The sequence below is a fragment of the Gekko japonicus genome, unplaced genomic scaffold (assembly GCF_001447785.1).
Source record: "Gekko japonicus isolate JY-2015 unplaced genomic scaffold, Gekko_japonicus_V1.1 scaffold409, whole genome shotgun sequence".
Lineage (NCBI taxonomy): Eukaryota > Metazoa > Chordata > Lepidosauria > Squamata > Gekkonidae > Gekko > Gekko japonicus.
In genome coordinates this window covers 338871-391180 of record NW_015161963.1, presented here as the reverse complement: position 1 = coordinate 391180, position 52310 = coordinate 338871, and the positions used below count along the sequence as shown (strand labels likewise).

Here is a 52310-nt window from a genome sequence, read left to right as displayed (position 1 = left end):
GCTCCGTCTTCGGCCAGGTAAGGGCGCCGCGGCTCCGTCGGCCGGGCGCGGGCCTTGGGTGGGTGGCTGGGTGGCTGGAAAACTCCGGCCTGGAAATGCGCTGCTTCCGGGCTGCCCGGCGGGGAAACTTCGGCGGGACCCTCCGCGGGGGCTGAAGGAGGAGGAAGGGGGGGGAGCGGGATGGGCGGCGTGCGGGGGAGCTGGCAGGTGGCGAGCGGGTCGGGGACCCGGCCGGGCGGCGTGGGGCTCGTGGTCCAGGAGGGCTGCGGCAGGAGGCGAGCGAGGCAGCTGGGACGCGGGGCCGGACGGCTCCCTCGAGAGCTGCTCCTGAGCGCCTGGTGGTTGTGTGACCCGGGTCCGTTCCTCGGGTGGGAAGCCAGGCGGCTGGGACTGTCTGCCAGGACAAGTCCGGGCTGGGGGAGGGGGAGGAGGAGGAGGGAAGGCGTTTTCGAGTCGGCGGGTGACTTTCCAGCGCGATTCCTGACCGCAACAGGAGTCCAAGAGCTGGGTTCGGATCCCCGCCCCCCGTGTTGACTGGCCTGTAACACTGGACGGAGAAAACAACTCTCCAACTTTAAGCCGCCCAAGCCCCGCTCGCAGGGCGCTCACACCTGTGTGCTGGAAGCCCAGAGGCACACTCGGCGGTGTCATCCGTGGCAGTGCCTCTGGCCAGCGTACAGTTCGAATCTGAGGGCAGGTTCGGGGCGACAGATGGCGCACTCCCCAGAACACTCCACAGACACACGCGGGACAGGATCCTCCCGGATGTTTCGCCCCAGCGCAAACCCCTCCGCCAGCATGCCCGGGCGCTCTGGCCATCCCCTCGACGTGGCTGGCGCGGGAGAGCTTCCCGCTGGACTGTGCTCCCAGCGGCGCCGGGGCACTTGCCTGACTCCCTGATCGGCCCCTGCCGGACCCCGTGGATGGATGGGCCACCTCTGCTGAATTCCAGGTGCCAGAAAGGCCAGCTGGAAGAATGCAAGTCGCCTTTTCAGAAATGACTTCCTCTTATTGGGTCTGCTGGAGGAAAGAACGAAGCCCAGGACCAGATTGGAGTGGGGGTGTGGAAACACCCGCAGCAGACTCCGGTGTCTGCTGTGTTTGCTCACTTCGGCTCCTGGGCCGCTTCTGCGCAGTCACTTGCCAAACATTCTGATGCTGGGAGCTGCCAGGGACTGCAGAGATGGTGTGCGCGCGGCGGCGGCGTGTGGGAGCAAAATCCTTCTGACCCAGTTCTGAAGCCTTCAGACAGTCGGTATGTTGAGCAGGGCCAGATGCAGCCAGCGGTTGTGTGCTCTTCCTGGCACCCTGAGATGCCGGTTTTTAAAAGCTCCTGGACCTGAGATTCAAAAAGGACGATTTGCTCAGTGGCTTTGGGGTTTCCTCTGTGTAGTCTGCACAGGGATGGCCTTGGAAGAGGGAGGTCTCCAAGAACGCCAGGGCTTGCACGAGAGGGGGGTACCTCTTGTAATGGGCCCTCTTAGCTGGTGTTTTAGAGGGGTTCCCGAGGGGACCCCAAATTGCCCCTTCTTCTGTTCAAGGGCTACCTGCTGATATTAAATGAGATGCTGAGAGGCAGGTTTCCTCCTACAGTATGGAGTCACAAGGGGACTTCAGTGACCAAGGGAACTTTGGTGAAAGGGATAATCCACTGTGCATTGCTGTCACTTGCCCTATATTTCAGGTGACAATCCTTCCCTGGGGGAGTTTTGATGGAGGAACCTAGCTCTGGGGAGCCCCTTGCTGAACCCCCACCTCCTTACAGCAGATATCATGAGAACAAAGGGGGAGAGGATTGTTGCTGCAGGGAAATGCCTCCCTGCTTTAACCTAGAATGGAATATATTCAGTATGAATACCTTGTCCTGCACTTTGTAGGAACAGAGCTGGGGGGGACCAAAAGAGAGGGGAGTCAGGGAGTGGAACTTGTGGATTTCATTAAGGGCTTTGCTACCTTTGCAAGCTCTGAAGAAGACCTGATAAACGTGCAACTTCCCAGTAGTGCAACATTTGATACACAGCATGTTGTCTCTGGAAGTTAAGATTCAGTGGGGGCTGGGGGAGACTACATGCTTTTATCAGAGGGGATTTTCAGGCTCAGCAGGGGAAGGAGATAGGAAACCCCTGGTGATGTGGAGGGCATTTCACATAGGTCATTGCTGTATCTTCTTACAGTGCCATCCTAAGCAGAACTGGAACCTTCTGAGCCCATTGATTTGAATGGACTTAGAAGGGTGTACGTCTGCTTGCCCTGTCATCGTCTCAGGTGTGTCTCAGCACGCGTGCAAATGAAATGTGAGTCAGCATGGTGCAATGACTTAATTGTCAGATTCGGATTGCACTGGGTTCAGATCTCCATTTGGTCATGAAGCTTATAGTGTGGTGATGGAACAGCCTGTCAGTATAATTATGCTGCCCCCTTGGAGGAAGGTAGGGATATAAGAGTGATGGAGACTTTACATCATTCCAGCAGATGCACTCCAAGTGGACGTTTGTCTGGGGCTCAGTAGCAATAGAATTTAGCAAGATTCCCTTAAGATCTTTTGCTGGGCAGACAAGAATTGCAGGATGAGCCATTATTGGAAACCAAGAATACCTGGGCCAATGGTAATGGCAGAATCTCTTTTTCCTCATTCATTTTAAAGGACTGATAGTCTCTGCAGTGAAGCCTTTGAGGTCTGGAGCCAGGATGGGTTGGACTCCAGCCTGGGCTGTGTACACAAGTGCAGCAGCATGAGGCACTTGAATGGAGTGTACCACTGCAAATTACAGGTGGGGAGGTGCCATGTTAGAAAAGTCTCCTATGTGCAGACTCTATTGAAATAGAAAACAGGCACATCAAGGAAGAGAAGGTTCTTGCTCAGCACCTTGCCTGCTGTGCTGGTTTTCTGTTTGCAGGGAGTTTATGTTTTTGGTGCAGGAGGACAATTAAATGTGATGTCCCCCTTCAGAATCTGTAGCCTGAAGTAATAACATTCCATTCTGCCACCTCTACAATCTAGCACCTCATTCTGCTGCAGATGTCAACTAGACCTTTTGTGGCTTTTAAAAAAAGGTTATTCATATTCCTGCAGGACCAGTTGACTGCTTTTAGTGATGGCAGCTAAATGGAACCTCCATGTTCAGAGACAGTGCAGGTCTGCTTACCAGATGCAGGAAGGCAAGCAACAGGGGATGCCTGTGGCTTTTTTGCCTTACTTGAGAGCCAGTGTGGTTGTAGTGGTTGAAAGCAGTGGACTCTAATCTGGAGAACTGGGTTTGATTCACCACTCCTCCATGTGTAGTCTGCTTTGGGCCTGTCATAGTTCTCTCAGAACTCTCTTAGTCCCACCTACCTCACAAGGTTCCTGCTCTGGGAAGAGGAAGGGAAGGCAATTGTTAGCTGCTTTGAGATTCCTTAGGGTAGAAACTAGCAGGATATAAAAACCAACCAACTCTTCTTACTTGTGAACTTTACTGAAGTACTTCATTCATCACTTTCAGAAACAGTGATTGAGTGCTATACCCACTTTGGTCAGTGGCATAAAAGGTTGCCTTAACAGTGCAATTCCAAGTAAAGTTATACCCTTTTAAGTCCGCTGTATATAAATCTACTTATTGCGCTGTAAATTGCACTGTAAATCTGACAAGTTCTGTTATACAAGTGGAAACTGGTATTATTATTTTATTTATTATTTATTTCTATTTCTATTTCTAAGGTTATTTCTATCCTGCCCTCCCTCACAAGCAGGCTCAGGGTGGGTCGCAATGGAAATATAAACAATAAAACCACATCTTAAAACCATAAACAATTAAGAATCCAATTTTAAAACAGAGGGCAAGCCAGTAATGATCCACTGTGGTACTTGCATTGAAGGGCAGGCGGGCAGAAGCATAATAGTAGTCCGGTTACAGCTGCATGTGTGAGAGATGGCCCTCACAGGACGTGGTAAATTCTGGATGCACTGACAGACAGCAGATCTGAGCAAATCCCACCAGAAGGAACAGTAAACATCCTTCAAGGTTTTTTCAGCTGCTTCACTTGTGGAGGAGTCTACAAATGAACTTGGAACTTTGCTATGGAAGAAATGTTGCTGGCACTTCCCCCCCCCCCCCTTTGAACCCCAAAAAAAAGGCCTCCCAAAAACCAGGGGCCAATTAGTAGAAAAAGAGGGGAGCTCATTAGCATAACTCATTAGCATAACTTATTTGCATATGCCACACACCCTGACATCACCGGAAGTGTGTCAGAAGGCAACACCCACCGCTCAGGCTCCACTGGACTGTTTTGGATTGCTAGCTATTTGTGGGGGGGGGGACGTGCAGACCTGTCCTCGCAGAGAAGGGAGAGCTTGTACCTGAATAAAACTTGGTCTTAAAGGTGCCACTGGACTGTTTTGGGCTGGGGGGCTCTGCAACCTACCTGGCTGCTTCTTGCTCTGACTGGGCGCAGGGGGGTGGGTCTTGTTGCATGTGTCCGCCCCCTGGGCTCTTTACTGCTGGAGCTCCGCTCCTGTGCGTTCCTGCAGGAAAACCCTCAGAAGAGTTTGTCACACTTACCCAAAGGAGCAGGTGGACATTGTGGTGTAGGAATGCCTTACTAGATGCAGTATTGGATAGTTGCAGGAGCCCAGAAAATATTGTAGAAACAAGGAGGTCATGATGGGGGGGGGGAGTGAACACATGATGGAAGTGTTGCAGAGAACAGGGAAATAGGATGGTTAAAATCTTCCATCAATGTGTTCTGTACATATGTAGTTCTGGAAAACCTTGCTTGCAGGAGTCAAGGGGACACACTGAGCTCTATCAATGATGATGACGGTAGGACTAGCTATGCTGCAGACGCTGCTCCATTTGAGTGCCAGATGGCAAAGTAGATTTTTTAAAAGTCTCCCAATGGACTAAAGGCTGTGGAGGGAAGAGAGTTATTCTGTTCTGTTGCCAGTTCCACTGTGGTCTCTGAGCAGAAGCTTCGGGAATGACTTCCCACTAAATGCTTTTCTGTTGTGTCCAATCTGGAAAAAAACATCCGAGGGCTAGAGGAGATTTCCCAAGCAGCCAGGTTCACCTAAGGAGAGTCATGTCACAGGCACATGAGCTCAGAGAGGCATGGTCTCCAGTCAAGAATCCACAGCAATGCAGTGGCTGTTTAAATAACTGAGCTTCAGGTCCTTTTGGCAAAGCTGACTGTCTTGGCGGCACAGCTTGCTCTGTTTGCACAGCAGAGCAATACATGGATAAGCAGATCCATGTCATCATGCATGATCATAAGCTGTGCATTAGGTTAATGACAGGTTAGGATATTGGTTTGGTGGAGTAATTGTTTACTGTAAGCAGAGGGTGTTAGCAAAGTGCCAAGTATGGAACTTTACCACTGGAAGGGACCAAAATGCCAGTGTGTTCAATATATACACTGCAAGTTAAATTGATGCTACCTGGAGCCAAGGTGAGGAGATTGCATCAGGCACAAGAGTCTGGATGCTATCAAGGGTGGCCCAGTAGGAGCCAGGGGGAGTTGACATCTTGGTCTCAATCCACAGGTAGTTTCTCCCATTCAGGCTCTTCTGCATTTCCTGTTCATTTCAGTAGAACTAGTACAACAAGAGAGCTTTCTGGTGGGGCAAGCCCCCATGTTAATTAGGGACAGAATATGGGGGAAAGGCCTCCCTTACATACCACAGCCCCCCCCCCCCCGTAGTTATTAGCCACTGCTGCTTGGGTGAGGTGTAGACAAGCAGTCTGAGTAGTTTGTCAGTGACTTGGTTATTAGGTGACACTCAGGTAATCAAACTGAGAGCCAGACCAGAGTTGGCAGTGCATTCCTTTGTTTACTTACAGAATGTATCAGGTGCTTTTTATAGACCTTCTCAAAGCAGCTAACAAAGATAATTTTCAACATGAGAATAAAATACTAGATCACACATTAAACAGAGAAGCAAGTTTGTAAGGAGGTGGGGCTAAGTAGTTGGGTCTTGCTTTCACATTAAGCTGCCTTATACTGAATCAAACCCTTGGTCCATCAAGGTCAGTATTGTCTACTCAGACTGGCAGCTGCTCTCCAGGGTCTCAGACAGAAGTCTTTCACATCCCCTACTACCTGGTCCTTTTTAACTGGAGATGCTGGGGATTGAGCCTGGGACCGCCTGCATAAGAGCATAAGAAGAGCTCCACTGGATCAAACCAGTAGTCCATCTAGTCCAGCCTCCTGTCTCACACAGTAGCAAACCACAGCATGCCAAAGTTCTTCCACTGAGCCGTGGCCCTTTGTACCTAAGTGACATGGCTATGAAAAGGCATATTTGTTCCAAGGAATGTTAGTCCATAGACCAAACATGACACTCTGTACCATGGAGAATGGACAAGAGACCCAGCTGTGTAGCCAAAGCCTCTGAGATGGCACAGGGTGTCTCTCGGAGCCACTTCACAGTCTATGAAGGGGGCTGATGAAGGGAGCTTTGATTCTTGAAAACTTGGACCTTGATGGCAGCTGGTTTTCTCTTAGCTGGCACTATTGAGTAAGATTCCTGGGTTACTTGACCCCTGTTGAGCTGATAGCCACAATACTACTCTTCAGCCATCTGTACTCTTCAGCCATCTCCATTTCATCACCAATTTGCCACTGGTAATGAAATGGAGCAGGGAACAGGCCAGCAGCTCCCTCTTCGACAAAGCTTCCATTGTGCAGAGAAAAGGGCTTGGATCCTGGTGCCAGTGTGCCCAATTTGAGCCTCATGTAGAGTTGCCAACATTCAGGCAGGGCATGGAGATCTCCTGGAGTTACAATGAAACTCCAGGTGGCAGAGATAAGTTCCCCAGGAGAAAATGGCTGCTTTGGCACATGGGCACTATGGCATCACATCCCTGCTAAGCATCCTTTCCAGGTTCTATCCCCAAACCTCCTGGAATTTTCCAGCCTGGAGCTGGCAACCCAAGCCTCATGATGTCTTTCTTGCTTTGACTACCCAAGTGAAATGTAACTTGGGGCAGAAGTGCAGGCCACCCAGCATCCTATTTGTAACTATAGTAGCTAGGACCTCTTCTCAACAAAATTTTTGGAGTCTGGTAATGAGGAGGAGGTTGAGGTGTCCCTCCCTCCTTATGCAGAGTGAGAGCACACTGCCAGAGCCTCCGACATAGCTGCACACACCAAGGTCTCTGGTTCTGCAAGGCCGGTTCGGAGCTTCAGCCTTTGCATGGCTATCGTGAAAACAGAGACATACAGAGTGCTACTGGTTCTGCTGATTTAAGTTGGGAAATATACATTGTGATGGCCAATGAGGTTGGTGATGGCAGTTTGCCACTGGAAGGATAAAATATTAAAGTATAGGGGAGTAAAGTTTTGATAATGCAATACTCTGCAATTGTGGTGGCATTCTGTCCAGGGATAAGCCTAATGCGTGTTGTCACATTTCACTAGCACATCCCATAGTTCATTCCAGTGTTGTCAAGGGTGCTGGGATACACGCATGCACATATCCTGTCATCTTCTGCAACATTGTAAAGGATCCTGAGAAAATTCTCTTGGGCTGTAAACTATTTCACTGGGGCCTCAAAAGATATTGCCATCCCAAACAGTCCCCAGAGTTACTTGTTCAGTGGGACGTTGAACTCATTTGTTATGAGGGCCAGATCTGACATAAATGAGACCTTGTTGGGCCAGGCCATGTGTATCATAAAATGTAATGCCAGGTAGCAAGGATATAAACTTTATAAATGATACTAACAAACACAATTTTTAAAAATTAAACTTAAAATAACAGATTAGCATGCTTACAATATTTTATTTATTTAACAGTCTGATAACTGACACCTCTTGCTCTGAATTATTGCATCAAAATGTCTGTGCTGTAGCAATCTTGAGTATGCTGTTCGGGTGTGTATCTGTAAGCTGCAACCCCACTTTTGATTTATTGTCATTCATTATACAAATCTCATGGTCAGTGCTCTGAGCCTAGGACTCAGGGGAAAACATGAAATGGCTGGGCATTGCAAGCTTTTGTACATAAATTGCTTCATGTGCTGGTCAAGAACATGTGAAGGCATCATGACACAAACACAAGTTTGTCTACAAAACTATGGTCTTCCCAGAAAAATAACTGCGATGCCCATGAGGCAGTGCAAGAATAGAGAGACAGCCATGTACAGTGGTCAGTATCAGCCTGCTATCTGGGAAGTCTAGGTTCAAAACTCCCAGTCTACAAAGGAAATATGCTGGGTGAACTTGGTCTGGACACACACTCTCAGCCTAATCCACCTCACTGGCTTGTTGTTATTCGTCATCTAAATAGTTCACATTGCTTTCCAACTGAGAAAGACTGGATCATGAGGGCATGAATACAGTGATAAAGGGGAGGCAAACCCAGTTGCACCCAGGAGACCCACAGCATAATGAGAGCAACAAAACACACACACACATAATGATAATTTGTAAAGTTAGTAGAATATATTATATGTATTGTTTATAAAATGTTAAAAAAACAAAGTACAAAATACACACACACTGTAGCAAGGCACAAAAGCTCATACCTTGAATAAAACTTTGCTGGTCTTAAACGTGTTCCTGTGTGATTGAGGCAGCCTGACCAGGAAGTGAGCTCTGGCTCATTCCCTCCCTCCCCCTGGAAGGAAGAGGGGAGGAGCCTCAACCAATGCAGAGAACAGAGGCTTGCCTATCTATTTCTTAAGTGCAAATGAGAGAGTCTGGCAAAGCAAGCTGCAATGCAGCACTAGCAGAACTGGAGAAGGAAGCAGGTGACAGCCAACTGCTCAAGGGCTGGATAGGAGCCCTGCAGGGCCAGATCCAGCCCATGGGCCACATGTTTGATACACCTGGGTTAGAATGTCCAACCAGGATATGGGAGACCCTGCTCTGCCACAGAAGCTCGCTGAGTCACTTTGGGCCAGTCACTCTCTTTTAGGCTAATGGGGTTATTGTTGTAGAATAAAAGCAAGGAATAAATATCTAAATAAATAAAAATTGGTGTGATATTACTTGCCACTATCAGTAGCATAGTACAGTGATGTGAGGAAAGTACTGGGGATTATGAACACGTTTTCTTTTTGTGAAAGGGAGGTTTGTATCTATCCTGTGATTCTGCTATAGGTAGGCTCTGGCTATCTCTAGCAAATTAGTTTACCTGTAGCAAACTAGTTCTAGTCGATTCTTAAAAGAAGGCTGGCCATGAGAGCTATGTATTTGTTGCAATTTGTGTGTGCATGTGTGTGTGTGTGTGTGTGTTCATGTGCTAAAACTCACGAAGCATGCCATTGAGTGGCAAAACCATCTTCATTTTGATTTCTGAAAGCAAGCAAGTTGCTAGGCCCTATGTCTGTGCAAGTGGATAGGCAAGCCCAAAGTCATCATCAACTGCAGCATCATAAAACCAGCCCTTTGAGAGAATGAACTGAAACCTCCACACTCCGCTGGAATGCAAAAGCAGTGGTGAGATTTTGGGGGTTGCAGCAATTTTTATGCATATGGATATGTGCCGAAGACCTCTGTCATCTTCAGTCTTACTTCGTGTCCCAGGGTTAAATTACATTAAATCCTGGAAAAGCCCCAGACACACACAGGCACAAAACTGCCTTACACCAAGTCAGCCTATCAAGGTCGGTATTTTTTTTTTTATTGACTCTTCTAAAAAGAAGAGAGTTTTCTTTTTTCATATAAGAAAAAGGAAGGTATATAGTGGGATAAAGAAAAGGTTGGGTGATATTATTATTAGTATGTTAGTCTTTTACTGCTAATACACAAATCTTCTTTTGGTTTCTTCTGCGAGTTGTCAGTCGTCTTTCATCTTTACCTGTAAAGAGAATAAAAATTATTAATGATAGTTTAAAGCTATAGCCTCATTCACGACTATCTGTATAATTCTCATGATCTTATCTGTTGGATCATAATCCAATGGTGCATATGCTTCTCTATCTGCTAGTAATACGTTAATCATAGAAAGATAGTCCTTAGTGTTTAATACAACTATGCCTCCCCCTTTATCCGCCTCTTTGATAACAATTGAAGGATCCTCAGCAAGAGTACGTAAGGTATCGAAGTCTTGTGTAGAAAAATTCTGTCTGCCTCTGTAGTGTATTTCTTCCAATTGGTTAATTTCTTTAAGTATTTGTTGTTCAAACACAGTAATAGCTGGTAAATTAACATTTGGAGTAAATTGCGATTTAGGTTTAAATTTATTCCTACTATTTTCATTACTATCACCAAAGAAAGCCTTTAATTTTAGAAGCCTAATCAATTTAAAAATATCAATGCGTGTCTGAAAACTGTCATATCTCGGAGTGGGTACAAATCCTAAACCATAATTGAGTATTTTCTTCTCCATTGGAGTAAGATGTTTAGCAGAAAGGTTCATCACTAAGTCTTGTTCCCCCGACGTTTCTTCGGGAATTGTTGTAAAAAATTCTGACGAGCAGTATTTTTAGATTTTCTATAAGGATTTACTCTAGAGGAGGATCCCTCCTCTGCAGAGGTATTAGCTGATTCCTCTGCCTCTGTACTATCATAATCAGTAAGATTAGTTCTAGAGTCTGCCCATGAGACTCTTCGTTTATTGGGTTCTCCCTGTGTATGCCAATTATAAACTCTATTCTGAGTATAATCTCGATGGTCTCTTTCATATTTTTTAATTTTATAGTCTCTTATATTTTTCTCAAAAATCTTGAGGTCCTCCTCCATAGTTTTAAGACGGTTGCCAAAGCTTTCAGCTGTCATAGAACTTTGTAATTTGTCTTCTAGAGTTTTAATTTCAGTGTCTAATTTTTCTGGCTCGACATCTTGTTTTTTTGTTTACTTTTTAAAAGTTCGTGCCGCGCAACTACAAAATGAAATTTCCTGTATATCTTCTAACAATTCACCATAAGGTAACACTGCTCTTTTCAATTTTCACTCCCCCCCCTCTCTTTCTGTTCGATCAGTCTTTGTTGCGTGGGGGGGGGAATCTCCTCCCTTGCGGTTTTTCGAAAAAGGGGGGGAGCGCGCTCAGTTCTTTTTCTCCCATTTTGACTGGCAACTCACAGTTTTAGCCGAAAATATTCTTTTAAACGCTCGTCCGCTTAATCACCCGGTGACGACCGGCGGCTCCGCTAGTCCCCGTATGGGGCACTGCCACGGCTAGGGCCATTGGGGCATGGGGCGAGCCTCAATTTCCGACCATCCGATCGGGAAAGAGGCACATCCCCTGCACGCCCCAGATCGGAGCACCCTGACTGGAGTTCCTTAGGATCTCCACTTGTGCGGATTCCCCCCCCTTGCCGCGCGTGGGTGAAACGACTCCGGGAGCGTCCCGGAGATGCGTCCGCCATTCGCGAAGTCCAAACCGGAAGCCCAGCCTATCAAGGTCGGTATTGTCTGCTTTGACTGGCAGCAGCTCTCCAGGATCTCAGGCAGAGGTCTTTCCAGGCATCTACTACATGATCCTTTTTAAACTGGAAATGCTGGGGATTGAACCTGAGACCAACACACAAAGCAGATGCTCTACCACTGAGGCACATCCCCTCCACCACATTAAATCCTGTGTACACAAAGTCTCCTTTTTGGCTACTTAAACAGGTAACAAAAAAACATAGTCTTTTACATTTATTTCCAGCTGCTTTGTATTTCAGTTGCTGAGTGTGTGCAACAGCTCCTGTTTCCCTCTAAGCTGAGTTAGTGTGAGCTAGCTCAGTTTTTTAGCCTCCGGCTCAGACATTTTGGTCTTAGCTCAGGAAGGATGGCTCCAGACCAAACTAATTTAATGCAGTAGCCAAATATCTCGCTCACAACTTTAATGCCAGTAGCTCACAATGTAGAATTTTTGCTCACAACACTCCACAGCTTAGAGGGAACTTTGCTGGTGGGATCTTCTTAGTTTCATCATGGCGGCTGTAATCACGTGCCCTCCCACCATACCTTAGGACTCCAATATTTTCCCCAAATATTTTCCCATTAGGGTAGCAGTGCCCAGACGTTTGGATGTGGGGCCCACTTCTAAACTGATTCTAGTTTTTGGGCCACACTTGCAAAATAACATCACACTGCTTTCCCCCTCCACAAAATAAGACACAAGAATTGTACATCATTTAACACAGAACCGGTTGGTACTGTGTATTTTTTTAAAAAAATTATGTATTAATATATCACATTATTGAGTAACAGGCTGTATGTATTTCAAGGCAATTTCTTATGTTCCATGTGAAAGCCCAAACTTTCTGTAAACCTCCAACAGAGCCTCTTCTCCCAGCTCACCATATTTCACTTTCTTCCTCATGGCCAAATGAAAGTTGTAACCCACTTTGGGGTCCTGACCCATAGTTCAAGAACAGCTGCATTAGAGAATCAATTGAAGACTGAATTTCCACCCCCACCCCCACCTCCAGAGTGCTGCAAGTTGTGTTTGAGAAAGGTTTCCTACTGTGTGTTCATTCATCCCACCATTTTGATGACACGCTTTAAAAGCTTGACCATGAATGAGAGTGGGACGGAAGAAAGGAGCATTCAATCAGGTAACAATGCCATATCACTCTGATCTCCCTGGAAAGCACAAAGAATCTTGTGGTGTCTGAAAGACTAATGACTTTATTGTGGCAGAGACATTGGGAGCCAGAGCCTACTCAGATGTATGAAGTGTTTCAGTGTAACATTTCATGTGCTGAATATAACACTGGACATCTGATAAAGTGGGGTCTGGTGCAGGAAAGCTTCTGCCACCATAAATGCTGTGGTCTTTAAAGTGCTTCAAGATTCTTTGTCACTCATGTGCTGAATATAACACTGGACATCTGGCAAAGTGGGGTCTGGTGCAGGAAAGCTTCCGCCACCATAAATGCAGTGGTTATTTTGGCTGCGGTGGACTGAAATTTCTCATAAAATCAGTTGCCTCCCTCACACCTCAGCTCTATTTCAGGCTCTCAGCAGGGCTCTTTGGGTGTCATTAAAGCACCCTCTGCTGGTAGGCACCAGAATATACCATACTAAAGTAACCTGGTATTTTGTCTACTTGTGGGGCAGCAGGACAGCAGATTTGCTAAGGGGAAGTTTGCCTGAAGCAGAAGAGACTGACAGAGCTAATTGAAAGGCAAGAAACGAGATGAGCAAAACAAGCTCATTAATTTAATCAACTCAAGATTTCCCCAGGATCTTGACAGACCATTCCCAAAGGCCTTTGAGTGGATTTGCTTATATCTGCGTTTAAATGTTGCATGTTCATTGATGGGTTTGAGTCTCATATGGGGGGGGGGAGCAGGATATAAAATAATAAAATACATTTTATCTGTTATTTATTTTATATTTTTACCATTTGTGAACCAACTAGGGCATGAATGGAAAGGCAGCATAAGGTTCCTCTAAATAAATCAATGTAAACTGGGAAATGCTCAGAATCTTTAGATTTCCTTCTATAAACAGCTTCAGCTGCCATCAGCTGTGATGTTGACAATCTTCTGCAAATCAACTGTGCCGTGCAGGGAGGAAGAAAGGGGGGGAACTGAACAAAGCAATCTGTGAGCACCTGAGCAGGCACTGAATTATATTGACCTTCCCAAGAACATGTTTTAGCTGTCCAATGCCATGGCAAATTTCCATGTTGAATAGGTCACCTCTAGTCTCATCAAAGCAATTTAAACATCGCAGGAAGGGCAGACTGAAGAAACACGAATGGCACATGCTTCTGCTCTTTCCACCTGTGCTGCAATATATGATTTCTACAACCCCAAGTGATAGGAAATTCCAGGAGGCATCCTTTCATAGAATCAGTTTCCTTGTGAGAGCAGAGCCCTGGAGAATTCTGTAGCATTTGTAATAGTAATAATTGTAGTATTTGAGGGTGGGGGGCAAGACAGGCAGGAAACCAAACAGCCTGTCAAAGCAGAATCCGTTTTGTAAAAGAAAACAGCACATAAACTGTAGCTACTTAGGGCTTTTGGAAATCTAGCTGTCCTGTGCTTTGCTATCTCAGGAGCAGAGAGGATTTCCTAGTATGATCTCTCAGAGGTAGCAATTTCATTTAAAACAGAAGGAAAAGATGCTTGTGGACAGAGTTTTCAGCAGATTGTGAGTCCAGAGCTCCAGACATGATTGAGGCTCCTTCATTCTGTCCCTCTAGCCTCTCTTACAGTGTTTGGGATTTTGTTTCGTATCTATTTTGTGACCTCTGGAATGTAGAACAAGCTGACATTCAGATGGAACTTATATCTGTTTGTTTTGGAGATGTTACATCCCACCTTTCTGCTGCCTAGGGTTTGAAGGTGGCCTCCAACATCCAATGTGTAGGGCAGGGACAGTGCCTGCCACAGAGTTCTCCCACAGGCAGCTGGCTGAATCATATACTTTAGCAACCAGCTCCTTTGCTGTGTTTAGACTAGAAGTAGATTCCTCATATCAACCAATAAGAAAGGGCCAAAAGTATCCTTTGTGTCACAGTGTTCATTATAGACCTGCTAAAAGGTAAAGCTTCCTTGGGTCCCTAAATGTTTGCAGGCTCAGATGTGTCTCTGTGGACCTGGATTTCCTAATGGGGGAGCCTAAAAAGACACTCACAAGATCATGCTGTTTTTTAACCCACCTTTCCAACCTACATGGTAAACAGATAGCCTTTGCAAGTCTCCCAGGCCAGAAGTAAGCTCTCTTTGAACTGGATAGTAGAGCTTGGCTGCCTGGTACAGAACTTCCTGACCCTCCTCCTGATGAGCGGTTTAAAAGAATAAATGATTGCAAAACTGCAAAATTATACAATGTGCAACATATAGACCAATCACAGGTTCTTGGACCTTCCCTGCGTGCGCTTACTCTGGCTTTACTTAAAGATCAGCAACTGGGGGCCAGGCCCATAGCCAGGATTTTTTAATTCAGGGGGCTTTTAAATAAGTCAGGGGGCACCCCACACATCCCCCCCCCAAGGGAGCACCACAAATAAAATTTAATAAATTGGAAGTTGGGGGGCCTGGGCTGGATGGGAAGTCAGGGGGCCTTGGCAGTAAGTCAGGGGGCCAGGCCCCAAGGTGCCCCACTGTAGCACCAGGGCCAAAGTGGGCTCTCTGTGGAGCACCAGCAGCTTGTGAGAGAGGAGGTGCAACCTCCATTCCCCCCGTAACCTAGTTGCTGACCAAGGCTTCTTGCTGTAGGAAACCTTCAAGCCAAAGATGCTGAAGCCCTGCCTCTCTTCAGTGTGCTTCTGCAAGTTGTGTGTACTTTGGATCATTGCATGGCAGAACTGGTCACATTCATGATGAGAAACAAGCACATGAGCAGCAAGGCATGATGGACAAGCTTTCTGCAAAACAACAGATCGGCCAGCCTTTTGTGTATGATTTTTTTAATCTGAAAAGTAATTCCTATTGAAATGAGGACACAACAAACCCAGACAAACGAATGAAACAGATATCTGCCAATGACAGCACTTGTTAAATAGCATTGCAGAGTTCGCCACACACAAAAAAAAGTCAGATGGAGGGAGCTTGTCATCTTTGGGAAAAGCAGGGCACACGTTTGTGTAAATAATTAATCCCTTTGCAAATGAAGCCAAGAGCGGAATTCGGAAAGGATCTATTGGCCGGATTTTTGTCTTCCGTAATCCTTTTGAAGCTTGAGACCTTTTTAAAAAATATAAAGCAGGAAAATCTGTCACCTTGAGCATTGCAGGAGCATTGTCTGTTGGTCACAGCATCCAGTGGCTGTCCTAGAGATGTCCGCTCCTCTTTGCCTTTGATTTCGGAGGCCAAGCAATTGCAGGAGATGATCAAAGCATCCTTTGAGTCAAATCTAGCTTAGCAGCAGTGTCTTAAGAGATCTTCCCTTCCTCAATGCTGCTGCAGTAATAGGGCCATGAAGGAGACAGGAGGGCTGGACCACTAATATTGTTTTTTCCATGCCCATGCAACAAATTTGGCAAGGAACCATGTCATTGGCCCTGCCCTCCTGGATCTTTCACATAAGTATAGGAAGGAAGCTGCAGGAACTCTGCTCCCATGCCCCTTCTAATAAGCATGATATACAGCTCTCTGTTAGAGAACCTGAGGATGTCCCTCCCCCACAAACTACATATCCCAGAGCTCTCTGCAAGACAGAATTAGTTAAACCAGCTGTAATATACATATACCCATAGGTGTTTGGCAACTGTCATGTTTAGAGTGCTTCTTTACAGGCTTATTTAGGGTAAGCTTCAGTGCTTCCCACAAATTCACTACTTATTGCTGCAGTTTTGAAGATGGCGCTAAACTCCATCCCCCTCTGGATTGGCTTTCACACAGAGGTTCTGCCTGTAGCCCTAGTGCCATTTTCTCTTCAAGTCTGAGCAAAGGAGGTTTTCTCTTTTGCGCTGCATCATGTGGAAGCTCCCAAATAAAGTTGGGGCACGCTGTGTTCCTCCCGAGGAAAAAAGCCCTCAAGTAGATGTATGCATGGATTTTTTAAAATGCTGTTGTTTGACTCAAGGTGTTGCCCCTTCCTGCAACTCCAGATCTACTGTTCCTGCATGAGACACCCAACTTTCTCCACCTCCTCCTGCTTTAGTCCCTCTCCCCTGTCAATGCAATGGCCTGGCACCTTTCTGCTCATCTACAAAACTCTCTCGTGGTGCCCTGTAACCCCCAGCCTCTGCTCCATCAAGAGGTAATCTCTGGCATGGCCAGCCTACTGAACTTGTGACCCAGCATGTCAAATGCAGCTTGTCAGTCTCAAGAGCCCACCTGCTTTTGCTGCCTGCTTGGGACACGAGGAATTTGTAAAGGAGACACTGCATTCTCTCTCTCTCTCTCTCTGTGGTGGGGTGTTTGGTTTGCTGGGTCACATGTTGTGCAGACCTGGTGGAAGAAGCTACCCATGAGTGGGAGCTCTTCTTCCAAGTGATTTCAGGCCTGGTCTGCCAAATCCTCAGGCAGAGAGAAACTCTTCTTGGAGGTCCTGGTGGTTTGGAAGACTTTAATCACTCTAGATTCTGAGCAGCTATTAAACCTGTGGGGTTAGCTCTTTAAGCTCAGCTCCCTGCCAAAAACCACCTGTCCACCATTATATTTGGTATAGCAAGGCTGAAGTCTGAATGACTCCTTCCTTTACGTGCTACATCCTTCTCTGCTGTCCCTGAGAGCAAGGATTCACACAAAGAACTCAGATCCACGGTTCAGTATTGTCCATTCCAGATCCGAGGAGAGAGATCTGTGTTGCCTGGTGATATGCTTCTGTGTCTTCTTCTCTCTCTGTTTTCTCCCAGCCCTAGTTTCTTGTTGCTCTTTTCAGAGAATAGCAAATCACTTATGTAAAACAGGGTTGCTTCCATACTAGCAGTTTAGTCTGGAAGAGGCATTATTTGTTCACTCAGTTTTTATGGAGAATTCAGTCAACGCTGTCGTCAGTCTAATGCGGTCCAGTATTTTCTGTTCTTTTGTTTTTTTCCATCTTTTCCCCCAACCTGATTGATGGTGATTCTTCCCACAAACACACACACACACAATTGTAGTGAACTGATGGAGGCTGCTTCCAGATGGGGGAGTGAAAATACTCTCCTACCACGGCAGTAGCAGCAAGCAATGCAGGAGTGGGCAGGAACAGCATCTACCCACAACCATTCCTGCACAGACCCCCCCCCCACTCCTCCACTTTCTTCCATTGAGCCTGCAGAAATGCAATGATGATTGTGTGTGGGGGGGGGAGCTACTTGGAAGCCCTCTTTGCCTTGCTACCATGCCGTTCAGCAGAAAAGGGGGGGGGAGATCTTTAAAGGGCTAAAGGGGGTGGGGAATGGAGCATGTGATATATTGATTGTATGCATTACAGTAGAATGGTCTGCTTGTCCCCCTCTGATGTTTGTACACGTTGGTTTGGTCTCCTGGGGTAGAGTCCCTGCTCAGTTGGTTCCATTTGTTGGTTGAAATTGTGGAGTGCATGAGCTTCCTTGTTCTGAAGCCAGTTGCCCTCACCTTTGGAACTCTTTGCTAATATTGTTTTGAACACATCCCTCTCAGCTGTGTACACCTAAGAGCAATAATCTGAGTGAGTATGCTATTCCTGACTTGCAAGCAAAAAAGAACATCACAGCTCACAACAGTGAGCTGACTCATGTCATTTTGAAAACGAAGCTTAGCTTCCCCTCCTCCTTCAGTCTTATCTGGCAAACTGTGACTGATAAGTGAGTTGTAACCTGACCTCAGGAGGGTCACATCAGTGAGAGGAAATACACGGAGGATGAGGAAGGCAGAGGAGGTGTAAAAAAATATATATTGGATTTAAAATGGGTCCTGTGTTTACAAATTGGGATTGAAGATTGGTCTTGAGCCTGGAAAGACTGAAAACTACTTTCAGTAGACAATACTTATTGGACCAAAGGCTAACTCAACGTAAGGCAGCCTCATATATTCAGCTACTCAGCACTAGCTCAGCGGTAAATTGCATGTTTTGCATGCAGGACACTCCAAATTCAACTCCTGGTATGTCCAGTTGAAAGGATCTTTCTCTCTGAATTATTAGAGAGCTACTGCTGGTCATAGTAGAATGTATCAGACTAGATGATTTGATTCTCTATAAAACAGCCTCAAATGCTCAGCTAATTTTATAGATTAATTTCATAGATTAGAGAACCAGTGTGGTGTAGTGGTTAGGAGTGCTGGACTAGTATCTGGAAGATCTGGGTTCGAACTCCACTCACCCCATTGAAGCTCAGTGGGTGACCTTGGCCCACTCACACTCTCTCAACCTAACCTATCTCATGGGGTTGTTGTAGGATTAAATGGGAGGAGAGGAGAATGGTGTAAACTGCTTTGGTTCCCCATTGGGGAGAAAGGTGGGGTACAAACGAATCAGACAGACAGATCTTCGGCATGGTGGACCACATTGCTAAGAGCAGAAGGAAAGCCTGGAGAAAGAGTCTCGTATGAGATGTCCTGTCAGAATCAAGCCCTATGCCTTGGTCCTTCTGGCTGCATTGAAGCCTCAGTCTCAACTTCAATTTGTTAACAGCTGGCAGTTGAGGTCACATGTTTCAAGGTATAAGCCACTGTTTGGTCTCCAGGCTGGTGGGTTCTTTGGCTTGCTGTTCTTGTCTGCTCCTTGGAGCGTTGCCTGTTTGGTTGCCCTGTCTGTTTCCCTGTCTAGTTACGCATTTTGAAGAGCTGGAGCTGTGTTTGGAAGTGGCTGCCTGGAGTTACTACAATACCAGGCTGCAAACCAGTATAAACCCAGCATACGTCTGCTGAATAGATCTGCCCGGAGCTTGACTGTTCTTACCAGTGATAAAGATTAAATCTGGACCATCATTCCTATCAACCCTGAAGCCACCCAACTGTAGGAAGGATTATTTTTTGTTGAGATGAGTGCCTCACGGAACTCACTGTCTCCCAATTTCAGCAAAAATGACTTTTGTTGAACATAAAGCTGTCAACTGATTAAAGAACATTCAGTTCACTGCTTTGCAAATGGTGTTTGGGGAACTCTGTGGAAAAGGTTTCTAACAGCACTCGAGCCACTACCATGCATGGCTGCAGGGGCAAGTTCCACAGGAGAGGTAAGAACAATCACTTCTGTACTCAGCAGTTACACTCCCTGAGGTCATTTTTGAAGGCCCTTCTCTGTGCGTCTCCATCACTGAATGTTAGGTTGCCTTTTTTGCCCCTTGTCTTGTGACCACAGGTGTGGAATGAACCCCCCCCCCCAATTTTGCTTTGCTGATGCTGAAAGTGATTTCACGGCAGCTTCGACTGCTGGTTGTTGTTGTGTCTTCCCTTTATTTTACTGTATATTGTGCTGCTGATGTTTATATGCTAGCTGGTTTGTTGTAAAGCTTCTGGAAGATCCTAAATAGTGGGGTTATTTTCAACAACAATAATCATCATTTGATGTGTGGTAGGACACACACTGAGTTTATGTGGGGTGATAGTGTGGCCCAACAGGTGTGGGCCAGGTACCCCTGAAGGTGTAGTACTTTGTTTGTAAAGTCAGAGCAGGAAAGGGCTCCCTAAAAGCCAAAGCATGAACACACACATCCGTGGCTGACTTTCACACAGTAATTGATAAACTGAAGCCAAGTCAATCTACATGTTCTTCAGATAGCAGTAGAGGTATCATTTTCAGATACTGAAGGAAGTGTGAGGTAAACTGCCATTTCATAGACAAAAGCTACCACTTATCGCTAGTGGAAGGTAAGGCTGCCTTTAAGATTTCCTCTTTCTTGCTCGCTTAGAATAACTGAGCAGACTCAAAAGCTTTGGAACATCTTTAGCCATCGGCAATTAAAGCTTTAAACTCAATAATTAAGCCAATCAAAGTTTCTATGTACAGTATAACATCCTGATTTCTCTGTACCTTAAAGAGTCACATACGTCAAAGCTGGGAAGGGTTCTCACTTGCCACCGTATTCTCTGCTGTATATAGGCTGAGGAAGTGAAGAGCCAGGCAGCAACCTTGCGCTGTTTTTAAATCAGATGTGAACTCGACTCCAGTATGGGATCATGAGCCCTGCCTCTTCTAGTTCTGCAGCTGTTTCCTAAATGGATTGCTTTCCATCCAGCTGGCCTCTTCGGTAATCAAAGCATTCCACATTTCAGGAGATTTAGAATTGAAATTACTTCAGGGGCAAAGTGGGCCCAAAATAGCATGATTTCCTGATCTGCTTACGAACAGTCACTTCTTGTGGTACCTTTCTGCTCTTCATCTTCCTTGGCTTGGCCGTCTTCAGAGAGTCAAAGCAGTTCCCTGCATATTGAGAGTGGTGGGAGGGATCTGAACTTTAATCTGATGTAGATTATACACCCACCTCCCTCTCTGTCCTCTCTCTTCCTTTCTCTGTCCCTCCCTCTCTCTGTTTCTCTCCCCTCCCTCCCCTTCCCGCTTCATCTCTTCAAGAAAGTGAACATAAAGTTTAAAAAACCAAAACAAAGAGAGAGAGAGAGAGAAAGAGAGAAATAGAAAGCTCTCTGAAGAGGGAAGTCCCATCAGTAGCAGCCAGTTCTTATTTGGATTTGACTGGTGCTGCCTGTGTCTCGCTTTGCTCCTAAAGACTGCCTTTAATGGAATCAATTACCCAGTTTCCTTTATAACCGAGTCTACTGGCAAGGCAGCTTCAACATATTATGGGCAACTGTGTGAAGTCTCCACTGAGAAACCTCTCAAAAAAGGTATGTTCCCTGCCTGGACGTGCGTCACACATGTCTTGAGCCAACATCTTTTGGGATCTGTGATGATGTCGGGGAAGAGACAGGGAGGGATTGGTGGGAAGAAGACAAAGATGCCTCGGCCAAACTCCCCATGTGAGTCCTTTTTTTGTAAGGCTGGCCTCACAAAGGTGCACTGTACTAAAAAACCAGGGACTCTAACACCTGCATGCATGCAGACATGGCTCTTTCCATGTGCAATTTGTGTTGGTGCGTAGGGCTGTGCAGTTGTGTGCATGTGTTTGCAATATGTGGGGCTCAGTCCCTTGGGAATTTCTCCCATGTGAGCTCCAATGAATGAAATGCATCATGATGCAGCTCCCTTTCATTTCAGTGCCCCATAGAAATCCTGTTAGACTTTGTCCTCTGTTGTTTATTATAAAAATGTCAGTGCTCCCTTTTGTAAAAAAAAAAATAAGTGCACACATTTTGTGCAAATGGATGTCTGTGGATGTCAGCACAGTCTTGGTTTTGTGCAGGGATATGTGCACGTATGTCAGTGTTACCGAGGGTGATGCAAGAAAACATGTCCGTTTGGGCCTCAGTGGAGGTGGATGCATTTGACCAAGACCCTCTGTAGTGTGCCGGTGCTTGCTTATTATGGTAATTGCACTTACTATAGTAAGTAGCTTTGCACCACGCTTGTGCGTCCTGTTCCTCTCATATTTTTACAGAGCAGTGGTGTCATGATCTCCCATCCCTGTTTGGACAGGTATAAAGGATGGTGATTATGCTTGGTGACCCACCCCCTGCAACGCTCTTGCATGCTCTAAGGTGCAATTTCTCCTTCCCTTGCCTTCCGCTCCCCCTAAGTTTTCTCTTAGGTCAGTGTGATTTGCAGTCTCCATTTCTTCTGTCATACTATCCCTGGTAAATGCGCATCAGCATGCGGAGCTGATCTCCACTTGTTCCTGTCAGATTGTAGGAGGGTAACTTTCTCTGAGAATGTTAAACCGGCCTGGATCTTGCACAGACTAGAGAGTAGCTTCTTCTACATGTCCCTTTCCCTCCTCTAGCCTCCCACTGAAAAATGATTTGCTGAGAAAAAAACTTGCAATAAATAAATATGTATTTTTATTTTGGCACCAGGTTAAATTTTCTTTAATATGCCAAAATGTGATTTTGAGCAGTTAACATTAAGCTGGCTACTACGGCCTCCAAGATGCTCTGTTTCTATGACTGGATCTGGATGGGTTTTAGATGGATTGATGGCTTTAATTGCCTTCCACGATCTTCTTGTGATCCCCAAGTGCCTTTTGTACAAAATGCAACAAATACAGCTCATTGATGAAAGCAGGACTGCATAAACACACAAAAGCACTAATTCTGAGACAGGATGTACAATGGTGTGAATTAAGACCTGACTCTGAGGCCGGTACAATCAGGCCTTCAAACACAGTCAGGTGCAGGCCCCGTGCTGGGGGATGAACAGCTTTAGTTTGTCATAGAAGGATACTGAGTGAAGTCCAAGCATTCTTTGAAACACAAGCACACAGTCATAGGAGCAAACATATACTAGCATGCTTACCTGTATGTGCATAGTGATCCCAATATGTACTGTGATGTACGCATATAAGCCGCGCACGTGTGTATGTGGTGACACCCTACGTAGAGGCATTCCCCAGTGTGAACATGTGTTTGTCAGTGGACACGTACTCGTTGTTGTCACTTGTGCTTGCACAGTGAATGTCCATTTCAGAAGACCTATGTGTGCCTGAGCAAAGGTGTTCTGTGTGTGTATATTAGCCTATGTGCTGAGAATAGTTTGTGAACTCAATAGTTGTGTGTGTGTCAGGCAAGCCCGATTTCATCAGATCTCGGAAGCTAAGCAGGGTCAACTCTGGCAAGTATTTGGATGGGAGACCTCCTTGGAATACCAGCAGTTGGGAGGTGGGGGCAGGCTTTATTCAGCCACCTCTCTGAATATCCTCCAGGCCCCAGTAGGGGTCAGTCACCAGAGGTCACCATGACTTCCAGGTGCACATGCCCACACACATATGAAAAAAACAAAAAAGTGTGTGTGTGTGTGTTTATACAGGTACACTGACCTGGTAATGGGGCTGCTACAAATTCTGAGAAACAACTCTGGACAAAACATGTTGATGAGGCAGCTGGTGAGATTAATTCACTTGGAGAAAAGCTGAAAGGAGTAAGAAACTTGGAGGCAATTCTTTGTTACCGCTCATAAAAGGAAAGTGGTACCAGGCAGTGGCAGAGACCGAGCTGTTTATTGGCCCTTCAGGGAGCCCGGCACTGCCAGAGGTTCAAAACAGGGGAGGGAGACTAGAACAGCAGCTATGAGGCTTGTCTGTTTGTGGCTTATGTGAGAAAACAGGGCAGGCCTCTTCTCTTCTCTGAGCTAGTCCTAACAAGGACAAGCTATAAACTCTACCTTTGCATTGCCGTAAGAGAGAGAAGGAAGAAATTCACACTCTACAAGCTACCCATCTGATTTCTGGAGAACAGAAACAGACTGCTGTTTAGTAGAGAGAGAGCAAACGTGCCACATATGACATTTTTAGGGGCATAGCTAAGCCGTTTGAAGCCTGAAAATGTCAAGTGTGAATGCAGTAAACACATGTCCTGTACAAGTACACTTTGCCAGGGATCTGAGATTGGATGCAGGTCCTTGCTGAGTGGGCGACAGCGAGCTTGAGTGTAATGTGTGAAATGGCCCATAATAGTCTCTAGAACAACGGATCAGTAAGAGTGAGCTTTCTTTCCTCTCCAAGCCACATTAACCCCTTCCCAGCAGAGACTTTTAAAATGATGCTGTTTGCATTCTAAACACATTAAGAGCAGAGGGACTCCAAAAGATAATGACAGTAGAGCTTTGGGCGCTTTACGTTCTGCAGTTGGTCTTAGGGTAAATACAGTCTGATTGGTTCTCTTCATAACTGATGACTTGCGCAACCTTGATATTGTAAGGAAGTAAAATGAGAGGTAGTTTGAGATAAGAATGGTAGGGGGAGAACATGAACACCACAAGTCATATACCCCAGAAGGGTACATCCAAAGAGCAACTGGTACTCAAGTGCACCCTTCTGTATAGAAGGCACTTTAATGCACTATTGGGACACACTGGGCCCCCAATGCCAGCGCAACAGCTGCAAGACAAGTTGGGTAGGTGGAAACATATCCACAAAAGGCTTAGCTGCCCCTCCTACATTCTATACCAGCCCTAGAATCTGGCTTAGCAGGAATCTATCAACCCACTGAGCTCACAAAGGAGAACCTTAGAGGCCACTGCTCCTAACTTCTTGAAAGCCAAGCCCCACCAGCCCCATATGTGGGGAGAAAGCAAACTGCCCTGCCTCAAGACTAGTTCAAGGCATTTTGCTGTGCTAAGCAGCCACACTTCAGGAAGAAAATCCCTTCTGCAGTTACATAATCAGTTGTGTCTTATGCAACACTGCAAGAGGTCTTTTAGCAGCCCTCTCAGGTTTTCCCAAACACAGGCCCATTCCTCTCCTTCACAAATGTTGCACTGCACACTGCCTGATTTAAAAAATCTCGACAGGCTACAGGTAGCACCCCCTTCCCCACTTGTCTATGCTGATTCTTTCAACAGCCTTTGATAACTCTTTTGGCATTGATAGGAAATTAATTGGCCAACCTTTTCCTCTGGTGTGCCTGGATGTGTTCATAAAGAGACCAAGAAATAGCTCCTTTTTGGGGCTTCAGTGACGCCACATATGATCCAAACTCTTGAGTTTTCAGCTTTTTTGCTGCATTAAAATTATGCTTATCAGATGGAATTTAAACATTTACTTGGCAGATTAATCAAGTTATAAAGTTTTAGCTGATTAATCAATCGGGCCAAATTTTAATTGATGCATGCGTTTGTTTGGTTTTTAAGCCATTTTGATACTGATGCCTGAATGTCACAGGGAATAAAAAAGAGAAGACATTCCCCCTACCAGTGAGTAGTAGCTTGTTTTGTCAATAAGAGCAGTCTTGCTCTTCCTTCAGTATCTCAGAAAGGCATCTGTACTGAAGTTTGGGTAATATGTGCATTTATTTGATTTAAAAATCAGTTGAAGAACAGATTATTATCCAAAACACGGACTGGGCAGCTGACAGTCCTGGTGTTCAAGCAGCTGACCGTCATTTGACTTTTCAGCAGTTTTCTGGTCCCAGATTGTTTTTCAGAGAACTAAAGGTGATTTGAAAGCGGTATCTGCTGATCCCACTGTTGCCACTGACTAAATAGCTCTGGCAGCGTTTGATGCTGTTTGGACTAAGATGTGAAGTCTCTCAGATAATCTGAAACTCTCTTAAAGACCATTTTCTCTAGAGTAATTTAATATTTTTCTGGTACACAGAGAAGGATCTTCCCAACAGTTCTGTGCTGGCAGATGTGGTCTTGTGGGCTCTTTTATTCCAAGCTCTTTCTTTCCCTCCTGGTGTGCTTTTATCCACAATCGTGGCCTTGATGCTATTCTTGCCCCATTACTGCCAATAGCATCATAACTGCTGTGGATTGCCTCGAGACTGTGTTCACAAAAAAGCCAACTGCTATCAGGCTCAATGTGTGTCATGCAACAACCCTATGACACACTCAGCTAAGAAACACAGTTGCGCATGCAAATCCCACCCTCTGTGTGCGTGTCCTCGTCCAGGTCAAAAGAAACTTGCAGTGGTCAGCCGGAGTGCTCATTTTTTGGAGGACATTGTCCAAAGTCGACAGATGCACTCTGAGGAAAATGAGCCGTTGGCAAGGAGTTCTTTTGTCTCTCGTGAAAGCAATTACAGGATTATGAATGTTTACTGCGTAAAATCCAAAGGTCCTACCAATCATTGCTGGCTTTTTATAGCTGCATGGGAATGCCAGGATGAAGCGTTTCTGACAGAGCCTCTGCCATGCATTTCTATATAAGGCCAGCTGCTGATTCTCCAGTGGGGCCTGGAGCTTCCACTATAGGATTCCATTCTGGAGCCCCTGAGTAATGGAAGGCACAGACTACAAAAAAATGGCACCCTATAGAATCTAGTGTTGTGAATGTTAAGACTGTGGGGGGGATTACCAGCCAGGAGTCAGGAACTGCAGGGCAACCAATGAGATTAGTTCTGCAATTAACTAAACAACCTAGGGGGCTTACTGTGCTTTTTGGCAGCCATTATCTTCATAGCGAACTCTACCAGCTCCCTTTCACAGTTGATTTTGTTACACTTGTTAAGTTTGCTTTAAAAAAACACGAAGTACTGAAAGAAACCCTTGCCCTCTGATCACTAGAAATGCTTCTCATACACCACATGCATGTCTGAAATGTTAACAGGCATTGCCCCTCAATGTTTCAAGCCTGCCTTTACAATATTAAGGGCTAGAAACTTGCCTTCATTTCTAAAAAATGAACACCAAGACTCTCAGGAGGTGGCTCATTGCCTTGGTTTATTTTTAGTTCATGCAGAATATCACCATGTTCATGCCACCTTGCACTGAGGCAGGCCTAAGCCCCTTTTACTTGACCAAACAGGGTATACTGTACATGTGGAAAGAGAACAGCAGTGGCCAGCATATATCATTTGGCAATGTGAACAGTCATTTGATTTGTACCAGTTTTGTCCAGTGTAAAGGCCACCTCCTACATTTTAGATTTGCCACGTGGGACTCATGCCCCTGAGAGGACACAGCTGTGATGCAGATGGAGACAGGCTGTTTGTAGGAGAAAAAGGTATCTCATAGAGTCTTCTGAAGACTCTTTAAAAGAGCATGTATGAATGTCTGATGTTCTGCTTTTCCTGCATCTGAAGCCTCAGCTCCCATCTGCCTCCCATGAGTACAGTTGGGATGATTTGAAAACAAAAACCCTGTACCTTCTGAAGGGAATTAACAAATTCTGCAGCAAGAAAAACCAAATTATCAAACTCTGAATCTTTTGCATTACTTTCTTTCTGCTCAATACAGAGAAGGGCAGGAATACTGCACAGTATGAAGCCCTCAATCCCTCAGTCATGTGGCCGATGCACATCATAGATTGGGTCTGTGGTCTCCACCTGTGTAATGGACAGATGTGAGCTATGGGTTCCCCTCAATTTCTGCACATTCAGTGCCTGACTTAAGTCAGGACCGTGGTGTGTATGGCTTTGGCCTCCTCCCTATGCCATTTATCCAATCTGAAACAGCCCCAGTGTATGTGTGGGGGTGCTATTTCACCTGCAGGGGAAATCTACAGAATATATGAGTTTCCCAGTTGGCCAAATAGCACCCATCGGGGCTGTTTCAGATTGGGAAAACTGTGTGGAGAAGAAGCCCCTCCTCCATGTGCAGCATGGTCCTGAGCTGAATCAGGCACTGTGCATGTGGAAATTGGGCAGAACCAGCAACTCGACTGTTGCCCGGTGTGTGTGTAGGGGGTGTACCCCAGTCCTAATCTGTGCCCTCTGTACTCTTGCACCAACATCTCCAATTTCAGAGGCCCAAACTAGACATTACAAAGAACATGTGGCTACCACCAGCCTGCTTGTCCCCAGAAGATCCAGTAAAAGCAGACATTGCCATGACATCACAGTGTTTGGAGTTTTCATACCCCACCAGCAGCAGCTCCAGTGAGATGCAGCCAAGAAGCTCTGAGTGTCCTGATGTCATGCCACACAATGTCTTCTGCAACATTTTACAGCGAAGGAGGAGGCTTAGATCAGAGATGCAAGCAGCAGTATTCTCACATTGCTCAATGTTTAGTTTGGCTGAGATTTCAGCCCTATTCCAAATTCATTCTCAAAGTTATCCTCACTGCCATGAGGATGAGGAAGCTGGTGCGTGTTTTTTTTTGTAAATGGCAGCCAAAATTCTCAGGAATCCAAGAAGCTCTGAGTGTCCTGATGTCATGCCACACAATGTCTTCTGCAACATTTTACAGCGAAGGAGGAGGCTTAGATCAGAGATGCAAGCAGCAGTATTCTCACATTGCTCAATGTTTAGTTTGGCTGAGATTTCAGCCCTATTCCAAATTCGTTTTCAAAGTTATCTTCACTGCCATGAGGACCAGGAAGCTGGTGTGTGTTTTTTTGTTGTAAATGGCAGCCAAAATTCTCAGGAAACCAAATTCCATGCCCATTTCTGTCCTTGGCATGGTAAGATCCTGCATGCACAGGCAGCCCTGCCTGTAGTAAGTGTATCTGTAAATGTGGGACGTACTGTGATTACTAATAGGTGGGTGCTGAATCAGTATTGCCTGAATGTACAGACTGCTCAACTCATATTCCGTGGGAGCCCCTAGAGATGGTTCTGTCACCAGCCTTCTCCTGAACGCACAAAGAGCTACACCTGTGCCTCGCAGCATAGACATGAATCCCCCATTGTTTAGGGGTTGGCAGTAGAAAAGATCAGAGAATCTCTCTTTCCCATCTGCCCTCCCCCCCATTCTATAGAGATGCATGCAGTGCTAAGAAGGTTTTTGATATCATTTCAAAGGAAAAACCCTCCAGGCAGGCTAGGCTTTCATTACCTGTTGAAAGTGAACTCTGCTCAAAGCTGTAACAAACTGAAGGGGTGGGGGCATTACCAAAAGACAGAAGGGATGCAAGGCTTATTGGGGTGAAGACAGACGTATATTTTAAGTGTGGTGGAAATGGTTTGAATGCACCTTTGCTGTCCTATAAATGCACATACATGATTCTGTCCTGAAACAGTTGTGGGGGCGGGGAGGGGCAACAGTTTGTAAGTTGCCAGCATGTCAGGGAGAGGAGGAGCCAGGGGCTGATGAGCACCAACTGGCTGCCACCCATGACATCACCATCATCATTCTCTTCCCTGCCCCCAGCCCTGGAGCAGTTTTGTAACATTAAGGTGAAGGATATCCTATTACGCTTAAAAAGGCAGACAGCCTGCCTGAAGCACACAAGGGAAAAGACATGCTGCAGAGCTCATCTAGCATTTCCTCTAGGCAAGATATGTAGGTGTGAAGGCACGTTGTGAAGCTGGGCTAATGGTGCGAGTGAAGGACCTACTCAGGTGGCTTTTAAGAATGCGTCTGTCTTCACCCTCAGTCTAGCTTCTCTGCTCATTTAACTCAGAGCAAGACTGGGAGGAATAGGGAGGTAACTTCCTCTATTGTATTGTTTACTTGCTACCGATCTGGCCAAGAAGATCCACCATGAGGAGAAGACATGCTATAAGGCTGTCCAGACGAGCGAGGAGGGGTCGTCGGGCTGCGAGTACCAGGGCCCACTCATGGTGCTGGCCCAGAACTGCGCCGTGATGCACAACCTCCTGGGGCCAGCATGCATCTTCCTGAGGAAGGGCTTCGCAGAAAACAGGCAGCCAGTACGTAAGTTGCACCCTGATGGGCAACATGCAGAGCAAAGCCCAAAGGGTGTGGGGTGCACCACTCAAACACAAACATGTCACCCTGAGTCTCAGAGATCCTGAACACACGAAGCTGCCTTACACTGAATTAGAACATTGGTCTAACAAGGTCAGTATTGTCTACTCAGACTGGCAGCAGCACTCCAGGGCCTCAGGCGTCTTTCACACCAGCTACTACCTGACCCCTTTAACTGGAGATGCTGGGGGGTGAACCTGGGACTTTCTGCATGCTAAGCAGGTGTCCTCCCACTCAGCCATGCCCCCTCCATCCTGCCTCCCAAATGGAAATCAAGACTCAAACAGGCCTCTTGCTCACATACAGATACTCCTGTGCAAATTCAAATACAGAAATTGACACCAAGCTACAGTGCCTGACAGGTTTATGGCAATGCTATAACAGATAGGTGAGACAAGCACCTAGGGAGGGTGAATTTGGAGGTGTGTTTGGGGTAAGAGGCTCACTTAATCCTCCGGCGCAGTTCCCCAGGAAGCTCCTTCACTGAAATGAATGGGACTTGTGCTGTGGGACAGATCCTTTGCTAGCCTTAAAGGTACCTAAAACCAGCCTGCCTGAAGCAGCCACTTCACGCTGCCTCCTAGGACCAGCTCTAGAGCCGGGATTCTATTCCTAGCTCTGCTGCTGAACTGCCAAGCCATTTTAAAAAGAGCAAACACTCATGGCTCTGTCAATGAGAAAAATAGCCACTCTGGCATTTAGGACCCTAATGCTTGTCAAATCCTTGGGGATCCTGGGAGATGGCCAGGCAAACCGCCGCTATTGATCCTGCCCTTGCAACGGGGTTGCCAACACAAAGGCAGTGGGTTTCCCTTCCCCAGCGCCTTACTCAAAATAATATTTCTGTTTGGATTTTATAAAAGCAGAAGAAACAGGAAGTCATGTTTTTTTTAAATTACCAGCATAGCGAAGGGTGGGGCTACAGGATTAGTGTCTCCTTGACGCCCCACCTGGCAGAGAGATGAAGACTATAAACACCAAGGGGATCCATGCTCTGGCATAGCCTTCCTCGGCAGACATAAGCCAACTCATTTGCCTCGGTTCGAAGCACTCTTTGGAGCAGCCGCAGTAATTTAGCCAGTAAAGCAATCTGTAGGTAATTAGCCACATAAGCTCCGGCAAAGAGTGGAAACCCTTTCTGGAAACCTATGGTGGAAATGAAGCAATCTTAGGAGACAAGGATGTCAAGGGGAGAGGCTGGAAATTGGGAATGTTTTTTACTTGTTCTCAATTGCCTGGCAGCCAAGAGGGGAGTTATGGAGGGGTTTTTTTTGGGGGGGGGGGATACTAACCAGGAAGCAGTGCATTTCCACACTGTTCTTGCTATAGCCGCTGGAGTTTTCCTGTGCTCTTCATAATCGGACACTACCCACACACCAGTCCTTTGAAACCCAAATGGACGGTTTGGGATATTTCCTTACTACAGTCAATCTTTCTCTTCTTCTTGTCCCCAAATGCTCCTGTTATCGCCCAGGGTTGCCTTTCTGTCTTTGAGCAAGATCTGAGTCCAGTAGCACCTTAAAGACCCACAGGATTTCCAGGGTATACGCTGGCAAGAGTCAAAGTTCCTTTAGTCAGAAAGCTGAGACCCTGGGAATCTTGTTGGTATTTAAGGTGCTACTGGACTTGAGTCCTGCTCTTCTACCGCAGACAGACCAACACAAACAGTCCCCTGATAACTTTCTGTCATTGCCATCCGATACAGATGGTGGGATCAGCCCAGGACAGAGGGAGCCGTGGGTCCTACCTTTGGGAGAGCCCAGGGTTCTCTTGGTCTGAACTGGCATGAGGTACCACTGTTAAGGGTACTGGTTTGTTGGGTACGGCAGGGCAGGGCAGTTTACAGCTCATCGCAGACCTCTGAGATGCCATGTAATGCCTCTGGAGAAGCTCATAAATGCCATCACCTTAGACTCTACCAGTTTTTGTTCCTAGAGGAAAAATATAAAAAGTGGAAGTCCATTCAGTGCTGTCACAATTCTTTGGAGTAAAGATCATGGTGAACTTGCAGGACACCTGAATCTAAGACTTGGAGCAGTGACATTGCAGTGGGAAAAGCTTCAAAACAACCAGACAGCCACACTTGACTCTCTTGCTGGGTGTCAGCATCTCGTCAGGGGGTGTAGTGAACATGCTTTTCTGTTTCTTCTTGGTGCTCTTCTGTCCCCCCCAACCATACTCAAAAGGTATTATCCTGACACCACTTTCCTCTGAAAGAGATGGTTGTAACTCTGTGTTCTTTCCTTTCAGGACAGAGAGCTGCGTCCAGAAGAAATAGAAGGTAAGCATTTGTCCTGTCGTTGACAACAGGTTTGCTGTAATGGTCCAGTGTATAAGACCACTTGCAGCCACCCTACTTGTAAGCACCATTTTGCACATTACAGGGCAGCAAATTGGCCTGATGGATGTACCCTGAAACTGCCTTGGAGGTGCTTTTGGCCTGTTGGGGAAACCTATGCGTTTTCCAAGGAACATGTGTGTTTTACTCAACAGGCCAAATAGCCCTGGACTGTTTCAGGTTGGGAAAATGGCACAGGAGGAAAGGCTGATGTGTCAATGGAGGGCCAGGATGACAGCACAGTCTATTAAGTGGTGGTGGCTCCCTTGATGGGCCTAGGCTAAAGCAACTGAGTCCAACCATGCCAGCCTCTGAAGCCAGCTGCACATTCCAAATGCACCAGCTGAAGCAGCCACTAAACACAGGCCTCCCAAGAGCCTCACAGGCATTCCTTGCAGTCAGTGAAACAGAGATGACTTGAATGGCTGACATGATCACTCCCCAAGGCCCTCTTCCTTCTCATAGAGCCCATTCAGCTCCTTGGTTTATTGAGCAGCTTAAAGTGATGAAAGAAGTTGGCAGACAACTAGAGCACCACTGGAGAAAAACTTCTGACAAATAGTATTCAAGAGAGGCCAGAGAATGTATTTGTACCCACTCTGTGGTAGTGACAGTGACAAAATGGCAACACTCCTCTGTTACCATTATGTCTGTGCAAAACCATCCAACAGTAGTTCCAAATAGTAAGGAAGCATCTCAGTTTGCCCCCTGATGGTGTCAACTTGGAAACTCTGAGGCTTACTGTGACTCATCTGCAAGGTAGTTCATGGATAAAATTGCTTGTATCCACTGGGATTTGGACACCGCAACTTCAGCAAGTTGGTGCTGGACTGTTGCTGGAGCTCAGCCTATTACCAACTGGGGTTTGACCTTTACCCATGTTGGCTTATACCAGATTGCTAGGGTGAGGGATAGCCAGTGGATCCAGGGAGTAGTTAATACCTTTAAGGCAGGGAGCTGTTCCAAACACTTTGCAGGATGATTCCTTTCTGCTGTAGCTCTAATCCCTTTAGAAAAATGCCGTCTTGAACACTATGATTTTGCACATGCTGTGGAATGACAGATGTCTAGGAGCCTGTCTGACCTTCTCAGGCAGGACATTCCACAAGGTGGGAGCCACCACCGAGAATGTGTGTGAATGGGCAGCTGCAGATTTCACCATTTTCAGGGTGGCACCTATAGAAGGCTTTGCTCAGACAAACAAAGCTGTCACAATGGAGCACAGCAGGAGAGACGGTCTTGCAAGTGTGTGGGTCCAAGGCCATTAAGGGCCTTGTGGAACTTTCTCCTTACAGCACCTAGTTTTATGAGTTTTAGGTGCCATATGAAGATCTTCTTAGGGTGTAATCCTAAATTGGTCTGCTTAGAAGCCTCATTTTATCCAATGGGGTTTACTCCCAGGAAAGTGCTTTTAGGGTTGCACCGTTACCCATCTAAGCTTTACGTGATTTTTAATCTTTTTTTAATTAGTAGTTTTAATATTTTTTAATGTTTTGCTGTTTTAATGCAGGCTTTTAAAAGAATGACCTAGGGTCATATGACCTTAAAACGAGCCCTCTGGTTCCAATACCATTATAAGGAAATGTCTCTAGATGATAGATTCTATCACTACAGGATTCGGCCTCTAATCGCTCTCTCAAAGGGCAACAGGGAGCCTGGGTTCAGAGCATCCAGTTTTCAACAGAAAAAAATACCACCAATAATATTTAGCACTCATAGAATGTGCAAAGCATTTCATGTTATGTTACACATACACCTGAATACACATGAAGCTGCCATATCAGCTTCAGACTCTTGGTCCATCAAGGTCAGTAATGTCTACTCAGACTGGCAGCAGCTCTCCAGGGTCTCAGGCTGAGGTCTTTCACATCACCCACTGCCAGATCTTTTAACTGGAGATGCTGGGGATTGAACCTGGGACCTTCTGCATGCCAAGCAAACGCTCAACCCTGAGCCACAGCCTCAGTAATGCTCTAGTAGTAGCCCCCCTATGGGCCATGCAGCATAACATTAAAACTGGAACTGACACAGAATAAGACAACTCAGGGTAGTAATCCAGAGGGCAACCATAAATCGCAATAGAATAAAGCCACAGCTAACCAACAGCAATGCAAAACAATCTACCCTTCGCCTGTCACCTGAACACAGTCAGAGAAGGCACCAGGAAAATCTTAGGGGAGAAAGTGTCATAGTGCCACCTTCAGGAAGCCAGTGGACCCAGCTACCACCCATCTTTTTAGAAGACCTTAATGGATGGACACATTTATATGGGAGTAGCTTGTCCTTCAGACATCCCAGGCCCTGATCATGTAGGGATTAAAGGCCAAAACCCGCACTCTGAATGATGCCCAAAAACAAACTGGAAACCAGTGGAGCTCTTTTCACAAAGGAGTAATCAGTACTACAGCATATCCCTATTAGTGCTGTTGCTGCAGAGTTTCAGACATTTTCAAAAGATCCCCAAAGGTAGCCTTACATATAGTATATTAAAACAATAAAGGCCTGATGTACGTAAAGTATGGACAGTTTTAGCCAACTCATTTTTTTTCCAGGGAAGGGCATAGCTTGTGCACCAACTGAAGTTGTGAAGACACTTTGAGTCATATATATCACTTGTACATTCAAAGATGTGAATTTGCTCCTTAAGGGGAAGTGCTACCCTCTCCAGAACTGGCAAAAGCCACTGTCTTGATCCAGACCCCCAACAGAGTGTCTGCCATGTCTAGATTGAACTTCAGTGTGTATTCACTCTCACATGAACACATGAAACTGCCTTATACTGATTCAGACCTTTGGTCCATCAAAGTCAGTATTGTCTACTTGGACTGGCAGTGGCTCTCCAGGGTCTCAGGCAGAGGTCTTTCATATAACCTACTGCCAGATCTTTTAACTGAAGATACTGGGGATTGAACCTGGGACCTTCTGCATGCCAAGCAGATGCTCTACCACTGAGCCACGGCCCCTCCCCTCTCACTCAGCCTTGCTTTTGTTCTGGTTTAACAAGTTTTGCAGGTTTTTAATATTATTTCAAAAAACTTGCAAAATCTCATTAGCCAAGGGTGGCAGTGGGATAAAATGGGGTGTGTGTGTATGTGTACTTTCTTCAAAATACTCCAGCCTGAGAATCAGCTCACGTAAGGTCTCCTAAAGAGGTCATCGTTGAAATAAGACTTGTACTGAGGACTTTTCAAGCTTGCACTCTTATTCCCCCATACTCTCTTGGTTCTCATGAAGATCAGAGTGCATTGCTTAGACCTGTTAGCCTGATTCCTTAGCTGTCATTTCAGTGCCAGAGATCCAGTGGAGGAGCCTGGCTTCTGTCTATCCAGTGAACCTGTCTGATAGGCACACACAGGCAAATTCCTCTTGGGGAAAGTGGGATAAAGCCTGGAACAGTTTCAGTGGTGCTGACTCTGCCTCCTTCCCCCCCCCCCCCCCCAACAGAGCTGAGAGAAGCGTTCAAGGAGTTTGATAAAGACAAAGATGGCTACATCAACTGCCGGGACTTGGGGAACTGTATGCGAACTATGGGTTACATGCCTACTGAAATGGAGCTTATAGAATTGTCCCAACAGATCAACATGAATTGTGAGTACGTGCTGTCTAAACTGATCCCACCCCCCACCCCCTGTGAGGCTTCTGTCCCTTTCTAACCAAACACAGCCCTTTTCTCTCTTTCTCCTGCCGTTTTTGCCAGGCAATGCCTGCACTAGCACAGACTTCCAGTCCAGTTTTACCTAAGGCGTGCATTCTATGCACAATCTGCACAAGGATAAAGTGCCAGGGATGCATGGAGGTGACACCCATACTGCCTTGTGCTCTGTCATTCCTAACCAAATGATTGTAATATATATCATGATTGACCTTCCTCTGTTGGACTTGCCTTAGCAAGCTGTTCTTGCCAGTCAGCCTCTCTGTTCAGCGTTCTGGTTTGCCTGAGGCCAGTGACTCTCTGGGTTTGTGGCTGAGCACATTGGTTGCCAGTCTGAAGGAGATCTGTGATCTGATGTTATTTCTTGGTTGTGGGGAGGGAGGAGCTGTAATGTGCAGTTGGTCTTCCATTCCAGCTACCTCATTGGTATCAAGCTGTGAGAGGTATGAATTAGGGTGACTGGCTTCAAAGGAGGGTGGGAGAAGGGGGAATTCTGGCAAATGCTAGTAGCTGGTGCTGGGTGAGAAAAGCTGGAATTAATGTGCAGCTGTTGGAGCTCCACTGCTGCCCTCCTCTTGGATGTGTGATCAAGAGGATTTGGAAAGTGCTGGTCTGTAGCTGTCCATAGCATGGCAGGAGAAAAACTGAGATTCTGCCCTCATGCTTTGTGTCCAGTTAAATGAGCCAGTTGTACAAAACTGATATCAAGTGGGGAATGAATTTACAACCTAGTTTCTGATTTGCTTCATCCTTCTGCTATTTCCTTCTATTTCCAAATGCACCCTTCAAACCCAATACCCACTTCTGTTCAGATTTTTGTTATTCAGACAAGCTAGAAAGTTAAAGATTCCTACTCATACCAATATTATCTAGATATACACAACATTATATGCATACGTACATAAATACAAACAGCAATCAGTCACAGTACTTTCACTTTCGTCCCCGATAACACAAAGGTTGCAATTAGTTCTGCAGATGAGCCAGCGAAAAGAAAGGGCTGAAGCTGTTCAATCAGTTCTTTACAATGAGCAGTTACTCTGGGATGAGACTTGCATTTATGGGAAAGTTCCTGATCTGTATTTCCAAAGATGAAGCTGTGCTATACAGAGTCACTGCTGCAGAAAGCAATATTTTCCAACTTTTGTTCTCCCAGAATGACAATTGAGATCCAGACTACAGACACCACAGAGATCAGGGCTCAGGAGGAAATGGCAGCATCAGAGATTGAACTCATTGGTATACCATAGAGTCCTAGGAAGAAATGGAAGTCCTAGAGTGGCTGCAGAGGGTGGATGTTCTAGGACTTCTGTTTCTCTGTGCTGAGCTGATGATTATGCAACAGATTCTGGAATAATTCACAAAATCCTACTGGCATGCTGAGAATGTTGGATTGAGTTATGTGTGCAGAGTCTAAAAGAAATAAAGCATGAGGTCAATTAAAATTATAAGCACATTAAATATGATAATAACTGTATTTTGAAACTTAAAATTGTCTAATGTAAACATTATTTGCCATTATTGTCAATAAAGATTCCCATAGCTATTGCCTTTGGTATTTGACTATGAACACCATGTTTTAGTAGACTTTACCCTAATGCTAATATTTTGTTCTTCTGAATGCTGAAGTTAGAAATTGTTTTCCTTTTGTTTGCAGCATTCTCAAGTAGGCAGGAAGCGGGGTTGGAGGTTGTGTTGAATATTAGAATGGCAAAAATGTACTAAGTGGTGAGCTACGCATGAATCCAGAATCACTTTGGCACATGCCAGTCTGCATGGATTCATTCACTCTTTGCTCTCAACAAACCGGTTTGGTGGTACGAACTGGTTTGTCAGATGGGAAGAATATGTTCAAATACTGATGCTCAACTGGTTTGAATGCTTTAAAAGCGGAACTGAGCATTACTATGTTACTTTTTGTTTGTCTTGGTGTCCCTAGTGGGTGGCCATGTAGATTTTGATGACTTTGTGGAGCTGATGGGACCAAAACTTCTGGCAGAGACGGCAGACATGATTGGGGTCAAGGAATTACGAGACGCTTTCAGAGAGGTGAGAACTAGGCTGTGGAATCTCCTCCTGTGAATTACTTGCCTACAAGATTCACAGAGGATAGGTCTGTCAGCCATGACAGCTGAATTAAACCCCTGCATGCAGAGTCCATATACAGGGTTGCCAGCCTCCATGTGGTGGCTGGAGATCTCCTGCTATTACAATTGGTCACCAGGTGACAGAGATCATTTGCTCTGGAGAAAATGGTCACTTTGGAAGATGGACTCTATGGCATTATGCCCCCTTGAAGTCCCTCCCCTCCCCAAACCCCACCCTCCTCAGGCTCCACCCCCCCCAAAACAGGTATTTTTCAAAATGGAGCTGGCAACCCTAGCTTTATATGTGGTGGAAGGATAACAGGGGGAAGCTTTCGCCTTCATGCCCTGTTTGCAGGGTTCCTGGAAATGTCTCTGGCCACTGCCAGAAATTGGATGCTGGGCTAATTAGGCCTTTGGTATAATTAAATATAATTAAGGGACTGTGGGGGCTCAGAAGTTAAGACGCTGAGCTGCAGTTGGGAAGGTCTGTAGTTTGGCAGTTCGAGACCCTAGTGTCACGTGACGGAGTGAGCTCCCGTCTCTGGCTCCAGCTCCTGACAACCAAGCAGTTTGAAAGCAAGAAATTGCAAGTAGATAAATAGGTACCACCAGGGTGGGAAGGTAACAGCATTATGCGTACCTCGGCATTTAGTCATGCTGGCCATATGACCATGGAAATGCCTTCGGACAGGGCTGGCTCTTCAGCTTGGAAACGGAGATGGGCACCGCCCCCTAGAGTGGGATTGGACTAGCTTTCAAGTTAGGAAAAGCTTTACCTTTACTATAATTAAGTAGTGCTGCTTCTACTTATGCTACCCAACTTGAAGAAGTAGACTGACTTTGAGCATGATTGACTTTGAGTATGATGGAATACATTAAGAAATGTGACTTTGGAATTTGCAGGTAAAGCAGATGAGACAGCAAAATAGGTACCCCCTGCTTTCCCCTTGACTGTTTTTTTTTCCTCTGTGTGTGGCAGTTTGACACCAATGGTGATGGAGAGATCAGCACCACCGAACTACGAGAAGCTATGAAGAAACTGCTTGGACAACAAGTGGGGCACCGGGACATAGAGGACATAATACGGGACGTAGACCTGAATGGAGATGGGCGAGTGGATTTCGAAGGTGAGAGAAAACAAGCAGTTGCCAGTGGGGCAGGGAGGTGGGTTAGCAGGGCTGGACTGGGCTTCACTGTTGTTTCCTGCATTCTGTCAGGATTGTGTGTCACAGGAAACTCTACCAGTGCTGCTATTCTGCAGACTCTTCTTCCTTATGCTGGTCAGCCTGTCTCTCCCTTTCTCATTTTCTACTTTTGAGGCTATTAATCCCCAACCATGATATTTGACTACTTTCCCAGCACCCTCTGGGGCTCAAACTAAGGGCTATAGCCTACCTCAGTTCCAGGGGTCGTTTCATAGAAAAAGAGCTAGGGGAACTCATTAGCATAACTCATTAGCATATGCCACACCCCCTGACATCACCGGAAGTGTGTCATAAGGCCACACCCCCTGACATCACCGGAAATGTGTCATAAGGCCACACACCCCGCCCCCAATGGTCCCGACCGGCGGGAGTGTGAGGAAGCCCCGCGAAGGCCCTCCCTGGCCCCAGGCAGGCAGGGGTGGGGAGAGGCAGGGAGGAAGCAACTTACCCTCCCTCTTCTCCTGCCTCCTCCTGGCTGAATGAGGGCCGGAAGCAGGGGGCGGGGCTTCATCATGTGCCCCCCCCCCGGTACCTCACCCGGGGGAACTGTGTTCCCCCGCGTTCCCCCCCGAAATGACCTCTGCTCAGTTCTATTTCCACACAGACGCCATCTAAGGAAGCTGCCTAAAGGTATCACCCATACAGTGCCATTTTGTGATCTGTTTTCCAGTAGATGATCCTGATGTCATCCCCTCCACATGCACCAATTCTTCTTTCCCCTTGAGTTTCCAGCATTAAAGAATCGATTGTCCTGCTTCTTTCTCTCCAAAACCCATCCCAGTTTGCTCCCTCTCCCTCTCCCCTCCCTGCTTCTATTTTCGCCCTCTGAAATTTCTGCTCCATTGAGAAGGCAGTCATCCGCCATGATGTTTTTGTCTCTGGATCCCTATTTGCCCTCACCAAAACCAGCCTCTCCACCTCTCACGCCACTATGGCTGCCCTTGCTTTATTGAGGTCTCTTTCCCACACACCTTGCCCTGAAGGCTACAGTGTAGATTTTTCCAAATTCTGCCAGTTCTAGCTCACACCCCTTCTTGCTTAATTTTCAAGTTAGGTTATCGGGGAAAGGTCATCTGGAGTTTTGGAGTCCACCCTCCCCGCACTCTGGCTCTTGCTACTTCTGTCACCTGGCAGCCGTTGGTTCAGTAGGTTTTTCTCTTCTGCTCAGTTTTGAAGCTCTGCAGGTTCTGCCTTAGCTCATCCCTGGTCTTTAACTCCTGTTTCTGAATACATCCTCATTCCTAGTCTTGATTTACAACCTATGTTCATGCTCTTGAAGAGATTAATGTTTCTGGCAGAGAACAAAAAAGTGGGCTGATTTTGTTCATTTTAAATGCATCCTTCTCTTCTTATCTGGCTGTCTACCTGGGCCCCGGTCACACGGCAAAGTTGCCGCGGGAGAGGCACGGATGGTGGGCGGATTATCCGGGCGCGATCACACCCCAACATCTGGGAAGTGGCTTACTGCCCATGGCTTACTGCCAAAAATGTGTTAAAAAAGTAGTACCTCCAAAGTACTAGTAAACGTTATCCACGGGCTGCCTCCAGACTCCCGTGGTGTGATCGAGCCGGCGCGCAGCATTCCTCTCCGGTCCCTCGTTTATCCGCCGGCGCTGAGGGAAGGACCCGTGGTGTGCCGCTGGCGCGTCTGATCGCGTAATCGCGGATCAAACTGCGCCGGGGCAATTAGCCACGCCTCCCCCCCCGCAATATCCGGCCAGTGTGACCGGGGCCCAGGTTAAGCAGTGTGAATACACTTCCCTGAGCCAGACCCACTCTAGGAATCCTCAGTGCCCCTTTTTTGTCTTTGTTGCTCTGGTGCAGCATGCCCTTCCAACTCCTCCCACCTTCTTTTGCTAATACTTTGTGTCCTCCTTCAGTGATAAAATTAAAAACATCCAGTCTCATCTACTTTTCTATTTTCCTCCTCTTCCAGATCTCCCTCTCCCTATTGTTTCAATTGTTTCAGTTCCCCTCCCCTTCTCACTTGATAACCTAACAACCGTGTTTACATCATACAACAATTCCACATGCCCCCTTTGCCCTGTACCCTCCCAACTTCTGGCTGCCATCTCCCCAAACCATTTTCTCTTCTCTCTACCACATGATCAACCTATGTCTCCTTGTGTTCTCTCCTTCTGTTCTCAATTCAGAATTTTTCCACAGTAGATTTTTCCTCATTAGGAATCTCCAGTTTTAGTGAGTTCTGAAAACTTGGGGTAAGAAGGAGAAAACTTCAGGTTTGTGCCTGGTGAGGAAAAATATACTGCGGAAAATTTCATATAACGCACAGTTTTAAAAAGTCAATGCAGGGAATTTCACTACTTATCCTGTCCAGCGCGAGCTATGCTAAGCCAACGCTCTCTAGGTGTGAGTCAACCACGACTACTGGACCCAAACAGATGATAGCCATATAAACTAAGCTTCTTATTCTTTTAATCTGTTAAAAACATCTTCATTATTCTGTATGCTAATTTAATACCCACCTTCTATATATATAGTATAAAGACACATGTACCATAATCCTCTTTCTTCTCCTCGGTCCATGGTTACTTTCTAATAGTCCAATAGTCCATGCTATTCTCCCTCTTCAGTTCTTTCTAACCATCATTTCATATATACAATCTTTACATTGGAAGCTTATCTCAATTTTCCATGGCATTTCATAACAACTAGACACTCTCTAGAGAGAATTTAGTCAAAACATAACAGTGTCTTGGTGTCATCCAGGAATGGAAATCAAATAATTGAAAAGACAGTGTTCCTCACAATGCAAGATAAAAAGCAAAACAATCACAAAGGTCACCAGATTGGCATGTATCTATCACACAACTTCTCCAGCTACAACCAGATTGCCCTTCTATCATTGGCCTCCAAACTTTTTGGGCATTCTGCTGATTCACTCTCGACCTCTTACAATCTAGCTTCTGCTTCAACTGAAAATCACTGACAATATCTTCATTGCCAAATCAAAAAGTTTCCACTCTTCCTCATACTCGACTTCTCTGCAGCCTTTGCTACAGTAGATCATTCTTCCGTGCTTCTTCACACCCAAGGATTCCTTTATTCTGTCCTTAGCAGGTTCGCTTCCTACCTCTAATCATTTGTTCAACGTTTCCAGAGGGGGAAGCTCTTCTTCTGTTGTCCCTTTCTGTTTTGGAGGTCTCCCAGGATATTTCCTTGGTCTTCTTCCATTCACTGTCTCTGCACTGTCCTTGGATTACCTCAAAATCCTGTGACTTTTAGTACCAATTAAACACCAATGACATCAAGCTCTACCTTTCTTATTACCAAACTTTTGCCTTCCATTCCATCCAATCCTACATCTCCAACTGCTTCTCATATATTTCCACTTAGATGTCACATTACTGTTTCAAACTAAATATGTGCCAGACTGAATTTTTCATCTTTCCTTCCAAGCTGCCTTTTCCTTGTTTGCTATCTGTATCCATTGATGAAGTCATCAACACCCTGCTAATAGGCACAAAACCTTGGACTTCTCCCTGTTTTGCTCCTCGTTTCTGTTCTGTTGTTAGATCATGTTGCTTCTGTCTTTGTAAATTACAAAAATATATTCCTTCCTTGATGTTCTTGTCATCTCTCACCTTGATTATTGTGATTTTAGCCACCTTGAGTTTATGGACATAATTTTAGGTATGACTAAAATCAGTAAATTGTAAAAATATGTAACCTCTACTTCTCCGGCCTCACTACCTTGCCTCTGTCCATGAGCAGAATTATTCACCTCTATCATCATCATTGTTCTGACAAGCAATAGCCCTCCTTTAAAACCCTAGAATGGTTTTCTGTCTCCTCCCAGATCCAACACAAACTCCTCATAATTACCTCAAAGCCTTCCACTGCCTTTCGTCCTGTCTTAACTCTTTGCCCTCACATCCTTCTCTGGGAGGAAGTTTTGACATTTCTCTGCCTTAGCTGTTGGTATCATGGTAAGACAATTCAGTTGCTATTGGTTCCCATTCTGTGAGAATCCACCCAGGTGTCACAGAATGAGCAAGGATATAAAAGAAGGGACTTTGTTACTGGCCAGGGTGGGATGCCTAGTTACCCAGGTGGGATGTGATCTTCTGACCTCTCGTTCCCTCTTACTGGGGTGGGATGACCTTGTTGGTTTTTCCATATCTCTCTTTCTCCTTGTTATTTACAGAGTTTGTCAGGATGATGTCCCGCTGAAGACTGTTTCAGGGTTGAAAATTAAGCAGCATCTGAGGGTAGAAAAGGGCCCGAATGGAGCATCTAGCCCGTGTTCCTATGCAAAGACTGACACGCTGGCTGCACGTGAGTTAGTGCAATACAATGACCTGTCTCTCCGATCCAAAGTGGCCCTGATGCTCCTTCACCCTTCCACACTGTGAAAGACTTGCAATCTGCTACAACTGGAATCACTGCTCAGAGAAGCTAGCTGTGGGGAAAGCTGCACTCTGGGAGCAGCCTCGGAGCATTTGCAACCTGATGAAGACCTCCTTCCCTGCTCTTACTCTTCCACCAACCGCTGCAAAGCAACATGAGGAGAGGTTTTTCCCGGAACTGGTGGCTTACAGTGAGGCCATCCGGGATTGGTGCCTGCCATAGACTGTGCTCTGCGCCTTTTTCCCCTTGGTGAACTGAGTCTGTATGTGCTACCTCCGTGTGTGTGCGTATAATGTTATTTATGCCTCCTTGGAATGTTTATGTGTCTCCCATGAGTATGTTAATATCAGAAAAGACAAATATATGTTTTTTTGGAGGGGATCAGATTAAAAAAAAAATATGAAACTTTGTACAGGACTCATGCTTCTGTGTAAGGGAAAAGGGATGCTGATGGGTGGATCACTTCAACTCCCCATTTTCTAAGGGCCCAAAGGCAATCTGGAGCTGCGGAAGCTGGATCGCGTGTCTTATTTCTAAGACAATCTTGTTGTTTGGCACACTTGGGGCCAGCAACCGCCAGCTTGGTTGTAGCCTGATGGCAGAGAGGACTCCACAAGGTATCATGCATTTCTGAAGTACTGAAGTCATGGATCTGAACAGATTTACTCAGAAGCAAGACTGCTATAGGGTACCTATATATTTGCCTCAATGGGGTAAAAGTTCTTGGGGCCAATTATGGAGAAAAGGGCATGATAAGGAGGCTTGCCCCCCCCCCATTACAAGACATTTCTGATCCAAACCAGGGCCCCATTTAAAGGGGAGAAATCTGATAATTCCATTCCAAGAACTCCAAACATGGTGCCTGATTTGAGCCTCATTCCCTACATACGTAAGTGCTGTCAAGTCACAACCAACGTATGGCGATCCCAGCAAGGGGCTTTCAAGGTAAGTGAGAAGCAGAGGCGGATAGTCTTCCTTGGTGGTCTCCCATCCAAACACCAACCCTGCTTCGCTTCTGAGAAGATCAGGCTATATCACGCCACCTTCCCTGCTTCCTTATCCCAGGTAAACATATATTAGATTGAGGGATGCTATTTGGCCTCATGTTGCCATGAAAATGGCACCAGGGAATGCTGAAGTGTGCTGCTTAAAGAGTGAAAGAGCCCCTAAGTTTCTGTAGCTGGTCAACACGTGGCCTTTTAATATGCTGTCCTCCAGCTGTCTGGAGTGTAGCCTTTCTTTCCCCTCTACAGTGTCAGGCCCTGCCATTCCTGAGCAATGTGGACATGGCGTGTACATCAAGGAAGAAAGGAAGGGATGATCACAGAAACAAGGCGAAATGTATTCTATGCGCATATAGCATGTACCGCTGGTTCACACATTGCTTTCTATGTGCAACAGCAGGAACACATATCAGGCCCATCATGTGTAGGGACTTATCCCATTTACCAAATATTAACTGGCCAAGTGAGAGATCAGGTCATGGAGTTTTCTGTAAATTAATTATATGTTGTAAAGTAGTATCTTTTTCTGTGTGTCCTGAACCTGCTGTCAGTCAACTTCCAGCAGGTTACCCCAAGTAGCAGATCTTAGGGCCAGAAACCCCAGGATAAAGGGCTCCCAGATACTTTTTTTTTTAAATCCCCGGAGGGATTTTTTTATTTTGCAAAGACTACAAACTACAAAGAAATATTAGGGAAGGGACTACAACTAAGGATAAAGGAAAGCAAACCACACTAAACTAAAACCCCAGGAGGAGATCTTTTCACTGTTAGTAAAAATGTTAGTACAATTAGTTTTAGTATCACAATATACTTGTAGAGTTCTTGCTTATAACAATTCGCTATTTATATGTTATTTTATTAGTTGTTATGAGAGACGTCTCTGATCATCTTATTCTTCGCTTCAAAAATCCATTTTCCAAGTCCTTCTGCCTTTATTTTGGCTTTCTGTCCTAAAATCTTATACCACTCTGGCAGGTCCTGCACCCTTTTCTGCCACAGAATCCTCTTCCGTTCCCAAAGTACCTTGTTTCCCCGAAAATAAGACACTGTCTTATATTTATTTTTTCTCAAGAAGACATACTAGGGCTTATACCACAAATGCATAGAAATCCTGCTAGGGCTTATTTTTTGGGTAGGTCTTATTTTCGGGGAAACAGGGTAGTAGAGTCACTAGACTTCGATTCTCCATCTTTAGACTCTTCATCTGTCCCCAGCTGACGTTTCAAAAATTCTTTAGTTTAAAAAGTGGAATCCATCTTCTCTCTTCTATCGTTGATCTTAAAGATGACACCCTCCGGAACCGCCCAACCCTTATAATTTTTCCTCTTCTGCCTGATGTCAAATGGAATGTCCTTTAAAGATTTAATGGTTACATTTCCCATTTTCAGTGGAGTTGCTGATGTTGCTTTCAAAATGGCATCTCTAGTTTGTCTTAAGAATCTAACCACTATTTCTCCAGGTAGGCTTTTTAAATGTAATTGGAGTATGCCCTGTAGGCTGGCTCCATTTTGTTTATAAGTTCTTCCGCTGTTAAGCCTATTACTGGAGCTATAATCTCACTGAGCACCTTCTTCAAGTCTTCTCGATCCGTTTCAGGAACCCCCTGAAACCCGAGAATCATGTTAGCTTTTTCCATCTGCAGCTGCAAAACTCAATTCTCTTGACTATTCTGCTTCGTTTCCACATCTCCTAACCTTTTCTTCAACTTCTTGCTTGTGGTGTCTATTTCTTTAATTTTCTCGTTTGCCTGTTCCACTTTTTTCTCCGTTTCGTTCAGCTGAAGCTGCTGTGCTGCAAAGTTTTTATTCATTATGGTCAATTGCTGGTTAATACCATCGAGTTGTTCCATCACCGGCTTAAGCATATCCGCCAGGAGTTTGTAGACATCTGCTCCCTCTTCCGGTTTCGGACTCTGACTGCCCCGGCTTCGTTTTAAACTTTCTTTGCTGGGCCGCCATCTTTCGGTTTTGTTTACAATTTCTACAGCTTCTACGCAACTTGGAAAAATCACCAAACAACTTCGCAATTCAGATAAGTCTCTCAAAACACTTTCGATTTGTTTCCTCCCCTCTCCCCCTTCATGTTCGTTATCCGCTCACTCGCATAAGAGGCGTCCCTCTTTGCCGTCACTTTTTCAACCGCGGGGGGGGGGAATCGCTTTTTAAACTAGTCCGTTTTTCTAGAACTCACATCATTGTTGGTCAATTTCTGACCACGCTCGGTTATACACCATTCCGCTCGATCTCCGGCACTTGTGTCTCTTCACTGACTGAGCAGACCCAGTAGCGTGTATTCTTCTCTTTAAAGTAACTTTAGCAGTTCCACCCTATGTCACTAATATTTAATGGCTATTTTCTCAACCCAGGACCAGAGGGAAGGGTTTGGGTCTCCCTTTAACTTAAATGACAGAAAATGGCCCGTAAGACACTATTCAGAAATAACAGAAGGTTTTTATTTAATATTAAAGGGAAAGGTAAGGTGAAGTCAGGGGTTGAAAATACTGAGCTAAAATAGTATAAGCACAAACTCTTATATATCAGGCTAGTGAGAGTTTCTGGAATTATTCACAGTTACTATACTTCTTTATTTTGAGAGGTTTCTGTTCCTGGGTTTTCTCAAACCACTCCAGCACACTTTATTTATAAAATAGCAGACTTTTTTGCTGCCCAGAAAGCTGGTACCCTCTTCCCAGTACCCAAACCCCTTCTCTTGGAACACCAGTTTTTGAATGACTCTTTAGGTCTCTCCACACAGTTTTTAACCACACCAGACCAGGGATCTCTGTACCGTTCAGAGATATCACCCTGTTCAACTGGGTAGGGAATCTTCTTCTCTCCCTAGAAGTTTTATCCCCTTTCCTTGGCCTGAACTGGAGTCTCAGTTTACTTCCCAAACCTCCTAGCCAACTTTCCCCCAGTTCTCCTATCTGTGTTGAACTACTATCAGCCAAGGCTGAAATTAGACTCACAAGACAAATCTCAGACTTTCTCTAGTCAAGGCTCAAATCAGAATGAATCACCTCAGCATCCAGCTTTCTCAAAACTGTCTGCTCAGCTGATGCTGGCCAATCAGATTGCTCAGAGCAGCCTGTCACTCAATGCTCTTTGGCTCTGTGAAGAATTAACCCTCCACAATCCATAGTTTTATGTACAGCACTTTTAAGCCTCTTAAAAACTGCAGTCCATCACAGCAGTCTTGCAAAATGAGTATTAGTCAGAGAGCAGCTGGAGCTCTGCTGTCATCCTCCTGCAGGCCAAAGGATGGCTTTCTCTGAACTATGGATTTCAGGGTCAGATCTGACTCTTACTCTGTTGCCATGTGTGACAGACTACATTTAATATGCTGCCTTCCTAATGCAGCAAAATCAGAGAAGGGAGGTGAATATTTAACTCTCCTCTAGAATGTTTAATGACAGGCTGCTCCTTTTTTCTGATTGGCCAGTATCAGATGAGGGAAATATAAGATCTGCTGTGTACTAAGGGGAGGGGGAATTTGTTTTGAGTTCAGTGGCAGTTCCTGTTCAGTAAAGAAAAAGTTCAGCTAAAGTAGTGGATGTCTGAAGAGTCTAACTAAAAGTCTGTCAGACAGGTTCACCTTTTGAATAAAGGGAGAGACTCCTTGTTGTAGCTGTGTTAAACATAACCTGAGAAAGAATTCCATCTAAGAATTCAGAGTCCAGTGTCAGCTAAAGTTGAAATTCGTTTTCACACAGACACCAAGAACTGGGGTTTGTGATTTTAGTAAAGAGTGACTGGATAGCAATCACACCAAAAGGAATTGGATTATACAGGGAATTGGCACTGAGGCAGTTTCTGGTCTGATGTGAAAGGAAATGGTTATACACTACTCAGAGGAAAGAAGAAACATTATGATTTCAGAAAAGGGAAAAGAATCTGATATACAAAAACAATGGCCTTTCCAAAAACCCTGAACAGTTAATAGGAACCTATATGCAGAAACACTGTAACTGAAACTTAAGTACTCAACCATCTCTCACTGATAAGAACCAAGAATTTGTAAAACTAAGCTGCCACACCACCATCTTGTCTGTCAACTGAAAAATACACTGTTTTACCAACGTTTACCTCAGCCATTCCAATTCCTGACTACCACATACCATCCCTGCCTTTTAAATAAAATCTTCATTATTGTTCACTGTTACAGTCTCCAGTGCCATTTCAAGGGTCCTAAAAAGAGGGCTCCTGTTTTATCCTGACAAGTTCTTGGGCTGGGCAAAAGCCAAATTAGATTCTGTCAAAAGGTGGGACATTCCAATTTATAAAGTCACAAATATTATCACTCTACTGGGGGCCAGCTCAGTACCTGAACTAAGAATTATGGCAGGAAGAATCTGCCTCAGATTAGGGAGAGTAACAGGGTCCATCATACCATCCATAATGGTATCCCAAATCTGCTGTCATCCTTTGCCTCATAGCAGAGTCATCTCTACTAGCACTGAAAAAGCCTTAATTCTTCTTGCTCGTCCCCAGGGGTCATTTCAAGCAGGAACAGGCAGGAACGGCATTCCAGGAGTAACAAGTAAACTCCTCCCCTCCTCCTTTCCCTTCGCCTCACCTCCAAGTGGGGTGAAGGGAAAAGGGAGGGGAGAGAAAGGGAATCCAGGGCTGCTTCTGCCTGACGGGCCAGCGTACCGGCCCCTCTGACAGGCAGAAGCGCCTGGGATCCATTCCTTCCCCCCCTCCTTTCCCATTGCCTCACCTCCAAGCGGGCGAAGGTAAAGGGAGGGGGAGGGAATCCAGGGCTGCTTCTGCCTGACAGAAGTTTAAAGATTCAAAACAAAGTTGAAAGCTATTTTCATAGGATGATGGTGGGGCTGGGGACAGATTGTCCAATTCCTAAAAACAGAGATGCCAGAAGATCCTGAGATGGGGAGTTCTGCCATCTGCTCCTTGCCATTTCCACAGGAAAGGCACTTTTTGCATGTTCAGAAGTCACTGAATATCCATCTGTTTGAAAAAGGAAAATGGATGCAGATGGAGGTGATGATGCTAGATCAGTGTGGCTAAAGGCAAGGGTATGAGTCACATAAGAGCAAAAGAAAGAAGCAAAAGATTTTCTGCTGTACAGAAATGAGGTGACATCAGTATAAACACTGTGAGTTCTACAAGCTATATGACTGAGTAGCCGTAAAGTTTCATTCTTGTTACCATAATGTATCTACTGCGATAGTCTACCAGTTTGTTATATGGTTATTCTGTTTCACCATTGGTGGCAGGAAACTTTGGAGGGGGAGAGAAATGAGAAATGCCTCCTTTGTTATACAAGGGTATGTACAATTGTCTGAAAAGGGGCATTAAATTTTCATTTTCCTTATATAGAGTAACGTTTAAATACTTGACACAATGAGTCTAGTATGCATGTGAAAATGAGCATACAGTATGGCAGCCACTTCCTCTACTTACAGGTGAGGTTTGAACACTAAATAAACCATGCTTTCTTCTGAGTGGTCTTGTAGGTCAAGGAAAGTTAAAAATCTCTCTAGCTTGGAAGTTAACGTTTGCTCTCACTTCCTTGTTAGGTAGGCCAACATAGCATTCCTATGCTTTTCGGAGTTTTCATGAGTTTGGATAAGATGGGGGTTTTGCCAGTCATCAAACCCTTCAGTAGCTAAAGCTGTGGAAGAAGATGCAAGGTTTGGAAAGAGTTAACAAACAAAGCAATAAATCCGGCCTTTTGAGGGAGAATATAGAAGCCACTCGCGGCTATACGTTTCCCCATTTGCTTTTGTTGAATAAAAAAGAGCTTTTGTGCAAAACCTGGACTGTTTTTTGTACACTCGCTTGGAATTTGAAAGTGGTCCACAATGATGCAGAACTTGAGAGGGACCCACTCTCTACCCAATAGGATACTTCCTCATGTGATAATTCTGACCACAAACCAACATCTGTTACAGTAGATTTATGTTTGGCATTATCTTTATCTGCATCTGGAATACCTTGGACTTGGCCTATCTTACCAGGTCTGAACTGCAAAATCTGTGGCTCTTTAGCCTCTCCCTGTCCAGTAAGTGACTCTTGAATTAGTTCTATATTTTCAGTTTGAGCCAGCATCATGGCTGCTTCCTCATAATCAGCTTGCTGTTTCATATCCTGCTTCGCTGTTTCTCTTTCAGGGAGGTTTTTGTCAGGTTGCATGCTAGTAGTTGGCTCAGGCTGGATAGCTTCACTGCTGGCTCTTGTTGCTTCAATGAGTGATTGGTTTTAACTTCATTACTGTAGCATTTTCAAGTCTCTGTCTCTTGTGCTTGCTAGCACCACTTTCAAATCTTTTATTCGTGCTCAGATTAGAATCTAAAAATAAAAAGTAAAATTAATCTTCAACTGGATAAACACATGGATCAGAGGTCCATCAGTGGCTATTGGCACAAGGTATAGATGGTTGCTACTGAAGGGTTACAGAATTCAGTTTTCCACTGTGGTGAAACAGGCACCCACTCTCAGCCCTGGGGGACTGAGTAGCCGGTTTGTGGCTCGTGAGCCCCGCTTTGCCTTCCCATCTCCTTGGTGGGTTTCTGTCACTCTTCAGTAGCTGCCACCACTCACTGACTTCCCTGTGTCTTTCTTGAGGGGCAGTGAGACCCCTCTGGCTGACTTCTGGGGTTTGGAGATGAAAACCCCTAACTTTGGGTTTCTCCTGGAGGGCTTTTGGGGGGGGCTTTTTCCCTCCCAGGACCCTTCTTAAGGCACTAGTAGTGGGCAGAGCGGGGGAGACTCCGTGGTCAGAGCACCAGACTGGGGTTTTAAACAAAGAACAAAGATTTTATTGACTATTTACAAGTAACAGGATTTTAAACACAAAAAGGCACTTTAAATCAAACACAGAAAGGAAAACATCACCGGGCACAAATAAAATAAGACAAAACGCAGTTCCTCTATCCCTATACTTATTTTCCTTCGGGATGAGGTTCAGTTACCAACCTGCAGCCTGGCCTCCTGCCTTCTACAGGTAGTTCTGGATCCCTCTGAGAATCCCTTCCCACTGCTGCCTTCCCTGATCCCTAAAGCCTCTCTCTTCCTGTGGGCAATATGCAGCAAGAGCCTCCTGGCCTCTCTGAGCCCTCCCAGGCTGGCTGGAGCATTTATATCTTCTGATTCCACCTCCCTGGCTTTCCCACACTTTTTGGCCATAGAAGCATCTGGGATTTGTAGGCCTACCCTGGAGTTTTGCCCTACTTCCCAGGGTGGGTGGCCATTTTAACAAAACTAAACAACCTAAACTAAAGCAAACACAAGATGGAGTCTATTCTGTCACATCCAACAAGCCAACCCTATAGCACAACATCATTTTGCAATCTAAACATTTTCAAAAGTTTACAAACTCCCAAAATTGCCAAAAAGATTCAAAATAATTTTTTCCAAGACACTTGCAATTAGGAGGCTTGGAAATGATGCAAAAACATAGGTTAATAATTAACTATGATTTCTCATCTAATAATTCCAGCAGCAGCAAACACCAGGCTCCCATCCAACAATCAATACTAGCCATTTAAAAGAGCCAACTGCCAAAAAAAAGTTATATAAAATAAATATGTAAAGCTTTGATTAGATTCTGCAATGGCTTTAGAACAATTAATCTACTATTAATATATGAAGCAATATTTCTTTTCATATCCAAGAAGTTCTGAGAAAGGGGTTGCAAGTGCATGCTGCAGGCACCGACAGGGCTCTGTGAAGTGTGAAAGATAAACTTCCCTGCCTGGGAGGGGTGAGGCCAGTGCCAGTCACATGTGCTTGCTCTGTTCAAGCCAAGGAGGAGGGAAGGAATGGAAGGGACTTGGGAGAGCTTGGTTGCCTGGTCTATCTGCCCCAGCCGGCCCCCTACTCGCACTCTCCCATTGATTAAAGTGCAGCACATACCACTACTGACCTGACCCTTGAGCTGAGGAAGGCTGTGCAGCTGGTTGTTGACTGTGGGCTGCTGGCGGTTGTTGACTCTGGGCTGCTGGCTCTGGAGTCCTGGAGTCTGTACTCGGAATAGTGGCACCAGGGACCTAGAAAGGGCAGGGCTTGCCAGTCCAACCCCTGCACAGTCTCACCATGGGCTGCTCCTAAGGGCCCCCCCACACCAGGGCAATCTAGATGGATTTTATTTATATCTCTAAGACTCTGCAGACTTTGGCTGTGAACTGGGGCCCCACAACAAATTTTCCAGTTAGGCCCCAGAGTTTCAAATTGGTTCCCACTGGCTGGCCCTGAGTCTCATAGTTG

The 52310-nt window shown here is 45.6% G+C and overlaps 1 protein-coding gene across 1 annotated transcript; it reads left to right on the top strand.

The window, feature by feature from the left end:
- The first annotated feature begins 21020 nt into the window (after positions 1 to 21020).
- CABP1 (calcium binding protein 1) lies at positions 21021 to 43349 on the top strand. Its single transcript, XM_015429607.1, has 7 exons — positions 21021 to 21065; positions 29191 to 29367; positions 31676 to 31706; positions 35208 to 35351; positions 37355 to 37464; positions 38482 to 38629; positions 42876 to 43349. Exons 1-7 carry the CDS (start codon positions 21021 to 21023, stop codon positions 42899 to 42901), a joined length of 681 nt encoding a protein of 226 aa, XP_015285093.1. The 3' UTR covers positions 42902 to 43349.
- The last annotated feature ends 8961 nt before the right edge of the window (positions 43350 to 52310 follow it).

What these genes read in the sequence shown, in the direction of transcription:
- CABP1 (XM_015429607.1), top strand. Translation starts at nt 21,021, where the DNA reads ATGGGCAACTGTGTGAAGTCTCCACTGAGAAACCTCTCAAAAAAG. An exon ending in TGAGAAACCTCTCAAAAAAG is followed by an intron (nt 21,066 to 29,190) that starts GTATGTTCCCTG and finishes CTGGCCAAGAAG; the next exon opens with ATCCACCATGAGGAGAAGAC. An exon ending in TACGAGACGCTTTCAGAGAG is followed by an intron (nt 37,465 to 38,481) that starts GTGAGAACTAGG and finishes TGTGTGTGGCAG; the next exon opens with TTTGACACCAATGGTGATGG.